Here is a 72089-nt window from a genome sequence, read left to right as displayed (position 1 = left end):
TTCTGGATATGATAGAAAAAACTATAACAAAGATATTTATAGAGAATTTTGAAGCTCAATATATTCTTAAATATATTGAAATTCATGAAAGGCAACTTTGCTTTTACATGAAAACAGAAAAAAGAAGGGAAAGCTTATCGACCCAGGAACAATTGATTTTCAAGTGATATTCAAGTCATGCCAATTTGAGGCATAATTTATAAGAGAGAATAACATGCAAAACTGTATTAGACTAAAAGACTAGAATGAGCCTAGTCCTCAGAGACATGAATAAAGTGAGAGGGTGTAAGCATTTTCAACTGCCTACAGCTGAAGAAATACCCAGAAAGCTAACAAAACCTCTGCTATTAATAGCCTTGCTTGTCACCAGGGACTCGAGCATATTTGCCATGTTAAAAGGGGTCTTAAAATTTCTTGAATAATATTTCAAACTAATTATTGTTACTATATTAAATATGTATTATGTACTAATAATACAATCTTAATTTAATAAAGTACAGGCTCAGAAATAGCCTCTTTTGTTGGTTTCACGTATTCGAATTCCCATTAGCAGTTAAATGAATAGGGAGGAAATGTATTAAAGGGAGAGAAAACTAAGCGGCACTGAAGCTAAGGCCATATTTAAATGTTGTCATTAGGAGGTGTTGATATGAAGCCCTGATAAGAAGCCTCAAGGGAATGTAGCCTGGACTCCATGGGCAGGCATAGATTCTAGAAAGTAGGAGAGGAAAGAAACAATGTTTTACATAAACTATCTGTAAAGCAGATCTTGGATGCTTTTGTGACTTGAATTGGCCTGGTTTCTTGGATAGACTTTTTCTCCCTTGAGAAAAACTGTAGTCACAAAGATTCTTTGAAGTCTATAATATTAGGAATTTATAAGAGATTATTCTTAGATTTGTGTTTTCCCCTTCTGGTGCTCTTTTTCACCATAAGCACTAGTTGTTAGAGGCTCAAGAGAGCCACAAAGTCCCATTGTAAGTAAATCTATAGGCAGGCAAGGGCCTGTTGAGGACAAATACATGCAAGAAATATAGGTAACTAAGGGCCATTCCTCTGCTCTGGCGTTGTTGGAACCAGAAACCTAAACACAAGCATTATTTTGGACAACCCAGGAATATTCCTTAGTCCCTTTACTATCTAACACCTAAATTTTAAGAATACAACATACAACAACAACAAAAAGAAAACTTATTGGGCAATAAAGGTAAAACATATCAAGTGAAAGGAAAATGAAATATTAGTCTAATAGGAAATACTGCAGAAATGTACTACTAATGGTAGTAGGGAGATGTATTTGATTATAGATAAGTGGTAAGATGAGGGATTTTGAAGATAAAACAGAAAAAGCAGATTAGGTGAACACCGTAGTTAATAGGCTTATTCATCCCAGGCATATGCAACTTTTAAAATGCTAACCTGACTCAAGGGCATGGGTGGTGATAAAGGCATAAATAGTTTGAATGTATATCATATTTCATGACACCCACATGGATTTACAGATTATTTCACTTCTCAGGAACTGAATGGAAGTTCCTATTGTAAGAGAACTTGTACTGATATAAATTTTAACAAGGTCTCTATAAGGTGCCAGATGTGTGACATTGAGCCTGGAATTTAATGTCTTGGCATCATATTTTCTCCCCGTACTATGGAGTTAAAAATATCTGTGCAGTTAGAATATGTCAAGGTCTCTTCCCATTCTAAATTTCTTTGGTTTTAAACATTTTCTCCTCTTATTTATAATTTGTATTTTTAATGTATTCACCCACCCTCCTTCTCCATCTTCTGAACTTTTTCTTTCCCAGGAGATATGTAGTTGTGGTGGCAAGAAGAATACTGTTGTGGTTTGGCTCAAGCTGTGACTGCTTGCTCCAATATGTATTTCCACCATTATCATCTACCATGAACCATGGTGACCCTCTCGAGAACTGTACCAATGCAGGTACTATGGCCTCGAACCTCCAAAACTGTGAACTAACTACCTTTCTTTTTCTTTGTAAGTAGCTTATGCCAAGTATTTTCTTAAAAAAAAAACCTGACTAATATAACTGCTAAGAACAAGAGAGAAGTTCCCAAGTTCCTTCACCAGTATATATGATCTTGATATCTTAGTTCCATGAGTGCTCACCTTTCCTTTTCATGAAAATATGCTCATATAGAAATGTGATGTCATAATTTGTTTATGAAACATTTTTTACATGCTTGTGTTATTTGATGGGAAAATCAAAGACTTATAAGCTACAGCTCAACAATGACATTGTATTTCAAACAATAGTTTGGTGATGGGGTGAAAATGACCACAGAGAAATGAAATGATAACAAAACACAAATAAAGGAACCCCATCAACTTTGAGGTAAATCTGCACTACATGTTGAAGGCTGAGTGATTCGAACCTGACCAGGTTAAAAGGTGGAGCAAAGACTGTCCAAGAACAGAGACTGGATGTTTTCAAGCAGAAGATAGAATTGAGTATTTTTTTTACATCAATTTCTTTTTTGATATGCAGAAAAGAGATGGGATAATACTGAAAAAAAGGGGGATCAGGTAAGGGTTGTTTTGCAGATTAGAGATAATGTATGAAAAATTCCTGGGACACAGAATCAGTTTGACAAATCATTCATCTCCAAACTCGAGGAAGTTAAGGGTTCTATGTCATTTGCCATCTTATGTCTGGTACACACCAGTAACCCTGTCACATAGCAGTCACTGACCTAATGTCTATTAAGTAATACATTTAATATCTGCAGCATAACATCAATCAAATATCAGGCTCCATTATTCATGGCCTGAAACACATTTTTTGTAAGGCGATAAAACAAAGAAGGAAGAGGGATTTGAGAGAGGAGTGAACTGTCCATAGGGGCCTTGCAAAAGCTCATTGAAAATATGTTATCTGAAAGATAAGGATTTAGCCCTGTTGATATGAAGGGTGGAGGGCAGGGCCAGGTTAAAGGAATAGCAAGTACAAAGGCCTTGAAATAGATCATGTTTAGTGACTTTGTGAAATAGAAAACATACTGTATTTCTGGATCCTAGGCCATCATGCAGGGGAAAGAGAAAACAGACAACTCATGAAAGCAATGTTATTAAGGAAGAGCTAGGCTTCAATTGCTCATGTTTGACTTTGAATTTCAGAGGATATAAGGAAAATGGTCTCAGTGAACAGAGAATAGATAAGATAAAGGGCAGAAAAATCACTATAAATAGTCCAATGAAGACTAGAATCCAGAGATTTGGGGAATGGTCTGGAAGTCTAAGACCTTTTAGGGTAACTTTCCTTAACAGGAACCTGGGCTGTGGTGAACTTACCCTTCACTGTACCATTCAATTGCAAATGGACAATATATGATAGTTGAAGGAGGAATTGAAAAGCAATACCATCCCCTGCCTCTTTATCAGCAGTGACAATGTTACTAAGACAGTGAAGTTCATATTTTACAAATATTCTTAATTACAAAGAAATTAAGAAAGAAAGAAAGAAAGAAAGAAAGAAAGAAAGAAAGAAAGAAAGAAAAGATGGATGGATTAAGTAAAGAAAGAAAAAATATATAACAGGCACTGAATCAACCCTAGCCTTGATAAGAATAATTGGTATGACCACTGTATCTGTTTGGTGGGAGTCAGGGCTATCAGCATGTACCAGAGTAGGATACTGATATGCAGAGAAAACCTAGTGACAAGCCAGTCAAATTCCACTTAGGTACTCAAAGGATGACTGAGCTTGCAAAGGTAAGGGGATGTGTTTTGTGTTTTAAAAGTTAATTCCTAATGGGAACCTATGTGAATCCCAGTTAAATATTTTTAATGAGCTGTAAGGGAATTATGTTTTTTCTGATTAAATCTTCAGAAATACTTAGGAATTTATTTTATCCTAAGAGATTCGAAACTAATTTTTTTTTTTAAAGTTGACTTTCACTTCTCAAGCAAATCTTAAAAGTTTTGCTTTGAGAATTGTGCATTATCCAGTGGGGGTTAAGTTTTATACATACAATTTGAAAGCTTAGACTAATCGATTTTTTTTCTTTCACTGAAAACTACCATTCTAAAAAGCTCAAAAAAATGCTTATTTCTTTATTTGTCATATTTGTTCTTTTCGAGAATAGGACTATCTCATTATGCAGTATGTGAAGATTACCTCAGGCATTAGCACTTTTTGTTTTTTGATTTTGTGATTTTTTTTGTTTGCTTAAATTATATCTATTTTTTTTTTTTTTTTGGTGATCAGATCAGTTTTGATGAAGATAATATACGTCCCCTCCAAAAAGCAGCTCCAGTCAAATATAATAAAACAGAAATAAATCTTTAGCAAGGGTTAATTGCTATTCATAATTAAGTTCCTCTTTGTACATACATGTTCATGTAGTGTAGCTGGCCCTGAGTGGCATAATCACTCTGACCTGGGAGGGAGAACTATTTTCTTACTTGCAGTCAGGTAATCCCATCAGCTCATGATACTGAGACAGGAGAATCATAATTTCAAAGGCAGCCTCAGCAAAAGAGAGGCACTAAGCAACTCAGTGAGGCCTTGTCTTTAAATAAAAAATACAAAAAATAGGGCTGGGAATGTGGCTCAGTGGTTGAGTGTTCAATCCCTTGCAAGAAAAAGAATACCGTCATTTCTATCCTTCCTATTGCCACAAAACATCTGTAATTTTATGTGTGTGTGTGTGTGTGTGTGTGTGTGTGTGTATCCATACTGATTCACTTAAAAAAATACATTTATTTTATTTATTTATTTTTATGTGGTGCTGAGATGGAACCCAGGCCCTCGCTGAGCCATAACCTCAGCCCCTGATTCACTTTTTAAAAACTTTAACTTAAGCAAAACTGTAAATAAATCAAAAGATTATGCTGGGTGTGCTTGCCCATAATCCCAGCTATTTGAGGGGCTGATGCAAAAGAATTTTTAGTTCAAAGCCAGTCGTAACAATTTAGAGTGGCCCTAGGAACTCAGTGAGACCCTGTCTCTAAATAAAATACAAAAAAAAGATGTGGAATGTGGCTCAGTGATTAAATGCCCCTTGGATTCAATCCCCAGTTCCCCCCCCCCACAAAAAAATCAAGAAAGTACTATATTAATAACAATTTTTTTGTTTTTATAAAAAAATTAAAATGAATTGAATGAAAGTTTTTAAGTAAAAAATTATTAAATAAATTTCAATTGTTAAATAATTATTAAATAAAATACTTACCAAAAATGTCACCTAAAATCCCTTCCTATTTCTCCAGTAGCATATATTCATAATTTGGAAAATACCATTCTGCATTCCATCTCCCTTTTTTTATTGATACTTTTAACATATTCACTTTTATTTCTAAAATATTTTCTTTCTTGGAAATATTATAAACCAAATACCTAATTTTTTTCCAGTTACAATCAGTTACTAAAACAGAAAGGACAACTGGAAGATTTGGAAAATATGCTCAAAGTAGAACAGGAAAAGATCCTGCTTGAAAACAAAAACCATGAGACAATAGCTGCAGAATACAAGAAACTTTGTGGTGAAAATGATAGGTAAAAAATATTTATATTTACTTAACAAATTTTTAATTTATATTTATTTAACAAATATTTTAATTTTGTTTTTCTCTTATCTGAAATTTATATTACCACTCTGTGATACCAACCATAATGTGGACTTAGAATTTTAAAAAACAGACTCTTTGGTACAATTCCTTTTACAGGTAAAGAAGGAGGGAGGGTAGGAAGGAAGGAATTCTTCTTAAAAACCCCATAGCAAAATCATGCAGCTATGGAATCACTCAAAAACCTAATTTTCTTATTTTCATGTATTGGTCTCTCTTGTTTTATTCAACTAATAAGTTTTTAAGTTACATTATTTAACAAAATTTCTACACTTTTTTTTTTGCTACATTGTAATTAAACCTGATCATTTATGTCTTTTTTTTCACTATTCTGGTATCCTAGGGGTATAAATGTGATCCTTGGGACAGAGAATATGGAGTATGCATAAGATTTTTCAGCACTTCCAAAGGGAATTGAATCACAGAGAACACTCAAAATGATCCATTGGAGTGTTGAAAAATTAATTAAACATCATATAGAATCATTTCTTTAAATCCTTTAATTTCTAATTTGTGAGTTTTATAATGAATATAACATATAGTTTTACACACAATTTATAATTATACAATACTGAAGGGTATAATCAAAAACAAATTTACTAAGGAAGTGATAAGTGTGATAAGTTTACTTACATACAGAGATTTATACTGTTCTTTCTCTTTCTCTCTGTGTCTGGCTTTGTGGCTTTAGCTTGAATAAGGAAAATCCAGTTGAATATTAGTAGTCTTCTGTCTATGGGCTTTTAACAAATTCCATAGTCCCAGGCTTCCATGGATATTCAGCAAAAAGATATTAACATAAACCCACCAAAGCAATAATTTACTTAAAAAATTTATTATATAATTATGTCTTATAACACAAGGGAAAGAAGCAAAAACAATGATAGAGAATTCTGTAACTTTGAGATGTATTATGCTTAGAAAACAAATGGTTTTTGAAAAATTACTGGATCATAAAATCTGAATGTACCTGAACTTGTTTGGCAATTAAACCTGATTTGAACTGACATGAGGATGTTTAAGTTCTTTATGCTATTTAGTATGTGTGATACAGAAATGTTTGACTATGCCATACTGCCCCACATCTCACTCATCTTGTTGTATATTGCCTTTTTAGAATACTAACAATTCAGTCTTCTAAAACATAGATACTGTAAGAAATTTCAGATAAAGTATTGTGAACCTGTAGGCAAATGCCCTATGCAGTTTGTTAATAATGAGTCATAATATTGTGACTAGAATATACTGCATCAAATGAAAATCTCCAGGACTCAAATTCAGCAGAGCTTCACATATTATTTGCAAAGAGATTATAGAAATGCAAACATTTGATGGGTAGTTGAATCATCTTACATATTAATTATTCTCTAAACCTGATATTTTGTGATTGCATAAAATGTTAAGCACATATCTGATATGTGCATATGTATATTCTGATGCACATATATATATACATACATACATTTATCTATATAGATATAGATATATTTCCAAATAAAAATTATATTTGGATTATCTGTCAATTCAAATTAACCTTATACTCTTCTTTTCCAAATGTGATTATGTCCAAGTTCACTCACATTATAACTATAAAGAATTACTTGTACCCATTTATAATTTTGTTTTGGATGAAAACCTATTAAACAAAACTGTATTTAGAATTAACTAATACATGGAGTATAAATTAGGGATTTGAGGTATGCTATCAATTGGTAGTTTTGATGAATGTGGTTTCACTTTAAACATATGAAGTCTATTCCACAAACATTGGCACATTTGGCTGAGATGGGCTACCTAAAATAACAAGATCAGAGATGTGTCTCAGAAGACAAAGACAAACCATTAGTGAAACACATTGGTTAAGTCACTACTGAGGGATAAATTTAAAAGAGATGACATGACATATAATAGTTATTATCACTAAAATGGAAAAATCTGGAGAGCCAGGCAGATTTTGTGCTAAGAATGGCAACATAATTTAGAAAAAAAAAATGATGACAGTTCTATATGTACTCTCTGACATCACCATTGAAACTGCTGTCAGAAGAAAAATAAATTTCAAATGAATGTTAGTGTATGGAATGAAATTAAAATGGACAAAATTCTTGACACACTACCATTCTTAAATATTTTTGCATGAATAAAAAATTTACCAGAGGGTATAAATTCTTTGGGATTAGGAATTCTGAAGCTTCAGATAATATACCAATGTATAGGTAGAAAGTAGCAGGAAAGCAACCTCCTAGTAAAACCTTTCTGTAATGTAAACTGAAGTGTTTGTGTTCAAAGCTGGCTGGGATCATACACATCAATAACCCTAAATCATGACTACTGTAACTGTATTAGCTTGAAGCTGATTTTAGATGTTTTCTGTAAGGCAGAAGAGGAGTGTTGATATGACTATTTTTGGAAATGTCAATAAGATCATTGTGAAGACATTAGCTTAAATTCCTATAATTTATTTATAAATTCAAAATGTGACTATATGTATTTTTTTCACACATTTTACTCTCATTTGTGCCTGTGTGTGACCCTCAGAGACTCCTCAGTATTTTTCTGGATTCACTATCTTAGCCAAGGTCAAGACCTTAATACCTCAGTGACAAAATGACTTTCCTCAACATTAGTATCTCTACTATTATGTCGAAGCAGTTTGAATAAAAGCTAGATTTTTTTTGTATCTATCTGCATTTAAGACATCACACCTGGATGCATATGGGAGTAGAAGTTTTTGTTACATTGTGGCACCTAAATGATTACTACCAGGAGAACAGAAGGGACCAGCCGAAATTCAGAAATCAGGCAAGTAAATTGGAAAGGGACTTTGACATCAGAAGTATAGATTTTCATATTTTTTTTGTCGATGTTGCTTCCTGCTTTGTAGACATGTGGCTCCATTGGTATTCACAGCCATGTTACATCTGAGCATCTATGGTCCTTAATTGCTTTGCAGTTTGCCACAAGCAGAGAAGTCTTTCGTAAACAGGCACTGGAAATTTGCTGTGATATGGTTTGCATTTTTATTGCACTTTTATTTTCATTAGTTAAATCCATTTTACAGTTGATACAGATAACAACACTTATTTTATTAATAGTAAATGTAAATTCTCACTTTTAGAGTTTCATATCTTAAAAAATAAGAAAGAAGAAAGGAAGGAAGGAAGGAACGAAGGAAGGAAGGAAGGAAGGAAGGAAGGAAGGAAGGAAGGAAGGAAGGAAGGAAGAAATTATATTGGATAGTTATGGTTCATTTAGTAAACTATACCTTATAGCATGGTAAATATATTATTCTGGCCTAAGATAGTCTTAAATAATTAAATAAACTTACCTTTCTTAATATCTCCATGTTAAAAAACTAAATATTAATAGTTACATACTTATCAATGCTATTAAAAAAACAAGGACCGATTATTGGAGTTTTATGAGCTAAAATCCCATAAAATTCCATGTGTTAATATTCAGATTTATGTTATATTGATTAGGTGTTATTAAACTGGAAGATTTTTTTTATTGGTTGTTCAAAACATTAAAAAGCTCTTGACATATCATATTTCATACATTAGATTCAAATGGGTTATGAACTCCCATTTTTACTCCAAATAAGATTTTAATCATCTCACAAATATCAAAGGACAGCAGAAATGACAAGAAGCACAAAATGAGATTTCCCTGCATTTACTTTCTTAAAAAAAAATCTAATTTTAGAATAATTTCAGATTTATATAAAAACTAAAAACATAATGTAGAAAGTTTCCATAAGGGTGAACCAAGATTCCTCTACCATTCTTATATTCGCATGATATGTTTGTCCCAATGCAAGAAACAATAATGATACATTATTAACTAAAGTATGTACTTGGTTCACATTTCTTTAGTTTTTATGTAACATCACCTTTGGCTCTAGCATGTCTTCTGGGATACTACATCACATTTGGTTGTTATAATCCCTTAGATTGTTTTTGATTGTGAGAGTTCCTAAGTTTACTTCCTAATTTTGAATAGTAAAAATAATTTATGTTCATAAAAGGTTGTTGTGGATATAAGCACCCTTCTGCTTTTTTCTGAATCTTAATCATAACCTAGGTAAAATTCATAAAACACATGTGTAAAATCTAACATCAACAATCACACACACACACACACACACACACACACACACACACACACATTTATTCCTGGCTTTTTAATTCCCTGGAAGACAACATGTGTTAATAAGTCACACTCCATTTGGAACACCTTTGGCAAGTACAATCTTTTCAGCAGTATCTGGAAAATGCATATGGGGAATGTCCTTTGATAATTAACCTAATGATGTTACTACAGATTTCATTAATAAGTTTGTCTTTATGATGATTGTCAAAAAATTAGTGCAAATTATATTTCAAAAGTTGGTATTTAATGCAAATAAAAAAATGATTGTTACATTAGTAACTCCAAAAACATTGATAAAGGTCTTTTCTTATAGTTCGCTGTCTGTAAATTGTATAGCATTTTAGAATTTTATTTGGATGGTAGAGCATATGGGACAAGCATCTCAATTAAAGTATCCTGTAAAAGTACTAAAAAGTTTAAATAACCAAGGAAAACCTTGGAATAAACACATTTAAAATGGCTAAATAAATAAATAAAAAGAGAGAGATAAGGGAAAACAAATACCCTAACATGTGGCTAAAGCCTATCCTAATGAGCAATGTAGATAATATCACATTTCTTAGTGCATAGCAAAATAAAATATTAAAGTGGGCATAAAAATAACTAATTATGAAGGAAAAATAATTTATAGAAACTGTTTAATCAAATTTAAAACTTTATTTTCATTACAGGATACCATTAAGAAAAAATTATTTGCAATAAATGTCTCTCAATAGTCTTGAACTCAGAATATATGTAGATATTTTTAAAAAATCAGTGATAACAAGATGAAGAAACAAAAACCATGAAAGGACTTGAACAGACACTTCAAATTGCCTCTGAATACCCAGGAGAAGTTTTCATCTTACTCGTTTGTGTTCTGCTGATTAAAATTATACAAATTAAAAGCATTGGGTACTATGCACATTCTATAATGACTTAAATTTAAAAGTGTGATAAAACCAAATGAGGAAAAGGATGTGAAGTAACTGGAAATTCCATACATTGCCAATGGGGGTATAAAATGGTAAAATCACTTTGAGAATTGTTCCACAGCTTCTCATGAATTTAAACCACATTGGCCAGCAACTTCAAGAGAAATGAAAATACATGTCCACAAAAAAAAGGTTTGTAAAAGAATGTTTAAAACAGTTTTCATAATATCTCACACTGAAAATAATATATATATATATATATATATATATATATATATATATATATATATATATATTATATATATATATCCATCAGCACAAGAATGGATAATCAAATAATGATGTCTAAAATTTGGCCTATTATGTATTCATTCTTCCCTTCTACTCAGAGAAACAATATCCTTATTCACATATGTTACTAGGCAATACTTACTGAAATATATTCTACCTGTCTGGGTACTAAATCAGTCTTACTTTGTCTTTTTAATTTTTTAAACTTAAATTACATGATGTTTTCATATAAATATTCTGTTTCAGTTTCTGTAGTAGTTAGTTTGCAATATTTAGTGTCTTGCTATACCATAAGAGTCCCCATTTTAATTTATGTGAGGATGAAACTTTGAGAATTCCCATGAAAACAGTTGTAGTTCCACCTGTGTCACTTTTCACTTCTCAGCATCTCATAAAACAGTCATTAGTAATTCTAGGTTTTAAAGTAATACTCTACCATCAAGTTTGTGCGAACTGTGGTATTCTTTCTATGGACATCAACCATTGTGTTATTGAGAACCCTGATTCTAGGAATACACCTCTGTATAAATTTAGGAAAGAAATTAAGAACGTGGACTACCTTGAAAATGCTGGCAACTTTTGGGAATGAGGTACATGTACAGAACTGAAGTCTCACAGAGGGGAGAATATGGAGTAAGATGGCAGGTTTACATTTGCAATATGTCATAATCTACTGGGAAAGGAGAGGGGCAGGTTTCTCTCCCATACTTTCAGAGAAGTCTTTCTCAACTTTTTCTCTTAAGTAGCAGATCAGTTTCTCCTGTGATATTTTATTATTTAGCGAATATTCTTTCTCTCTTCCTTCCACTTTGAGTGGAATGTTCAACTTTCTCAATTTTTGATGATAGCCTTGTTCATATGACTTACTCTGGTCAAAGGAATGATAACACAACACATACAAGAGTCTTATAAAGATTTGCTAAGCTTTCCCACTTGTTGTTTTAATCAGGTTTCTCAGTACTGTAACCAAAATACTGACAAGGACAATTTTAAGGAGGAAAAGTTTATTTGGGGGATCACAATTTCACAGGTCTCTGTCCATTGATGTCCGACTCTAGTTTCAGGGGCTGTAAGTTGTATATCAGGGAAATATAAAGGAAGTGTGTGGCAGAGGAACACAGCTTAGGACTTGGAACCAGGAAGCAGAGAGAGAACTCTCCTCTCACCAGGGGCAAAATATAAACCACAAAGGAAGACCCCCAATAACCCACCTCTCCAGCCATAAGTTACTTGTTTACAATTACCACCCAATTAATCCCTGTCAGGGGATTAATGCACTGATTAGGTTAAGACTCTCATAACCCAATTGTTTCAACTCTGAAAATTCTTGCATTGTCTCACACATGAGCTTTTGAGTTACCTAATATCTAAACCATAACAATTGTTATGAGAAAAGCATGCTATAGGTAACTCAGTCTTTAGCTTAGGCCCCAGACAAATCTATGTGGAGAAATGTTAAACTCGATTTACAGCCTTAAAAGATCCAGCTAAGAACAGAACTTCTCCAAGTGACTCCAGAGTAATTCAGGCAAATCAGAGTAAACCTGTATATGATGCACATGAGAATAAATGCTTTTTTGTTGTTGTAAATCACTGGGTTTTAGCATGGCTACTGATGCAGCATTATTGTGAAAATAGTTGACTGCTACATTTCCAAAGACATTGTCCATTCAAAACACACACCCTAATTTGTCCCCTAATGATTAAATTAAATAGTGCATGGAAAAATATGTATAATAAAAAAAATATAAATATGGATGTATGTTTTCACTTTAATTTCAGGTACAACATCATTCTTTTGGCTTTTCGAAGTTCCTACTTACCTAGAAACTTCATGAAACACTATTTTATTGTTTTCCCATTGTTTTAGTTATTGTCCATTTGCCTTTAAGTTACTCTTATATTTTGAAACTCTAGAAAATTAATATCTATTTCACAATTTTTCACTCTTTCTACTTTAAGAATAATTAAATGTTTCTGCTCATGACGGGAACAGTATTTGATACTTTATCTTCTCAACTCTGTTTTTATCTCTAATTTAGAGATATCTGGCATGGATGTTATCATAAAAAAATCCACTTTTTAAGTCTTAAACTCTAAAATTCATATCTGAGATCACTGCTTTATGCTTTCTAAGTCCATATTCCATGAAAATTTTTTCATTCAGAGAACATTAATATGCTGTTTAATGTGAAATGTTGAAGGTGATAAAACTTAGTAGTATATGCGCTACCCTTGTACTGTCCTTTTCTAACTGAGTCCCCTAATTGATACCTGAGAACTGAATCATTTTAGAATCCTTGTCCTAGGCTAATGGCATGTCTACATTCTTGAGAGTGGTGTATTCTAAAGACATTCCAAAATGTTTGCATAAGAATTGCTTAAAAATAATTATTACTTGATTATCTTAAGGATCATAGTGCTTTATATACAGTAGTTGTTCAATAAATATGTAGTGAAAGACTACTGACATATCCAAAGAATAAGTCTCCTGGGGGATTTATGATATTATGACTAAACCTTAAAATTTTAAGGTATTTAAAAGAAAAAATAGCACCAACCCTTATAAATTTAACTTATAATACTGATTCTTACTCATAGTGTTGGAAATCAGTACCTCTTCTCATTTTATGTTGGCAGAAACAGCATTTGCATTTGCTATATTCCATGTTAGATAAAAATTGATGGCATAAGGGAGAATTACAACTTCAGAAGAATTGATTATGACCACACAGATATATTAACAGAGACAAAATGACCTGCTCACTACCATGTCTAACATTTCCATTGGTGACCTTTGAGGAAAGGCAACATAGCAGATTGCTTTTCCTTATTTCTGAATTGCGTTTTTTTTTTATCTCTAAGTAGTGGCAATACTGCAAAAACAATCACAGTGCATATTAAGATGATCCTTGCATGACAGGGAAAGTCATTTCTTTCCAATGAACAAGTCAGTTGCAAAATCAAAATAACTTTCTTTCCTTTGCATTCAGTGCCAGTTATGTTGATAGCATTATTCTCCTACAGAGAAGGGCAGTTAGGTCTCCTATTACACTCACTGAATTGAGATAAGTTAAAGAAATAAAAAAGGAAAAAAATATTATAATTCAGGGCTCTATTAAAAATATTCAATATGAACATAACAGAGTCAGTTAAGTAAAGCAAAATAGATAACTGATTATTATTTGTAATAGTAATCATTTTGCCATCAGTTACTCCTTAAAGAAAAGTCACATTAAATAAATGTGCTTGAATTAACCAGTACTAAAGTCATATAACAAATGGAAATATACATTTAAGTAATCATGTAATACCAGAAGATAAAAGACTTTATAATCATAATTTTCTTTAGAAAATTAAATAAGTGGAAGACTTTTGTCACTTGCTTGTATTGATACTTTATAAATTTAGTCAAGAATTTCATCATTGTAAATTTAGGTGCTTAAGCTCTATATCTCATCTATTTTCATCACTTTAAAAATAGAAAATTCAGGCATGAAATCTGTGTTCTTCATATATATGTACCTATGAAAGATATCACATTAAACAGTAGACATATAATTATTCCTTTAGAATTCTTTTAGAAATTCTGAAGGAACTTATCTGTATTGAAAGGCTCCTGGAATATATGATCTTCCTGACTACCTGTACTTTCCCTCCCTCACAGCAGTTATGTGGCCTCTCTCACAAGTGACTACAGTTAGGTATTTTAGATTGTCTGCATTACATATTACTTAAATGTTAGGGCTGCATCTAGAAGTCTACACAAAATCCCTTTTGTAAGTCCCTGCTGTGCCTATCACAGAGTTGGGCCTATCTTCTGTCCTCAGAAAGAATTTAATGATGATATATTTTTCTTGATATATAAAACATTAAAAGAGTTCAGGATTTTTAGTGCCTGGAAACATATCTTTACTAAATAATGTCATAGTCAATTCAAGGTGCCAATGTTAGAACAATATCTATATGACCTCATTTAGTCAATTCAGTTAAAACATCAAGGAAGTAACTCAGTAATAAAATTCAAACAGACTGGAGACTACAGATTGGTTGATTTTCAATTTTCTACTTGAAACTGTGGCATCCTGTAGCCATAAATTATTTGTGTTTCTTTTGTGCATTCTTATTATACCTTTGGCTTAGCAAGTGCATGAATATATGCATTCTTGTATTCAAATCAGATTTATATCTGGAAAATACATTTTCAGAAAATTATACCTTCACCTCTTTGTATATTGAAAACATTGTGAAAGAAAGAGTTGTAAATTACCATCTGAAGTAGTGAAAAAAAAAAAGATAACTTCTTTCTAACTGCTTAACAGTCTAGGATGACAATATGTAAGAGAGTTTCCTATTGGCAAGGTATAACCCCTTACCCTCATTCTATTCCCGAGGAAACCTATAAAGTTTCTATTAACCTTAGAAACTTTTTCATTTAAGTTAAATAGGAAAAATAATAAGCATATTACTATTTATATTGGGTTAATAAGTTCAAATTAGCTTTGCTGGTTTTGATCAAATTTGAAAATTTAAAGAATATTATAAAACCTCAATAGAAAAATCTATAGTCAAGGTACCATAGTTTTGTAAAAACTTTTAAAGACTTTTAAATAAAACAAACTTTTTTATTATACAGAATTTTGACAAAAGTAGAACTTAGAGGGAAAAAATTTTAAAACCCACCATTATATTTTCTAAAGGCAACCATTTCTTAATGTACTTCTTTTTAGTCATTTACCAAGTTGAATCCATATTCAATATGGATATTATCATCTTTTTAACTAAATATTAATTTATATGCATTTTCAATTTGCTAAAGTTCTTTTCTAAATTCATCTTTTAGTTATAGGTGGACACAATATCTTTATTTTATTTTCATGTGGTGCTGAGGATTGAACCCAGTGCCTCACGCATGCTAGGCAAGCGCTCTACCTCTGAGCCTCAACCCCAGCCCCTGCTAAAGTTCTTCAAAATGTTAATAAGTACATAGTTTCTCATTATATAGATGAAGCATAGTTCAGTAAAATGAATATTTTGGTTGTTTTCTAGTTGTGATATTATAAACATTGATGTGAGAGACAGAAATAGTTACAATTCTGGTTTTCATTAATGGATGAATAATGTGAACATACCTTATATTTATATTTATATATATATATATATATATATATATATATATATATATATATATATATATATAAATTTATATATTTTAAAAAATAAACATACCAAGAATCAGTTCTAGAAAGTGCAGTTTCTTGTTCTACTACTTTCTTTTTCCATATCACACTGTGTACTCTCTTAGCTAATTTGTTATTTCTTAACCATCATACCCTAATATAATATGTTTTTCTTTCTACTTCTTAATTTTTCTATTTGAGGAATTAACTAGGACTTTCCACCAACAAAAATGATAAGTTACATTTTATTTCTCCCCAAGTTTCTACCACACCATGCTCCTGTTGTGTCCAGCTCAGCCTCTGAATGCATGTAAAGCATAACCTTAGTAATTTCATGATTAAGTACTTGTAAGTATATGCAAGAAGTTTTTATTTCTGGGAGATAGTATTATTTTATTACATTCTCAGCTTTCTGAAATTTCTAATAGCATGTAGGGGTATGATTTTCTTGGGTGCACAGAGTATTCTGTGCTCTTTGTAAACACACAAATCAGTTTTTGGAAATGTTCTTGTTTTATTTAATTTAATTATTTCTTTCCTTTTACTATTTTCTCTCTCTTTTTTTTTTTTGGAACTCTCAGTGGGTACTAATCATTTTGGTTAGTACTTTCTGTTTTCTTAATTTTACTCTTCTGTATTGTTTTTTCTTTCTTTAACTCTATTTTCTGGGTTATTTACTGAAGTTTATTTTTCAAAACTTTCATTGTATTTTTTATCTCTACCATATTTTTAAATTCCAAAGCATCTATTTTTGTCTTCCTTTAAATAATTATATTTCATTCTGTTTCAAGGTGGTAGTACTTCTTGCTATCCTTTTCTGATATTATATGCATTTTTTTAGCTTGTCTGTTCCCTTCAATTTCTGTTTCTTGTTTTCATTTTGGCCTCTATCTTTTATGTAGAGTTTTCTGCATCCTATGGCTGCCGGTTTGAGGATGATTTGATGTTTCTGTAACTTTTATGCTTGAAATAAAAGTATGATTTTTATTTATCCCCATACTATGGAAGGTTAATCAGGGGAAACAAGCTGGTAGTTTCAGAATTCAGTAGGTATATGTTTTCTACCCCATTAACTCTAATATATGCAGTATAGAAATGTCTGTTTTATCATTTCTGGAGCATAAAGTTCTAGTCTTTCTTGGATAGTGAAAGTTTGGGTGACTAGGACAGTCATAATGTTTCGAGTTGATGTGGTGTCTTTTAGTAAGAATGTTTTTTAAAAACTTCTTAAACAAATTTCCAAATAGTACTCATATTTGAAATATCTTTTTTTTTTATTTTTTGGTATCTGCATTCAATAACTATTAAGGACTTTGTGAATTAAATTTCTCTGGTCTAAATTGTTCAGCTAATTTGGATTTTCTAAAATATTAATATTTTCTTCTTTATCATTTCCATTGTCTTTGGGATAAAAATATCTTTGTTTCTTTATTTTTAGAGATATTTGTTATTTTTATCACCTTCATTGTCTTTGAGATTAAAAATATCTTTATTTCTAATTAAAATATTTTAAAGCTATTTCTTTACTTGTCCACATGTAATTAATATTCACAACTTCTTTCTACCAAAATGTCAATAGCCTCAACTACAGATACTTTGTGCCAATTTGCTTTCCTGAAATTCTGTATTAGTTTGTTATAACTAGTAATATCTGAGAGTCTTTATCACTTATTTTGTAGTACTATTGAAAGAAAAACTAAGACCAGTTTAATTTCACAAAGTTTATTTGAAAATGAAAAAGTTTGTAAAAGTGGCCAACATTCCAAATCAAAGATGGTCCAGAATATCCCCTCTTGCAACGTGGTGGCTTGTTTTTACAACCTGAGAGATGAAATGACATACAGAGATCATCTAATTGGTTTGGTTTTGCATTTTATTTACATAGGCATGATTGGCAACCTTTAACCTATAATTGGCAGAAACTCAGTAGTTTAGCTGTGGGTACTATCTCTTAGGTTAAGTTACAACCTGCTTCCATATCAAGCTAGGTTGTAGTTCACTATGTATGTGCGCTCCTTTGGACCAATTGATTATTTTAGAGGAGGATTTAGGACAATTTATTGTGATTCAGCAGTATGCTGGCAATATTATACATTTTTCTTAATATTACCATTTCAATAAGCAGAGAAATGTAAAAATTTAAAACTATAGAAAGTGGAGAAAACACCTAAACTTTATACTAAACAAATATAAATAAAAAGTGCTCAATAATTGAGTGACAGAAGGAGAGTGAATGAGATTCAGAGATATTTAGTAATTTGGAATAAACAAATAATCCATTAACTTTTTGTACTATCATAATGATTAGCATTCTATTTTTATTCCATGGTTTATAGAACAAGGGGTCCATATATAGGGTCAACCTGCCTGGAGAAATTTATGTAATTGCACTAATTTTTATAATGGTATTACCAGTAATTATAATATTGTTAGCAATAGGAAGCATAAATGTATTCATATAAATTTCAATTGTACACCTGTTATAATTCTCAGTACTTTAAAATTGATGTCATTTCATGTATTAACTCTTGTTATTTAATGTGTCAATAAAACACATGCATTTTTTTAAAAAAAGTCTGTTTTAAAATATCCTGTTTAATGTATATCAGTACTATATATTTCCATGAAAATTCTGGGTATTGTGTTGAGGTCTTTGAACACAGTGAAGATTAAAAATCACAGATAGCAAAGGGAAATGAAGTGAAGAGAGGGGTATGGAAATGAAAAGGCAGTAGAATGAATGAGACATAACTTCCCTGTTTTCATATATGAACACCCAACCAGTTGCTGGGAGCCATCAGCCAAGTAGGTATGACAAATTCCTTGCCAGCTTACTCCCATGCTGTCTAGTGGAAGGACTTCTGAAAGGTGACCTTGCTCAAGGACCAGGGCAGGATCCATGTTTAGGGTGTTCCCCCTTTAGAATAGGGCAGTTTAGCATAATAGGAGATTAGGGTGTTTCCCCTTTAGAATAGGGCAGTTTAGCATAATAGGAGATTAAGGTGTTCCCCCTTTAGAATAGGGCGTATCCTGCTGCTGAGTTCCTCTTGAGTTCTTAGGGTCAGACAGTATATTTTGGGAGACAGAAGTCCATGTGGAGTGATTTTGGGAGAAGTGGATTTGGGCAGAGAACGTGGATTCCCCCAGAACGTGTTTGTAGATGGCCGGTGTGAGATTGGGAATAAAGAATTGCTGTTTGAATCTACAAGCTGTGTGGAGACTCGTGATTTGTGCCCAGCCAGAGACTGCGGCAACCAGTGAAACTTCACATCATGAACAACTACAAGAATGGGTTCCTAATTAGGAGAAGTTATACTCCATGTATTTGTTATATATCAAAATACACTTTACCATCATATATATCTAAAAAGAACAAATAAAAAAAAAAATCACACATAGATGAAAGTTCTTCTAAGGAATGAGGAATGGGTCAAATTTTAAAACATGCCTAAACTTTAGGTATACTGTGAAATAGATTATTTGCTTATAGAGTTTGAAAAATATTGCTATGCTTTAAAATATTTTTAATTTAATATTGTTCAGTTCATTTTACATTTAAAAAAATAGCATTTTCCTTTGTTTTCAATAGTAACCACTCCTTCTAAAGCAAGGTATAGAATTAAGTAAGACTTTAAAAAGCCTCATTTGTTTTGTACATTTTTCACTAGCTGTGACGGAAATATTCTGAAGAAAGAATGGAACAATTTGCCATTCTAATTAGGCCATTGTGGAACTTAATTTGCTGTACTGTAATCACCATGTTTTTCATTCTCTTTCAATGCACATTTAAAGTTGAAAGAGGAAAAACTGTACTGCAGAAAGTAACCAATAGTCAACTAGAAACATCTGGTGATAAAAAAAAAGTTTCAGGAATAGAGTCAGAGTTGGCCTGGAAGTAAATATACATCTTCATATATAGAAGTTGACACTGGGATATTTTCCTGTCCATTATTGGTAATAAAATCCAGTAATTGTTTAAAAGGCACAAGATACAACTAGACCTATCCATTGGAAAATATCCAGAAAAACACATCTAAAACTCCTTTTTTGTTGTTGTTGTTTTTGTATGTGTGATATGTTACTGAACTCAGGTCTTTGCACATGCTAGGCATGCACTCTGTCACTGAGCTACACTCCCAGACCTTTCTATTTTTATTTTGAGACAGGGTCTCTATAAGTCACCCAAGCTGGCCTCAAATTTGGGATGCTCCTGCCTCAGCTTCCTGAGTAGGTGAGATCACAGTCGTGCACACCTTTCTTGTAACCCTTTTTCTATTTTGATGTGCTCAATGAAAACAAGATCCAGACACTGATATTAAAATGCTCAGAGTTCTGGTATAGAAAATAAACAAGACTAATAAATTCCATGTAATGTGATAGGTAAATTAGATGTGTGTACCAGGCACATTATGACCAAAACTAAAAATAAAGTTTGCTTATTTGTGTCAGGAAAGGGGAATGACAGAGTATTTGCATCTAAAATTATTTGAGATAGCTTACAAGTTGGACATATTATAAAATAGGAAAATTGGTGACAGAAAATAAGAATCTTAATTGAACCACAGGGATGGATAAAATATTGCTATGTTTTAAATAATTTTTAATTTCATATTGTTCAGTTCATATTACATTTAAAAAATAGCATTTCCCTTTGTTTTCAATGGTAACCACTCCTTCTAAAGCAATGAAAGGTTAATTAATTACTATACCTGGTTATATTACTATAGCATAGGATAAAAAAATCTGTTTACTTAAGTTAGCTTTTACTGAAGAGTATTATATAGGATATTTTATTCTAAAAAATACTACTAGGAAAAACAAACTGTGATAAAAATTATGAGGAAATATGTAACAGAGTAGCCCTAGCTTTGAGATAAGCATATTAGATTTAGATAATTCCAAGAGTAATAAAAATTATACTGATTTGACTGCAAATGATATCCACTAATATCACAAAGTTTTTATATTTTGAAATTACTGAGTTGGTTGTTTTCACTTAGCAATACACACAAGTTCATTGTACGTAGCAATACATACTGTGTCATGCATGTGTTTGCAAGATAACATTTTTATAGTTAATAAACTTTAATAAAATAAAGTGAAATCTAAAAATCTGGAAATATTAAATAAGAAAATAACTAAGGAGACAATTTAACAATTCTCTTTTATGTACAATATTTTTTTGTAATACTAGGTAAACTAATTGATTTTCATTACTAATTTCAAGATTTAAGAGAAGATGATATACATACAAATTATTAAAAATACTGAGTATTGGAACTTTGAATAGTACAAATGGTACATGTAGATTAGTAAAAGGTAATTTAAGATGATTATTTCCTGTTTTCTTTTCAATGAAAGGTATGAAACTCCTGATGTAACAATTATATTTGTTACAACAATTATAACTATACCAGATATACAATTCATACGAATACCTGAGAAATTGACTAACTCTGGGTATTTATCTGAAACGCAATAGCAGAAAGGCTACTAAACAATTTATGAGTGAATACTTCTGAATAATTGATAGCATTCTGATATAGAAAAAAACTTTTTGATAATGTTAATGGCATTCTTTTTTTTTATGCATGAGAAACCTGACCAAGAGAAAAATATTCAGCCTTAAAGGTAAAAATGTGTTACACATAATTGCATATATTTTATATTAAACACAATTGAGAACCTATACGTTTTGAGAAAAATAAGTGAATAAGTTTACTCATAAATTTTGTGAAGTGTAAGCAAATATTTATGCATCAGAAATAAAAAGTCATCTATACTTTTTAGTTAGACATGAGTTTGATTACGGACAAGACACACAATTTCTTATTAGAAAATGAGTAGTCTTCACTAAAATTCAAGGAAAAACTTAGGTGGAATAAAAATCATTTTAGTAAAATAAATTAGATGCCATTATAAAAAAAATAGAAGTACTTTCAGTCTAAAAACAGAGTTGTGTATTTTGTGATCAAATTGGAAGCCAAAGCAAATTACATAAACTATGTTAGAGACTGATAGGAGTGAGCCAAATGACTGTTCATTTTATTATCTGCTTAAGAACTTGGTTTCTGAGAGAGGATAATAGAACAATGATTGTCTTTTCAAAGTGAATGAAAGCACACGATATTTTTCTTCTTGGATATAACTAATATCTTTTAGAATAATAGTTAATAATGAATTAAGAAAAATGGGGATGGATCAAATATTTGAATACATGTGTAGTTGTGGTTATTTCTATACTAACACAGGAGTTTTCTTTTTTCAATGCTTTCAAATTTTGGTGTCAAATTAATTTTGTATTTTTTCAGGAGGAAATTTAGAACATATATTTTATTGAAAGTATTTTTCAGTTATTGGCAAATGATATAATTTGCATCAGTGCTTACAAGATATTTAATCAATGTTTTGGTTTATGTTCAAATCATTCCAAACCTTAGCCAACTTTTTCTTCTTTTAAATTTGATTATGCTGCAGGTATTTAATTCTATCTCAAAGTGGTTCTCTCTTGGATATTTTCCCAAAATGCTGCAATATTAAGGTAGGCAAGTCACACAAGTGACTGCCAACAAGTGAAATTGGCGAGTATTCTAAGTAGCTATGAGGAAATATGTCGGCTTGAAACCCACCTGAGGGGTCTAATAATTTTTCCAGTCCTAAGCTGAAGTCTTCTTTCCATAGAAAAAAATCAGAAGATGATCTATAAATCTGTGGCAATAAAACAAAAATATTAACTAATTATTTTGTAAAATTAGATCGTATTTTACCTCTCTTTTGTTTTCATTCCTTCTGATCCTCAAAAGAGAACCATGAACATCCAAAAAATATTCTGTTTTGGGGACATTCTTAGACAAATTTCTCTAGATGTTCAGAGGATTTTTCACTGAAGCTATGTAATATCCACAGTCTGATTTGAATTTTATATTATAGTTGACTTATTTTATCTCCAAAACCTGTAGTTGAGGCTCTTATTTTGCACATAGTCTTTGTTGGGCTAAACTGAATTGCCTAATCCCTCCATACTTTCATATAAACATAGCTTGAATCTATAATTGTTCTTCATTTTCTCTGTGATTCTCAAAAATTACACTCAACACAATTATTATTTTCTCTTATCACAACTTTGCTCTCTCTCTTTCTGTCTTTCTAAATAAATGAAGCAGGGACATGATCTTTAAATTGGAAAGATAGCAGTAACAGCAATAAAATGATACTAGTCACGTGCCACATCAGACAATTCAGCTAATGATGGGCCAAATATACTATGGTGTATAATGGGGCTGAAACTTCCTATGGTCTAGTGACACGGTAGTCATTTTAATATCATAGTGCAAGGCATTAGACAAGTGTTTGTGTTGATCCTTGTGTAAAAAAAAAATTCTCTATTGCCAGTCATATAAAAGTATGGTGCTTAGAACTACACAATACTTGATAATGATAGTAAGTGACTGTGTTACTGGTTTATATATTTACTGTATTATATATCATTGTTATTTTAGAGTGTACTCCTACTTATAAAAAATAAACTTACTGTGAAGCAATATGTATTGTTAAACTGTCAGCAGCCTTAGACATCTCTTGGATCCAGTGTCTCTTGATTGTATCAAGAGGTCACATCAAGTGGTTGATTTATACCATTACCATTTAAGCTTATGAAGTACATTTTAAGATGCTTGCACAGTGACAAGAAACCTAATAACATATTTATCAGAAAGTATACCCACTGTTAAGCAGTGCATAACTGTATAATTATTGTACTCTATGTTTCTCAACCTTTGGCAGTGTTAATACATTAGATCAAGTTTGTAGATAACACAGTTTCTACATAACACTGTGAAAAAATTCTCATAAATCACCAACTCTATGATCAAATATTGCAATGTATTAGGAATAAAATACTTGTCTATGTGTTTGTGTATGTAAAAAGTTTTTTTGTGTTTTTATGTGCTTAATATGGGACATAGACTGTGTAAGATACAGAGGTAACAAAAGCAAGCACAACAGATATTGTTCATAGAATTTACATTTTTGATCAGGGAGATAGGCAATATATATATATATATATATATATATATATATATATATATATATATATATATATATATATATATATAAAACTTCACTGACATGTATAAATTGAAATATTTGTCTGAGAGTCTGTTCCTAAAAGTTGTTAGAGGCTCCTATAGGCAACCAACTGTTAAATGGTCACAAATAAGGCTGATAAGATATTCTTAAGTAAATGTTAAGTCTGTTACTCTTGAAGTCCCAGTAACTTCTAAACTTTTATTTTTTAACTGGTTATTGAGAAAGAGTAACAGAAGCACCATTGTATGTCCCATGACTTTTATTAAAAGTCTACCATGTGCTGGAAACTATTCTAAATGATGAAACTCTTTTAAAGGCAAGAATTCTGAGAAACAGAAAAAAATTGTGTAATGTACCTGGAATCACACAAATCTTACAAGCAGTATATTTAATGCATTCTTTATTGCTACACCTAAGATTCTACTGAATAAACATAAGTGAAGGAGGAAAATGTGATAGAGGTAGGGTTAGAAAAGAATGAAGGAAAATGAATGGTTCAAGGAAAATGTGATTTAAAGTTTGTTTTCTTTCAGCTGTAATTGGAAAAGATGAAAATGTTAGTTTACGTGATAAATACATTAAAGCAGAGTTATTGGTGGATACCCAAAAGTTATCAGTTCCAGAATTCAGATAGTATACAAGGAAAGAAGGAATTTAATTTACAATAGATTCATAGCTGTGAAGTCTCCTTATAGAACAACAAAGGACATGGAAGCAAAATAGAAAACTACCAAGAAGATGTAACCCACACAAGAGCAGGTGTCAACATTGTTTAATAGTACAATTTGGACATCTGTATCATGGACAATATTTGTTAAAAGCCACATGGGAGGTGTCATGACATTTATTTTTCTGCCCAACAGGGGAATCTAATTTCAGTTAGGGCTCCATTTGGAATATATTATTACTGCCTCAAAGCAAATCAATGCATTAGCTGTCTTCTTACCAAAGTGGTAATTGAGCAAAATGCTGATCAGGCAGACACGGAGGCAAGTAGCCAGAGAAAAAAGAATGCACATTAGAAAAGGACAAAAATGTACCAGCAACAATTAAGTAAAGTGGGCCTATTCCCTAGAAATATTGCCAGATGTTTTGAATTTAAGTTTTAAAAATAATACTTTCTTGGTAATGAAATCAAGTATATCTTGAGAGACATCTATATATAATTAACATAAATCCATGTCTTTAACCCAGTCTATTTTCAGAGATAAGTACTAGCATTTGCATTTTCAAAGCCTCAGAATATGTGATAAATATTTTTCTAGGTGTTTAAAAATACAAAAATAAAACAATAAGAGGCCAAGCTCTAGTCCTATAATAATTGGAAAAAGAGGCAATTAAAGTATATTGACTAGGGCATCTACTTCTCCATATGATGAATTAACTAATATTAAATTAGCACTTCTGCTAGAAAAAATAAGAAAACATAAAATCACTATTTCACATAATGAAAAAATATGGTCAGCATAGGCCCTCTCCACCCTGCAAAAGGTAAATGAAGTGAGCCATATGATACCTCTTTAAATCTTCACCTAGGAGCGCTTATAGCATTCTTAGTACAGAAAGGATATTCCCAATCAGAGCTCTGAACTCTTGCTGAGTTGAGGAAGCAGAAATTCAGAAAAGTGAGATAGCTGGAATTTGAGGGGCCATGAAATGGAGCAATAGCTCCAGAAGTCTCCACTGGATTCCCTTGAATCTTGGTCTTCCCTCTTAAGCCACACATGTGAAGAATGAGACTCAGTAAAGACTGGTACATATCTGCCAGGAAGGGGTTATCTATCAAGTACCTGAAACCACAGAACTCTTGGATCCCTCAAGGTTGAGAGAATTCGTGATATGAACAATCAGTGTGTAGAGATCCCAGTGAATATACGGGGCATTCATTAGACATTCCAGAAGACCAAAAATTAGATCAAACTAGTCTTAGAGAAAAGGGTACTTTATACTTATCCTTACAAAGCTGAAAATTATGCTTCAAAATAAATTGCCTGCAAAATAAAATGCAATATGCTTTATAAAAGAAAAAAAACCCAGATATATACTTAAGAACATTTACAGCGTCGGGTGTATTGTTAAATATCTAGATATGGGAAAGGCAGGAACTCATATCCCACCCATAAAAAGGAAGAAAAATCATCCAAAGAATCAGAACTCCTAACTGACAGAAATTGTGGAATAATAGGTGACAAGATTTAAAGTAGTTCATGAATGTCTTCAAAGATTTGAAGGACACACTAAGGTAAAAATTAAAACTATGAGAAAATCAAAGAGTTTCTGGAGTTGAAAAATGAAATATATGAATTGAAAATTTTGTTGATGAATAGAAAAATATACATATAGGACAAACTAATAATCAAACCACCAAACATAGATAAAGGGAAACAGAAACTCTCCAAATCAAAACACAGATAATAAAAAAAATGTAAAAAAAAGAAACATCTCAATTGCCTGTTAGGAGAATATCAAACGATCCAGCATTAGTTTATTGAGAATTTCAGAAGCAGAGAATGTGAAGGAAGAGGGTGAAAATTATTTGAAGTCGCAGAAATAAAAATTTTCAAGTTTGCTGGAGACCTTCACCTAATGAATTGAAGAAATTCAAGCAAGATAAAGAAAGTAATACCAAGATTATTATATTAAATTTATGGAAAATAATGAAATAGAATAACACCATAAAATAGTCAAGGGGAAAAGGGAATAAAGTGCCATGCTATTATACAAAAAAATTATAAGAATAGAATTACTTCAAGACAGATAGGAATATCATCCTTAATGTATTAAAAAAATCTGTCAAATTAGAATTCAATGTCTTACCATTTATCCATAAAAACAAAGGAAAAATCCATATTTAAAAAAAATTATTCATGAGAGAATCAGTTGAGAATATCTCTATAGTACGAACATTTGTTAAAGGAATTTCTTTAGGAAGAGGGAAAACAACTGGAAATGAAAACTATCCCTAGACAAATGAATAGTCTACAGATATAGACATAAATAACGTAGAATTGTTTTCCTCATTTTAAAAATTAATCCTAAAATATTTAGCAAAGAAAAACACAATGACAATGCATTGTGGGGTTCATAACATATATTTTTTAAATGTAGGACAATATGTTACAAAGAACAGGAAGAGGGAAAATGGAAGCACACTCTTCTATGGTACCAAATTATAGATGAAGTGAAATGGTACATTATACATGAAATACAAGAATGTGTGAAGTTATATGTTTTGAATTCTATATAATATTATAAAATGTGTTAAAAAGAAAATTGATTCAATAGAAGAGCTAAAAAAGAAATATGAAAATAGCCTGTGTAATACAATATTGCATAAAAAAGGAAATAAGGAACAAAGAATATCTGGGATGAAAATAAAACCAATTGCTTGATGACACATTGAAACTCAACCATAAGACTATATATAAGTGGTCTAAATAGTTCAAATAAAAGGGAGACATCAGGGCTAGAGTTGTACCTCAGTGGTAGTGCATTTGCTTAGTGCATGTGAGGCTCTGGGTTTGATTCCCACCACCACATAAAAATAAGTAAATGAAATAAAGGTCCATGAACAACTAAAATGTATGTATATTTTTTTAAATAGGGAGATGTCATAAGATTGGATTAACAACCTTAGTGATACATATCCTATTAACTGTCAACAATAAAATTAAAGACATACAAAGAATAGTTGTAAAAAGCAGGGGTTTCTGTATCAGTATCTAGTAAAACAAACATCCTTATAATTCTGTCAAAAATAAACAAGCATTCTAAGTATATAGTGGGTAATATGCAATTTATCTTTCAAATAATACCTTATAAGTGTATTTCTAAACACTGAATAGTCAAATGAGTTTGCCAATCTTGAAATATTCTCATATAGAAATTTTGAACCATCAGTGTCTAAATAATATTTCCACAATCTTAAAGTATATAAGACTTTCACTGCTCTCTATAGCTTACTTTTTCTAAACTTGCCTTTCATTATATTCCTCCCAGGCACTTTAACTGTACCTATGCAACTTGTGGTAACTTCAGAGCACATGCAATATATTTGACTGGTATGTCAGAATTTTTATACTTTTTTTCCTGAAACTTACACTCTTACTTCTACATCTGAGTTTGTTTTTTGTTTTTGTCTTTTATAAATCTTTACCTTCAGCTTGGATATTATCTCTTATAGAAGACTTTCCATATACCTTCAATTTGGTTTATGTTATTCCTTCATGAGTTTCTGCAATGACTTCTCAGTCCATGTCCCCTATTCCTGCTTGCTTCTGAACTGCATTTATGGGAACACAAGGATTACTTGAGGAAAGGAACACAGGTGTTTGCCTTCATAGCCTTAGCATCAAACTCAATGACTAGTAAAAATAGATGACAGTTTTGTCAATTATATTGAAAGTAGGATATTTGGTGTCAATATTCTGATTTGAGCATGTACATTATTTAAAAAAACTAGAAAAAGTTTTCAGCTTGAAACTATTTTTTTGCAGTCACCAAGGAATGCTTACAACCAACAGTTTAACTCCATTTTTGCAAGACATTATCCTATTTAAAGACAAATTTGACGTTCATGAAGTTTCCACAATTTTTAGGTCATCTCATATAGAAAAAGAACAATGTGGGGAAAAATGAGGAGTTTCATATTTCAAGGATAGAGAAAGTTAGCTTTTAAATTACTTTTAAAACATCCATTATTTTTCATGTGAGAGTTGCTATCATTGGAAATAAAATAAGAAATTAAAATTCTAAATTATTCTAAGCCAGATAACTTGATTACCAAGTTCATTTTCTTCATTGTATTTATAATACTACATTTTCTAAGTAGCAAATTCATTTAATAATTTTGAGAATGTACCTTGTGTCAGACACAAGACTGGATGTTCAGAATTTAGAGTGACTATAGATACAGAGACTAAAATAAAGTATTTCATAAAATTAATAAATTATATTTATGTTATGTGTTAAAAAACAAAGCACTCTGTTATTTGCAATTTTCTTAAGATTGCATTGTTGATTTTAAAAAAGAATCTCGACTTAAGGTAGCAAAAACTTTTGAGATCTAGTGTTGGATTTTATACTGTTGTGTCTTATTAGCTTCAGGTCATGTCCTTAATGTTCACTGGAAAGGAAATCTGTTTTTCATTCAGTGATTGCTCAGCTGTAATAAACCACTAACATTTTTTAATTTGATACTTTACCTACTGATTACACATATAGCACAGCAGAAGGTTGTTCTTCTCCCCAGGAGCAATTTCCTCTAGAATATGAATATTTCAACACAGTTCTTTAATTTTTAGGATCACTTTTGCCTCGGTGAAATGAATTTCTTAGTTCAAGAAAAAAAAATCCAAAGGAAAACTTTACAAAATTTAACACTAGTAAGATAAATTTATGAAAACACTTCATGGTAGAGAAGATAGCCACAAAATTTAAGAACTTTTATCGTTAGTAAACAGGGAGTTGGGTGAATGAATTAAGACAATTTTGGGGGAACAGACTTGACTATAATTTGAATTTTCTTAGTATTGGTTAGGTAAATCTTTCATAGTTATCACATTTCCGTCATGAGAGTCTGAGTATACTAGAGTCATGAAAACTACTTTTAGACAAGTTTCACAATTTCGTGAAGAGTAGGTTAATTCTTGAGAAGAACTTGACAGGAACAGTGCCATTTTGAAACACAACCTCTATCTTAGAACAAGAGTCACCTCAAGGTCACTCTGACTCAATCTGAACTAAATCCCAGTCAATACACCATCATCATGCAAAGAAATCTCAAAAAATACTTTATTATCATGAGAAAGAAAATTGTTATCTGGGAGTAAAATCTTGATAAACACCTGGTTCCTTATGAAGGTGACATGACAAGAACACTTCCCTGACAACCCTCTAGTAAAGGCCTAATAACAAAAATACCCCCTCTGTCATTCTCCTTATCTACTCCAGGCTGTAAGCAGAAATACCGTCTCAGTTTCCACTGGTTCCCCTCAGCAGGTGTGTCTTAAATATACCTCTGTTACTGTTGATCCTCCCTCTCCTATTTCCTTCATCTCTTTTTTTTTTGTACATTAATGGATAAGGTAGAATGTTACTCAGGGCAAAAGACAGTAAGGGCAATTCAAGTAATTCTTCTTGAACTCATAATCATTTTGGAAAAATAAAAGACAAATCTTCGAAATGAGTTATCCAATGACAAACAGTGCTCTTAATGAAGCATAATGAAAAAAAAAAAGGACCTCTTTTGGAAATTTAATTAACAGAATATGTTGCATAGATTTTTGGTTTGTATGTAAGGCCATCAGATAAATGTGCTCAACTACCTGAAATATGCCTTAAGTGGACAAATAAAATATGTGATGTAGTTTCTGAATATTAATACTAAGTAAGTACTTTTTTCCTACTAAATATCTTTCTAATACAATTTATTATTTTAGAATTTAACAGATATTATTTTATTGTTGTGAAAATAAGCAGCTTATAATTTCTTCAGATTTTCTGCCTTAAACCACACTTTACAACCAATACAATCAAAAGAGATTTTTCTTTATCCATAAAGTAATTAGTTAAGATTTTAGCCAGATAATAGGCAGTGCTTCTAGATTTCCAGGGAATGTGCAGATAAGCAGCATTTTCAGTCAGATGTATTTACCCTTTCCCTTTATCCCATCTCAAGTGCTTCCCAGCATTCAGAAGTACTGAGGAATAAGCTTGACTCTTTTGTGCTATCACATCTATTACCCAAATGATGACATCACTGCCCATACTAAAACCTCTTTATTATTATCAATCTGTCACCTTTTGAAACTCTAATACATTTCTTTGTCAAGAGACAATATCCTCCATAGTATCCTTGAGAATTTTACTTGTTTATTTTTGTCATAAAAATAAATGACATTGGTAATTTCCATGTTGCTTACTTCTGTGATTATCTGCCTTTTATGAAGCTTGATGACAATATGATTATTTAGAAAATTCTCAAGAATTTTCAATGTCAAGCATGGAATATTTTTTCCTTATCTCACAAACTCCAAGCATCATTATTTTCAGTGCACTTTCATGCTAATATAGGGAGCAGGTTTAAATGATGAATAAAGTACCTAAACAACCAATTGAAGTAGGTGTCATTAACCTTGATTGTCACAGGTTAAATCAAAGCACAGTTGAGCTAGTCAAGCTGATTTAGTAGCTTTCTTCTCACCAAGTATGGTTGAAAATCAGAGTTCAGTTCTTACTGATTGACCATAACTTCATACAAGTAGCTTATAGATGTCATAGGTATATGCAACATATGTGATCTCTTGTACCTATGGTATTAAGGTGCTAATATCATCCATTCAGCAAAGAAACCACCAGATTCAACTGTGTGAGGCAAAATGCCATGGCAACAGCTGGCTTCTCATTTCAGTAATATTTTTGTAATAGTGCTGGGGAGTCATCAGCTATAGCCTGTCCCTTTTTCTTTGTTCAAGCTCTTTTTATATCACCCCCAGTGCATGTTGGATGCCCTTCACAATATGATCAGGAGGGAGAAGGCAGCCCAGAAAAACATATAGTATTATTCTCCCCCTAGCAGGAGAAAGGGAGAGGAAAAGGAAATGGCAGAATCAACCCTTAGCATATAATAAGAGTATTCTGATGAAAAGGATAAATCTCAAGAGGCTCTAGTTGAAGTACAAAGAAAATTTTTATAAGAGGTGAAAATTAAATTTAAAAAAAATAGTACCAATGAAGAAGTGTTGTCTATACAATTAGAAAATGAAGTAACTAAGTGATTGGAAGAGAGAAATCAGAAGAGAAAAGAGACAAAAGGAAAAATACTTATTCGATGCTTTTTTGTAAAGCTATTAAGAAATAAAGCAGCAAATGACTTTGAAAACCAATGTAAATCAAGAGAAATTTGCAGCAACATCGATTTGGAAGATAGCCGAAATTGCAAATTGTTTAAAAATAAGGTGGCAAAACACACTCTGGTAATAGGTTGCTACACCCAATATCATAAAAGGTATAGTAATTAAAATATGTAACTTTCATTGACATAATATATAAATCAATAACTGGTAGATTTTTTTCCAAAATGTATACATTAGCATTAAAGCATGGCTTGTTATAGTACATATCATAACATCTCAAAAGCTTTCAAATATATTGCATGAATGATCCATTTTTCAAAATTATGAGATCATCTGTCAGTGGTACTCAAAATTTAATTATTTAAATGGTTGATAAAATATTGAAAGAATAGCATCCATAGATTTTCAAAGTTTCTTTACCAGTTTATTTAGTATCCACTGTTGTGTTTATTCATAGGCTTTGGAAGACATTCTACTTAGTGTTTTAATTTAAAGATGAGTAAACAAAAATTGCATACTTAGAATGGTATTGTACTAATTTTAGAGTGTGTGTATTATTTTCTTGTGTGTACTTGTGTATGTGCATGTATTTTTATTCAAAGTATTTTAAGCTCTTTTAAGTTAGGATCCATTATTTTTATTTATTTTTTTCCTACATTATCTTGCACAGGTTCTTGTACTTAGTAAATACTGAATAAATTCTAATGAATTATGGAAAATTAAGATGAATCTGCCTATAGTATTATAATTTTATTTTCTATAGACATATTAATAATACAGGCCTATGATTATGATGTTTATAAATGCAAATCATAGTTGCTGACATAAGATGACAAAACAATAATGTTGAGTCAGTGACCTTTGAAATAAAGTATTTTCTCTGAACTCTGTCTCCATCAGCATCAAACAACATACATAGGACTAATGTTTCCATCAGAGGCTTGGTGGGTTCTAAAGAATAAACTAATATGAGCTGATTCCCTGATGGGTATGTTAGGGAACAGTGTTGTTCAGACTGATCCTGGCTCTTTGGCAATAACATCAGTTTCTCTGCCTTTGATGAAGGAGCTGGTATCTGCTAGGGTTATTTTAGCAACCTATTTTCTCAATTTAAGAATAATAGCTGGCTCAGGAACAGCAAATCGGTGATCATCATTGTGGCCTCTAACTAGAAAGCAGAAGTCCTTAGCCACTCCAATTATGGGAGAGATGATGTTCTTACCATGGAGATTTTTGTCATGATTTTGTTGCCTTTTACTAAAACTGCCATCTCTCAAATAGATTTTCAAATCAGACAAATATTAAAATTGGCAACACTGTATGAAAAAGGAATAAGTAGTAAACAAAAACAATAAAAAGTTTACACATAAAAATGTACAAAGTAAGCCTGTTTAATTTTAGCTTTTATTATGTGCATTATTCCTTCTTTCACTTATCCAACAGTGTTTATTTAGTACCTTCTACATGCAAACACTTTTGTTGGGTATTTCTATAGACTGAATATTTGAATCACCTTAAAATTCTTATATTGAAATTCTAACCCCCAATGTGATGGTATTAGGAGGTATGACCTCTGGGCATGTGATTCAATTATGAGAGCTAGCTCTCTCTCTCTCTCTCTCTCTCTCTCTCTCTCTCTCTCTCACACACACACACACACACACACACACACACACACACACACACACACTTTATAAGGGCATGAAATTAGAGCCCTTATAGAAGACTCTGGAGAGCTCCCTTATCTCTTCTGCTGGGTGAGGTCTCAGCAAGAAAACATCATATTTGAATGTGGAAATGGGCCCTCACCAGATACCAAATCTGCTGTTACCTTGAACTTGTTCTTCCCAGTCTCTTGAGCTAAATAAAGATAAATACATTTCTGTTATTTATAAGTCACCAAATCTAAGATATTCTGTTATAGCAGCTGGAATTGACCAAGACAGGTTCAGTTGAGATTTACACAATAAATATTTATTACTATATCACTTTCCTGAGTTTTATATAGCCCTCAGATTCTTATTTTTAGCGCTGATCTGTGTTTAGATCTGAATGAAAATCTGTCAAGTTCCTTATACAAGTTCAGTGGATGAACATCTCTGGCATTTGCAATGTTCAAAAAAGGAAAATAGTGACAAAGAAAATAGTGACATAAAAATACATAAAAAACACAGTGACAAAAGTTCATCTGTTATATTTATGAAAATGAATATGCCAGGTATATTCATAGTCAATCAGAAGACAGTGACAAGAAAATACATTTTCAAAGTAAGTGAAATTGGAGATAATTATTACTATCTCTATTCCTGTGGATAGAGAAAGAGAAGTCATAAACTCAGAAAATTATTTTAGATGATACCTGAGAGATTCTCAGAGGCCTATAATCTTCATTTCCCATAGATATGATATAGCTACCTGCCTACTCATTTCCAAGATTTTTCTCTAGATGCCTTTAGTCTTTGTTTCCAAGTCTTAGAGAGTGAACAAATAATTTAATTCAGGCTATAGAATCATTACTTAAAGAGATCAAAAAATATTCCTTGTGGTTCTTTTTATTGTATTCAATGAAATTTAATTCAAACAGAACTCTTATATATCCATTACTTTAATTTGCAATTAAAATTAGTTTTGAGACTTCTATACATATTTTTTTCAACAACAATTTAAAGAGAATTGAAGACCCTATCAATGCTCATCCTTATGTACATATATTAGAATAAAATCTGTTTATATGTAGGTATAAATGATATTGGCTAACCCAAACTATATTACTTCATGTCAGTTTTGTTCAAAAGAGACAGTTTCGGTGCCTGATAAAACAGATACATGAGACAAGTAGAAAAATCTCTAATGCAAAACTCTTTGCAGACTAAGGTTGAGAGGAGATAGTCAAGAGCATTAAAAAAACAATGCTTTTAATGTCTAGTTGATAAGCATTTGTAATGTCTAAAATACAGGTCCATCCCAATACTCAGGAATCATTGTGTAGGCAGATTGACCAAGCTTAAGACATAGATGATTTACAAAATGAATTATTTTTAATATTACCCTTCTCAAAATTAAAAAAAAACAAAATTAAAAAAAAGGCTGAATTTCTTTTCCTTTACAATTCTATGGTTAATCTGCTATTTTTCAACCTCCTTTCTTTTATCAGACTGAATTATGTGTCACTGGCTCACTACCTGCTTTGTGAGGTAATTTCTCAACGTACTTGCTGAGGTCTCCTTGACTCATTTTTTGAAGGCAATTTTCTTACTTGGGGGCTACAATCTGCATTATTTGCATAGAAATCTTGTACCTTTTTTATTTTGACAACTCAAAGATAAATCATGAACTTTTTTCCCTCCCACTCTCTTTCTTCATTCTTTTTCTTTCCCTCCCTCCCTTTCTCTTTCCCCTCCCTCTCTTTTATTTTCCTTTCTTCCTTTTTGTTTTCCTTTTTCTTTCTCTTTTTTCTCTATTTTTTCACTTTTGATACAAAATCATTATGATATACATTGTCATTTTGCAAGTTCCACATAATTGCTCCAGATACGTATTTTACAATGTTAACCCTCCAAGGGTGGTTGATGGCAATTTTGAGTAAGAATTCACTGATTTCTCCCGTGACAATTAACACTATTAGCAACTGTGGTACCTTGAGTTTTGATTTTTTTTTTCAACTCTTCAGCTGAAACACCAAAAGAGATAACTTGCTGTACACAATTGAGCAACTAACTAGATCAGAATGACAAAGGTTCTGGGGCAGAGGACCAACAGGGACTGTAATGAGCAAGGTAGGTCTTCTCTCAGTGTTGGTCTAAGTGATGAAATGATGATGGAAGTTCAGGATCCACCAAGCCAAATCTGGACAGTCCAACATCTTGTACCGATGTCCTGGCCTCTGAATTTTCTTATTTCTAACTCTTTGGCCTCTATGGTGCATATGCTAGCTTACTTGCATCCCTGCCTCATTTTTCTCACTTTACATTTCAGTCTGCATATCAGTGCTTCCTCTGCAATCCTGGTGCAGAGGTTTCCCAAAAGATGCTAAGGCAGAGAGTGAGCTTTTAAAACTATAAATCTTATAAGCTGTTCTTATTCTACTCAGAAAAGAAAGGCCTATGATTTACCCTTATATTCAGTTCATGATCACATTCTACATAGGTGCCCATGTGTTATTATCTGTAACAGTTAATTTAATAATAAACATGAAAAAAAAATTTCAGAGATCAGTCAATATAATCTTTCCATGTAATAAGGAAGAATTAAATGCTCAGAGTTTGCGATTTCACACAGTTGGGGAGTATGCAAAACAGAGGCAGAACCTAAACCACCACTCTTTCAATACTATGCTGTTTTCATTATGAATAATAAATCTGTAGGTTTATTTGTTTGGCTTATGTCACCAGTGCTAAGAGTTATCAGTATTTGACCAGTACTGTGACTGATAGAAGACCCAACCTGTTTTGAACTGAGTACAAAAATTTTCCATAACTTTTATTATTTTATTGTTACATAATTTTGTCATATGGGTATCATTAATTGAATTTTACATATTGGGAAACTGAGGATTAGTGTGCAAACTATTTTCCAAATATTATTTCAACTGGTAAAGGGGAAATTCTAACTTTGACACTAGTTCTTTCTGATCCTACCATATATTCACATGCATTCAATATTTAATTGGAATTTGACATTAAATCTGTATTTTTAATGAATTGAAATAAAATGGAATAAAAATAGGTTTTATACTTGAAACTTCAAATTGTGTAATAGCTTACTTAATAATATGTAGAAATTAATCAGGGATTGGAATATGTAATTCAGAGGAATATATTAGAAGAATACTTCAGCTATACATCAGAATTGGCATCAGGCTTTTCCATTGTTAGAAATGTTATCACAGAAAGGCATAAAAGCAGTTATTAAAAACACCACAGAAGAAATAATGAAAATTAATGAGATGAAGTATCTATTTTATGACTTGCTTCTTGAAATCATATTTTATAGATGAGGAATAATTTTAAATTAAGATATAATCAATTGGAACTGAGTTCTAGACATCAATGTTCAATATCAATATGGGAAAGAATATATTAATCATCCACATATTTATTGTTCAGTTCCATACTCAATAATTTACTATGGAAGTTGAATGGTAGAAATGACTCAAATCTGCAATTTTAATCTTCAATAAACACATGAACTTGAACAAACATAGCATACAGGGTTTTTTATCTCTTTCTTAGTAGCTATCCTTACTAAATGACTCATTTTAGTGGTGATACTCATTTTTCATGTATTATTCAAATCTCTTTTAAAATGTTTTTGTGACTAATTGTATTTTACACACACACATACAACTGATTAAATAAATGATAATAGATTACAAGTTAGAAATATGGCATTTTGATTAATAAGAATGAATAAACCTATAAAAACTAATAACAGAGTGGCTTGCATATTAAATGCATATTATTTAAAATGAACAAGCCACACAGATGGGTGAGCACAGCAGGTGTTCCAAATGGACAGCCAGGGGCCACATGGGCACCCCCTGTGTGAGCACCATGTCTCTGGTGATACTTAGGAGATGAATACAGTGCCTGCCTTTTGGAAGTAAATATTGATGTCAATCAAATTGTGATGTCAAGAAGGAGACTGATTTTTCTTTAGTGTCTTTTATACTATATAAAAATTTTTAAACATACACTTATATTGCAGTAAAAATAATATGGAAATTCCCAGTGTTTGTGGTTTGTACAAAAGATCTCCCACTACATCTTTGTTCTGTATGATTTCAGGGCCTATCAAAGTTTCTGAGTGTTTACTGATATAAGTCAGTTTTAAAATGCTGTGAAAAAGATAATAATGAAATGTTTCAAAAATATTTTAATCTAAATATTCTATATCTTGATTTAAAAAGTTTATGACTAGATAGCCACCTTTATAAAGCATATAATAATAATACAAATATCAGTAAAAATAAGTAAAAACTTCTAAAATTAGGATTTTAATTTGCCAAAATTCCTCGTCAGTGCTTAATGTTTTTCCTCTTCAATTCCAGAGTAGATATCTCTCAAGATTCAATGCAAGTAATTTGGATGTCAGTTCCTATTTTAGATATATACCAAAAGGAAAGGGATTTATGGAAGACACAAAAGATAATAAATGATTAACAACTTTGAGTATATCATTATAATCTTTTCATTATCACTGTTGGATTCTTATGTGTTTCTTTTAGTTTTGTTTTCTGTGGGGAAGAGGTTGAGATTTTACCCAGGACCTCACTCATGCAAAGCACACACTTTATGCTACCCTCAACCCCATTACTTTATTCTTAATAGTAATACGTTCAAAGAGGTGATTGAAAAACACAGTTTTCAGTTATTTATTTATGAAAGAACAAACCAAGTAATTAAAGTTTTCTAACTCAATTAATCTTACCTGTTATAAGCATTCTCCCAACTGCTGGTGTTTAGGAAAGGAATTCTTTCATTAAATGAACTTGATGTGATGTCTCAAGAAACTCCTAATCTCTGTGCTTGTGTTATGTTAGCTCTCATAAGCTCCAAAGTAGTTGTATTAGTTTCCTTTTGCTGCTGTAACAAACTACCACAAACTTAATAAATTAAACAACACACCTAGTTTCTTGTGCTTCTGGAAGTGGGAAGTTTAAAATTAGTCAGTCTCACTGAGTGAAAATCAAAGTTTGATAGGACTGATTCCATTTGGATACTCAGGAGAAAATGTGTATTCTTCACCTTTGACCAGTAATATTTCTTGGCTTCTTTCTCATCTCAATTCAATGTCTTGCTTCTGTTCTCATTTCTACTATATTTTCTTTGACTCCTGATTCTTTCTTCATAAAAACTTGTGGTTGCATTAGACCCACTAGAGTCAGCCAAAACAATATCCTCCTCTCAAGATCATTAATTTTGTAACATCTACAAAATCCTTATTGCACAAGGCAATACTAAACAGGTTTTGGGGACTATGGTATGGACATTTTTGGGGTGCCATTGGTCAGCCTACCACAGTAGCCTAACAGTAGCCAATGTACAAGTGTCCTGCAAAGTGCCTCAGTATAGTCAGGCATTTAAAATTGTTCTCTTTTTTAGGAAGCATGAGAAGCTGAATCCTCAAATTATTTTTTCAAATGGAGGTTAATTCTGCTGTTAGTTTTGTATGCAATTCTGCTTTCATCCTTTCAGTTTAGAAGATTTATATCTTGTGAAGTCGGTAATGGGTAATAAACTGCCTTATTGCCTTCTTAAGTTACAACTACCATTATTATGGTAATTTAAAATCTCATAATCTATTCCTTTATAAATTTCATTCAGTTTGTATCAAGACCCAGGTTTAAAGCTTCCTGTAGCCACCAATTATTCTAAATAAAGAAACTTGAAACAATGTTTGCATGTGGTCTTTTGTGCCCATGATATAGAAAAGTGACTCCCACCATAAGGAAGAACTAATTGCCATTAGTTTATATTATCTGTAAATTCAGAATTGGAAGGAAGAGTTCAGATAATTATCATTTTCCAAAAATAAAGCAGATTTTTTTGTGTGTGAGCTCTCATCTTTCCAAGTGTTACAATATATTAGAAAGCAACCACAATCACAATTTCTTGCTTTTCAGTAAAATTTAAAAACTGATTTAAAAACTTCAATTGTAACATATAAGTTAGGTCAAAGATATTGCAAAATAGAAGAAACACTGTATGACTCATATAGAAAAATATATAGATGTTAGTACTGGTCTAATTTAAAATCATATCTTTAATAAATGAATTTATTTTACCTATATATTCTTATTGCTGAAACAAATATATTGTGTAAGAATTTTTCATTATTTTTTATAATGTGTAATTTTAATATTTCCTAGATATTTCTTTGGATTCTCTGTTTTGTGATTTTTTGTTGTTGCTGTCCTGTTAAATTATTTCCTTTCTTTTGTCTTAATATAATTATGGATTGTTATTATTTTTATCTTACAGCAATATAGAAACACATGCACATGATATGTAGTTCATTATTTTTCTATTAGTGTTACTAGTAATGTTGCTTGTAGTGTTAAATGGTATGCTTAAAAATGTTTTCTTCCAGGGCAGGGGTTGTGGCTTAGCGGAAGAACACTCATGTGTGAAGCATTGGGTTTGATCCTCAGTACCACATAAAAGTAAATAAATAAAATAAAGACATTGTGTCTGACTACAACTAAAAAAAATTAAAAATCAAAAAAATGATTTCTTCCAGTTTTAATTATGACTTTTATTATTGTATTGTATATATACAAATAAATATATACATATACATGTATATCAAGTAAATTCAATTACTTTCAGATCAAAAGGAAAAATGTTAAAGAGAACACTATGAAAAAATTCATGTAAAAAGTTTGCTTTGAGATAAAGCAATGAATTAAGATTTAACCATTTTAATATTATGAAAAGATAAGCAAAAGTTAATACTTAAATTTAAGTAACTGTTTCCATAAATTTGAATCAAATGTCTATAGTTTATTTTTTACTTAAAGAATGTTCCTCTAAAGTTCAGTTTTAATCACTTGCAGGACTGCTGACTTGAAATTTTAAGAACATGAATGCTTGTAAGTAAAGCTGCATGTATAAGAACGCTTGTTTTGCCAACGCTTGTCGGCTACTTGTTTCTCCACTAAAGTGGGTGAACCATGCTGTCATTAAACTACTGATTTCATTCTGAAAACAGTACAGACAAGTGTAGAAACACAGACATCTGCAATCATTACTCTTTGCAAAATCTATTTGTAGTTAAAATAAACTTTAGAGCAACATTGCAAATATAATTCTTCCATCCCATTATTCTGTAATGATAATGAAGAAGTCCTCATACATGTTTTTAATCAAACTCCATTACCTAAGCCATATACTCACATCAAATGCCTCTCCATTTATATGAATGTGATTGTTAGTGTTAGCTTTCAATTGTTTCTCTAACATACTACCATACTTGTGGTGACTGAAAGCAGCATAAATGTATTATTTTACATCTCTGTAGTAAAATCTCTGAATTTTACTGGGATAAAAATCAAGGTTCTGTAAAGGTTGAAATCATTTCTGGATCTTTCTGGGTAAGAACCCTTCCCCCACCTTTTCTTTTAGAACTCATTCCCATGCCTTTGCTTTTATTTCCCTTCCTTCTATCTTTAAGGTCAGTGTGATTTTCTTTGCTTCTTTAGCATTACACCTCCCTTCCACCTAAGCAGGGAAGGACTCTCTGCTTTTAAAAAGCCATGTGATTTGAGGGATCCACTTATAATCCAGAATAACTGCTCCATATAAAGTTCCTTAACTCTGTCTCTTTTTTTCCCACTGAATACTTATAGATCTCTTTAATTAATACATTTTTCATTATAAGACTGGGTTGAACATTTACTTATAAGTGGCTACAACTAAGAAGTGCTCATTGTAGTCATTAGAGGTTTTTAGAGGAGACTTAACTATGAAGCACATTAGCAGAGCTTGAGAGCTGGTGCCTCAGTACCTAAATGATAAATTTCAAACCTTTTAGTATGGATGGCAGAGAAGATCTCCTATTCTAATCTGAGTAACATTACTTTGTGCTTGTCCCCACGCCTTCTGATCCAAGCTTATGAAACTATTCAATCCCTCAAGAATGTCACACTTGTGTACAAGATGTGTTAAGGCACATGGTCCAACCAGTTTTTTCTTCTAATTTAATTAGTGTACCAGAGCACCATGCTGCTCTTTACACCAGGTGACCACTACATATAGGTCAAAAAATACATATCTGTTGCAAGAAAACCACCTGAGGTGAACTGATGTGAAAGGACTTAAACTTAGGGGCAAATAAAATGAGCAAACCAATTAGCTGAAGCATTCTGAAATCAAGTTTAGAAACGTAATGCTGGTTGGCCATTCAATTGCAAAATTATTGTAGCAAAGTTCCAGTGTAATTGAGGACATCTATAAGACAAACTCTTCAACCATGAGGGAAAGATGGAGAAAATTGTCAGTCTCCTGATGATTGTCTTACTTCCTTACAATTATTATTATTGCTATTATTAGTTAAATTCCTGATTATTTGTCTACTATTACCATATACTGATAGAGCCTTAATTTATGCTGAGGCATCAGCAAGTTTTCTATCATTAAATTTACACTATTAATGCATATGCCAACTCAGGGGAAAAATACAAATAAGGTCTTGTTCTTATTAGGAAAATATTTTTTTAACATATGCCTCTCCACCTCAAAAGCTATTGAAGCTTCCTAGCATACTATAAATAACACTTTGACACATATTTTTTTTTTTAAATTTAAAGTATATGTGACCCAAGTAAAGGGAATGGCCTAATTACCATTATTCAAATGATATTTCTCTAGCTGGAATATCTTTCTGCAAATGCTTCCAGGAAAAAAAAAATCATTGATCACTAGGTGAGGTGGCACATGCTTGTAATTCCAGGATAATAGGAGGCTGAGGCATGAGGATAGCAAGTTAAAGGGCAATTTTGAGAGGTCCTAAGCAAATTGGCAAGACCCTGTCTCAAAATAAAAATAAAAAGGTTTGGGGATGTGGCTCAGTGGTAAAGTGCCTCTGGGTTCAAAACCCAGTACCAAAATAAAATTTAAAAATTTCCCCCATTGGTTAACTTTTAGACTAACTCAAGTGGCTTCTTCATTCTGTAAGCCATTATTTCTCCATAAATATAACTAATCATTAGGACTCTACATTTTGCAAATGGGAATAGGACTTTAGAATATTTTTTTCTTAACAAATGATTAGGCAGTATTTTTAAAACACAGAGCATAGAAAGAACTCCATTGCTGCCCTTTTGAGATTGATCTTCCATTACCACAAAAATATCATCAGTACAACCTGTTTAACTTGCTTATAAGTAGCTTTTGAGGTTGTTGTGAAAGATACCACTTCAGAGTTTCAAATAAGAGCTACATTATGCTTTCTCCTTCGAGCCTGGCATTGAATTGCAGACTATCACTTTAAAGAAGAAAGTTTCCTATCACTACATGCTTTGTCAAGGGTGTCGTTGGATGGGAAGGTTTAGACATTCATTTTAGCTGAAGAATTATACAGCAGCATAATCCCTTTGAATGAAACATCCATGTCTATCCAGGGAAATTGTTTTTTCCTATGTACAGCTAAAACATTTAATCCTTTAGGAAAAAAACCTTCTATAAAAATTATTGTATTATGGAATATAAAAACTAATTCATCACCTTTAGTCCATATTATTTTTTCTTCTATGAATTTCTTTGTTAACATCTGATGTAGGTAATGGAGATAACTTTTTTAAGTTTAGTTTGGTTATTAAAAATCAGAGTTCATTTCTAAGTGAAATTATTTTACTCAATTCAATAATTCTTTATTACCCTCAGTTTTTGTCAAGATGAGAGTTATAATGGATGCTTGACACTATGCTGTACACATCTGGAAGATAAAAATTTGAAAAATATAAATATAGAATTTTGTAATTTAAAAGTAAAATGAATTATTTTAAAAATTACAAGAAAATTAATATTTTATTTATAGATTACTTGATGGCTTTTTAGAAAAAATAATGTAGGATAAATATATCTGTTATTTGCAAAATTCTAAATGCATATAGAAAGCATACCTTCCTTTGGAATTGCAAATTTCCATCCCTTTATATTGTGTGTATATGTGTGTGTGTGCTTTATGAATAAATAGAGAATTAATTCATAAGATTTAGATAAACAGCATCCATATCTTAAATTGTGCTTTGGTAGTAGTCACTAGAGCGATTAAATTTAAATTTCTTTGCTCACCAGATTCAAGTTGATCAATGTTTACACACAAATATATGGCTGTATTAGATAATCTCAAGTTGCAAAAGTGTGAAGCTTAGTTTAAACCATACAGGAAGGTTAAGGAAATAACATCATTGATTATGTAAGATATAAGGGAAAAATATGGAACATTATTGATTGACCATATATTGCTATAATTAAGATCAATACCTTCTACTTTAGACTATTTAAATCCCATTTGTATCATATAATACATGTGCAATTTTAGCCAACTTAATCAGAGTTACAAGTTTTCTATCTTCATTATGGAAATATTAATAGCAACTTTCTCATAAGGTTTATGTGGTATTAAAGGAGATCATGCACACAAAATATTTAGTTCAATTGGTTGAAAGTAGGTGCTCAATAAATATTACTAGATTTATTATTGTTATATGGGAAGAGTAAAGAAAAGGCAATAAATAAGAAGAAGAATAAAGGAAGCATAAATTTAAAACTCCAGCAAGATAACATAATTACAAAATGAAAAAAAGATTTATATAGTAAGGAAAATCAATGGTTGCAGAAAATGTCAAAGATAAAGAATACAGAGAACAAGTCATTGTTCTTGGTAAGTCATCAGAAAACTACAGAATGTTTTCACTGAGGATAAAGCTATCAGTTTGGAGAATGAGCAAGTCACCTAGTGAGGGAGTAAGGAACATCATGGCAACAAGGGGTAAATCGTAGAACATGGACAATTATTTTGAGGTTAGCGCCAAAACCAAGAGGAAGAGACAAGACTGATAAAACAAACAAACAAATTGTTATTTATCTATTTATTTATTGAATTTTAATGTAAAGGAGACTTGACCCAATAGTCATTCAGATAGAAGACGTCTTAGTAGAGGGTCTAGAATGAGAAAAGGAATGATAATAGATATACAATAGCAGGAACAGAAATGTAGAGCTTGGCCTTCATTATAATGAGGAAGACACCACTTCTAAAATAGGAGAAAATGGAAGCAGAAACACACTTTAAAGAGATGAGTTTGCTGACAGCTGTAAGCTAAAAACATGGAACTCATATTTCATGATACTAGCCTTCTCAGTAAATTACAGTGTTTAGCCAACTTTTGAGCATAAGGAGTATGGTGTGTTTACAGAATGTAAAAGATCTTATAAGAGCTGCTTTGAAAATAAACAACGGTGTTCTCAGTAGACAAATAAAAGCCTCCAGCTGACATAGGGTGTTACAAATGATGCTGGATCTATTTAGTCATGTTCATGATTTGCTTCAAGAAGCTTTCTACTTCTTGAACACAAGTGGGAGATCAGGTTCTAAAAGGTGACTTACATTTATTTGGTATTGATATGAGGATAACAGTGTAGTTTCACCCAAAATTATTTTATTGGGGCATTTGTTTGGTTGTGCTAAAAGGACTGAAATTTGGGTTCAAATGAACTAAGAGCAACACATGAATGGTGAGTGCCTATAAATTGGAGGAAAGGAATACAGGGATCAGAGAACTGGAAAAGGTCAAATTAGGGATCTAATAATTTTGAGAAATGGAAATAATGAATGTTGGAAGAACTACACTGTGTTTTCACTTAGTATTTACCATATGGATGTTTACAAAAGTTCTCCACCACTCTATCCATACTCTGTAATGGGACTCTACCACACCTCCCATCAAGAGGTAGTCTCCTACTCTACTTTTTGCATCTGAGTAGCCCTTATGGTGTGCACTGACTAATAGAAAGCAGTAGAAGAGATACTGTGTCAGGTTGAAGCTTAAATCTCAGGTAGCCTTATATACTTTCATTTTCTCTCTTGCTTCTCTACATTCATCATGGAAACATGACTTGACCAGCCTTTGGGGGAGATTACATGAATAAAACAAAATACTTGGCCCAGTTGGTTCAGTTGCACCTCAAGGTATGTGAGATGCCAACCAAGTTCAGCTTAGCTGCCTAACACACAACAACACAGTCATGAGTAGTTTTCTTCAAACTCTGCTCAGGATAGCAAACTCAGCACTCTACCCTGGATTTATGACCAAATAGTACTCTTTGCAGTTTTTCACTACATATTGCAATGCTTATTACACAACATGATTGTGATAATACATCATGTGGTATCTCCCTTTGACAGATTACTCTTGCCATGTATTTCATATGAAACACTTGCTTACCACTTCCTGTGAATACATTGGTGTGTCAGATTCCTTGTGAAAGTGCACTTCTGCTAAAATGTGTGAGATGTGGTACAACCAGCACAGAGTATAATAGAATTGTCTTTTCCCATGAATAGAACACGGTGGATGCATTTAAGACTTGATTAGTCATTTGAAGGCAATTTCATGCTGCTGGGATATCCATAGGAAAAGGGATAAGATGAGCTCTCGGCTCTCCAGTGTTTGAGGTGTGCTTTGAATAAGGGAACACCTAAGTTAAACATATCAAAAGGCATCATCTGAGCTTTTTGAATAGATACTATATTTGGAATAAGAAAGACCTAGGCAAATATTTCAGTACTTCCACTAACATTTTGTATAACCTTAGCCAACTTAATTTATTCCTTTGAGCTTCAGTTTTCTCAGCTATAAAATAATTAGGAGTATGACTAGCCCAATTACTGATATTAAGTAGGCACTCAGTGTTTTGTAAGTATAGTTTTGTTAATGACCCACCTCACAACCTTCGATGAATTGGATCTTATAATTTTCATTTTAAATTCTTCAGCTAAACTACAATTCCTTATAACTTATAGGATATGCCTGGTTTTATTGTTAAATGCTAGTATATTGTTATTCTTTATTTATGTGTGTCCTTTATTATTCCACAGAGGATCAAGAGAGTTCATGAAAATGCATAAAATCCATCAAAAATAATAGAAACATGTGTTCTGAAGGGATCATTAGTAGTGGTAGAGAAATAAATAAACCTAAAAATAAGGTAGAACACAATTAGCTTGTTCACAGTTTGACCCTACTTTCCCCCTTTAGAAGAGGGAAAGAGAAAATAGGATAAGGGTTTGACCCGATGTGTGTAAAGAATGAATGAGTTTTTCCCAAGTTCTTCCCAAAGAGAACACTACATCCTAATGAAAAAAATTCTCAGCCACATTTTCTAAGAGGCAAAGCTCGGAATTGCATAGTTCTGCTCCTTATAATGTATGGCTAATAGAATTATGGTAAATCACAGTTTAATAAAACTCGTTCTGTGAAGAATGAATACAGTAGTCCTTGGATATACAGATGTCTGATGAACTGAATAAAGATATAGACATCAAGGTACCTTGGGAAATAGCCTACAGAATCTTCAGGCAATACTTCCTAAATATTATTTTCTCTTAACCCAACTTTTGATATTGAGCACTAGTGAGTTTATTATTATATGTTCTTACAAAATACTAGAGTACAGATCATCTTTGTTGGCAGCTAAATATAACGTGATGAGTTTGTCAGAGAGCCAAAATTGATATTGTATTAGGAAACCCAAAGAGGTCAGCAAAGGCATGTTCTGGTCCCTAAACACAACACACCACCATCAGGGCAATGCAGGGAGCATATGATGGTAGTGCTGAGATTGTCCTTAGTTATTAATTTGGGGGCAGCATAATTCTTAGGTAGATAATAACTGATTTTTTTTATAAGAGAGCCATTACGTATGCAAAATTTTTCATACAAATGTATGCAGACAGCACTTCAGATCATTAGAAAAAAATGATATATTTCTTTCTTATGAATTTACTAATAAGGAAAATTTTCCATGTTTTATTTCTTATGTAGATCTATTTCTTCATCAACATTTTCTGCCATTTCTCTTTTTTTTAATCAAAAAGCATTTATTAAATATCCATGTCTATGACCCTTGCCAAGTATTATTGTTTAGAAACTCTCCTTCCCTTTGTTTTTGAGCATTTGCATTGTAAGATAATGATAATGTGAACAGACACATACAAGGCACACTGATAGAGAAAGAAACTCCCAACCACCACAGTGCTTTCAAGTACCGCCAGGCAGTCCTTTCTTTGAAACTATTCTTTGTGAGCCCCATAACTTGTTATCCTTTTCCATTTCTTATGTTTTCCTTTCCTAGTCAGAAATGACAAGCCTTCATAATATGTGCTTTGCATATCTTGAGAGGTCTTCTAGATATTTTAATCAGTAGAGCCAATACATTTTATAAACACTTATTTTTATGAAATACTGATACATTAATAACCCCCTAATTCTGCTAGTTCTATAGTATAAGCAAAGGCTGCTGCTGCCCCTCCAGGCACAGCTTCATCATCCAAAACAGATGGTTTACTTTACTTATGTCAAGGTATGAAAATGTTATTTAATGGTCCTTAGGGGTTTGAGAAATCAAAGCAGTTTCATCACAGAAATACAGGATATACTGTAATAGAGGCTATAAAATAGATTCTGTATACAATCCCCATGATCTGCAGCTGCCAGCTTCTTTTTACATCCACACCAATTCCTCTACAATTTTATAACGCTGTCTGTTCACTGGGAAAAATACAACTACCAAATTCTCAAGTATTTACCAAGTGCAAGTTGTGGGTATGGGAATGAATGTATATAATATCTCTGGTGTCAAAAATTAAAAGCAAACTAACAAAATATACACTGGGTTATTCTTCTATTTGGGGCTGATGTTTATAATATAAGTCAAATTACATTTTAGTCAGCTCTGAATTTGTAAGAAACATTGAAATGGTGATAACTATTCAGTAGGAGTTTGACTATCAATGTTTGGAAATATACTATGAAAATACTACTTCTGTTCATATTTACCTAATGGGAAAATTAATGTCCATGAGGACAAAATGCAAATAAATTGTACTGAAGTTTTATTTGAGTTAAAGCATCATGAATATAAATTAAAGCAAAGTTTATTATTTTTTTGCATTATCATTCTGATCTTCTCCCAATGCAGACTCACATTACATTAAAATAAGTACTATATGGTAAAATATTCATTATTCCATAATATATAGTCATATCATTAATAGAATTTTATCATTTACAAATGATAAAAATCCACTGCAAACTGTTTGAAGCAAATTGATTAGTCTATCCCACCTATCCATTTAATCCATATTTATTACATATCTATCGTCTACCTATGTACCTTGAGAAAACTGGAGAGTATACTTAGGAATAATATATGCTCACCCCAAACAATCTATTCAGGGAGAAAGATTAGAGCTGTTGCCAGAAAAGGGGTTATGGATGCAGGGATATAAACTAGTATCCACTGTAATGATGAAATTCAAACAGGCCAAATATAGTATTGGTGTTCCCACTAGTCTGTAACAGTGTAGAACAAAACAAAACGTAACAGCAACTAGCTGCTAGAACAAAGCAGATCAGTGTTCATGGGTTGACATATATTTACTCTTAAGGTCCCTAATCCCAGATGGGAATTGCATCCTAGAAGAATCCTCAAATATCCAGAGAATTGTTGCATTTAACCCTAATTAAAATTTAACCTTTCAGATAAATTCTACGAAAACATAAAATCTATTCTATAATCCCCAGATATGCAGCATGGGTAATATATTATTAATAAGACTAAAGGAAATTTATGAAAAAAAAATGCCTGAATAATCATCTGAAGCTTCAAATAAATATATGTAAATTTCCCAAACATTCATGTAAAATCCTGAGAAGTGTCTTCAGGAATTTTCCTTTTTATTATGTTAATGGTCAAGATCAATTGAAACATGAAATGTATGGAAATTTATGCACTTTTATTTAATATAAATGCTGCTGGTTTTACAAGGCAAATACATAAGCAAAGCAATGTAGATTTGGATTTAATATGTATATTTGGATTTAATATGTAGATTTGGACTTGTAGAAGTTGGGAGAAATTTACTTACAACTATCTTTTTCAAGAAAGAGCTTATCAAAAAATTTAAACTCTAAACCAAGTTAGAGATTTCAAGGTTGAGGTTTAATTAAGGTTTTCTCATCATGGATCCAATTTATGACCATTGTACTGGGTCCCACCTTATCCTCTAAAACATTGTCTCAGAGTTTAAAGGTTGTTTTTTTTAAATAAAATTACATTAAAGGTGGCATTAAATTCTGCATAAGATCAGTTGCGAGGCCAGCCTAAGCAACTTAGTGAGGTGGTTAGCAAGATTCTATCTCAAAATAAGAAATAAAAAGAACTGGGGATGTAGCTCAGTGATAAAGCACCCCTGAGTTCAATTCCCAGTACCAAACAAAAACAATAACAAAAGGTAGTGTCTTCCTTCACAGAAGAATTGGAGCAATTACACCTCCCAATCTTCCACACCACTGCCCCTTGGGGCCACTTGGTGCAACAGCTTCTTCTACCTTAACCCATGCTGAGGCCTGCTAGGCACTTGAAGCCTCAGGGTTTCCAATAACAGGATGAGTGCAAACGAATGCATACATGTGGGAATACATGTGGGAAATGGATTAAACAGCCTGGACATAAGAGAATGCAGAGGGTAGTATGAATATTCTTGCTAAAGAAAATTTAAAAATGTATAACAGCCACCTAAACTTTCCTACTTACTTGTTCTGTCTTCCTTCCTTCCTTCCTTTCTTTCTTTCTTTCTTTCTTTCTTACTTACTTTCTTTTTGTTTTTTTGGCAACAGACTATTTTGGCAGAAATGGGCTCACAGAAACAAACTGCACATTTAATAAAGAAAAAAATTTTCCTGCCCTATTGATGAGATTCTTAAAAGAAATTTGAAGGTAAATGTGTAACTTGTACCAAATGTTTATTAGGAATTGCCACCCCTGTGGGAGCCCTGGCCACATGAAAATCAGTAAACTTAGATCAGGGCTAACATCTACTGTAGAAGTTAGTAGCCATTTAAATAGAATGTGCTCATTCTATTTAAAATGATGTTTTAATAGACTATGTGTCGAAAGATATGTAATATCTATTTGTTCTGAAGGATGATTTTTCATGTGGATCAAATGACTTTTTTAATAAATTAATTTCACTTAATTTTAAGTTAGAGTACTGTTTATAGACACAAAATTCACACAGAAGTAGAACTTCTCATTTAATTTTTTTATCCCAAATTTTCTTGCGTACCTAGAGAAAGTGAAATAAGTGATAGCTATTAATGTGTTGGCAGTGCGGCAGATGAAAATCTTCATGCGCAATATAAGGCTACCTTGCATATGTGCTCTCAGAAGCCTCAAAGAGCAATATAAATTAAATGTAGTCATAGTTTAGCCAATTAATGGAATAAGTGAAAACTTTTGGATGTTTCTTCTTTTAAGATAAAATATTTGATATAATTTCAAGTGTTTTTGACAAATTATTTTAAAATCATCTCTGAACATAAGAATATTTATGTGATGAAAATACAAATATAAAATTCAGTAAAGTATTGCATAAAAGTGTACAACTATTCTTACTATTTTAATAAACCTATGAAAAATAAATTTGCAGTTGTTAGAATTGCTTTGGTGCAATCATCTAAGCAAACTGTGATAGACCACTGATCAAATGCAAGCTTTAGCTGTCAAAACTTATAGATATGTTAAATTTAGTTGCATTTTATTAAAAATATTTTAATTGATAGATAACAATTATGTTTATTATTGTGGCACAGTGTGATATTTTGATTCATATCGAGATACATATATTGCTGTATAATGGCCAATTTAGGATATTCAGGTCAAACACCTATTATTTCTTTGTGATGAGAATGGTTAAAATATTTTCTTCTAGAAATTTTGGTTTATACAATATAAAAAAGCTTTTCTACCTGTTTTGAGTTATACAAGTGGCAAAGGGAGATGAAAACAGATGGATCAAGAGGTATAAAATATTATTTATCAAATGTTAAACAAATGGAGAAGTAGAAAGCTTATTTTTGAAAATTTAGTAAATTTCAGTCATTGAAACAAGTCTGCAAACAAACCAAAAGATGCTAAAATTTATTCTAATAAAGGAAAAGGAGGAAAATTATTAAATTTTTGTTAGGGTAAGTGGAGTATAAAACTTAATTCAAGTTTATAATATTTGGAATATCTTGACTTATGGGAGAAGTCTTTTGATAATATTTCTATTTTTTAATTGGGTAAATTTATATTCCTTACTAAAATGGAACAAAGTAGATGAAGTGTATGACTTTATATTGTTTAAATTTAGAAAAACATAAATAAATTATAGAGACAACTTATTTATGTGCATTTTCTTATAAAATATTTATCTAAGAAAGGTATATTGAATGGAGGCCAAGGGTTAGTCTTTTGAAAGCGTCTTTAGACTGAAATATTTATACATTTCAATATGAAAAATATAAAGTAATAAGAATTTTTTTCCATTTTCCTGAATTTAGTCAGGTTTTCTCAGGTACTTCAGTACTTTAGAGACAGTATTTTTTCCATTAAAAATATTGAAAATATTATAGTGCTAGAGAGAACAGCCTTTTGAAGCTAGTGGCAATTTCAAACTCATTAACTGTAAAATGTTGCTGTGAAGATGACTTATGAAAACTGTTTCGAAAAATCATATAAAAAACAAATTCTTCACAAGAGCACTTAATTTTATAAAAGAGGTAGTTACAGCTAAGTCACTGTAACCTAAATTTGTACAAAGTCTAATTACACATAAAACTCATTTTTGCTGTATTATTTTCAAAAATTTCAGAAAACTAAAATAACAACTTTTACTTAGTATGTATGGATACATATTTATGTATATTTGAAGAAAAACCTTTTGTTTAGAAAATATAATATAGAAAATTAATTTATAGGTGAAGATTTTTAAAAATTCATAAATTAATATCTTAAAAAATATTTTTTCAGCATCCCACTTATGCTTACAAGTATTCTGGTTTGTTCTTTCAAAAATAAATTAGTAAAGCTAGACTCATACCAGTGTGTGCAGAGCTTTCTGTTAATCTTGTTTTACCTAGGATTACATTTAAAAGAAGATGAATGTCTGAGAGATATCTAAAACATGCTGTAACTCAGTAGAGCTTTTGATATAGATTTATATATCTCACATAGCATTGAGTTCAAAATTGTACTTCTTGTCAACTAGCCTGAGCACAACTAGCCCACATTGCAAGTAAGAGAATAGTTGAACTAGGGAGAGGTAGATATCTTGAGGGAATCAATGAGGGCAATAATACATTTTCTAAAGATGAGTATGTTCTGGCTCTATTAAGAGGCTGAACAAATACATGGAACATATGTATGTTTTTTAATCAAAAAGATGGCATGAAGATAGTTGAAATATATGGAATCATAAACTAGAAGAACCTGCATTTAACTTGAGCAAATCTCTACATTCGAATTGCACTTAATTTACTGTGGTAGTCCTCCAAGTGATTTAGTGACCTGTAGCTACATATAAAAATGTGGAAATCACCCAGCCTAATTTTTAAGGCTAGGAATCAGGTCAAGCACTCATTTTTAAAATGTCATGGTTAAGCTAGATTTCCCACTCAGTTGCAGTTAAATTTCTTTTTATATATATTCCTCCTTGTGATGTTAGAATTTCATAGGCATGAGAGATACACTTAACAAGGAGAGTGTTATGGTGATGCCAAAGCATTAATACTAGTCTCTGTTAACTGTGGTTTATTTCTGATTCTGAAGCAAGTGAAATGATTTTAAAGGAGGACAACATTTTCACATTTACCCTGATATTCACTTGCATATTCAATAAATATTTCCTGAGCTCTTTTTGTAAATGTGTTAAAAGTGTTTATATCTCTGATAGTATGAAGAGATCTATTTGATAGCTATCTCAATTTCTTCCCACTCTTTCTATTATAATAATTATAAAATGAATCACATTGAGGAAACAAAGACCATATTTAATTTTGAGTTACTGATTTAGGTTTAATGATTGCAGATTTTCTATAGAAAATTCTGGTAAAATAATTTGGCTCTGAAGATAGAAGTGTTTTATGAACAAAACATGCTTCTTGAGTAGAAAGTGGAGCATGAATGAAGTGATTGGACTATTGCAAAAATGGCATCATTACAAACCCCCTTCCTTTGGATTTAAAAGCAATTTAACATTACAGATATCCTTCTTATGATGCTAATATGTCAAAAAATGGGTATGAGACTGGAAAGACCCAGGAGGCTGCAGGTGTGTTATTTTATTAATTGGATCCTTTTGTCAGTTTATCAATAATCACTGCACAATGGGGGAGTTGTTTTTTTTTTTTAAAGATAATGCTTAACTTGAAAATTTTCTTTGCCCTATTGAAATTATTGTGTACATAGAATCGCTCATACTGGGACCATAAATGGCAGAGATAATCCATTTCCTAATAATTCTCAGGACATGGCAGGGTACCTGTTAGAAGAGAATAATATTCCTAAAATGGAGTATTTGTGGCATATTGCACAGAAAGTGAATACTAGAAACAATGACAAAGACTGAAATTAAAAGTCTTCAGCATAAGCAATCATAAACGAGTTGAGAATTTTCTTACTACTTAATGGAAAAATCAGTGAATAACATGAAAATGAAAGGATGAAGCAAGAGGTAGAAACAGGTAATTTCAAAAGAATGTAGAGGTATTTCTGAAAGAGGCTTTTTCTTTAGTGAGACGTTTAATGCTCAAATCTTGCTGTTTAGATTTTCCCCTATGTGTATGAACCCATCATTTATCTTTATTTTTTTGTTTGTTTATCATTGACTTGAGTAACAACTTCTCTTTCTCTTAAGATATATAATTTTTGAAAAGTTTTGGCAGACATGTGCCTTTGACATCATCACTGAAATGGAAATACAAAATATGTGCATCACCCTCAAGATGCCATCTAACTATGGCCCCAGACAATTGCTGATATTCTCTTTGTCACCTTAATTGCACATTTTGGAATTATGTATTTCTATACCTATGTCTGCATCTGGCTGTCTGTTTATTTACATATAGATGGAATTACATGATATACTCTCTTTGGGGATGGCTTCTTTCAGTCTGTACAATGATTTTGAGAGTCATTCATTTTATGGCCTATATCAGAAGTTTTTAGTTGTTTTCTAGTGTTCCATATTGCATGAATATTTCTTATATATTGCTTATGTTTGTACATTTGATTTTTTATTGTTTTGACTATTGAAAATAAAACAAAGATGAAAATTCATGTACCAGTCTCTGTGTAAACATATGACCAAAAAGAAAAAAGAATCTTGTAAAAATGAACCAGAGATTTGAAAATGAACCAGACACTTTACAAAGAGAAATAGATGAATGACCAATGAATACACAAAGAGATGTTCAAGATGAATGACCAATGAATACACAAAGAGATGTTCAATATAATTAGACATCAGAAGAAAGCAAATAAACTCTCGGTAAGATAGCATTACCTACCTACTACATTTGTTGAAATTTTAAATGATTAAAGATCCCAAGTCTGGTAAAAATGTGGTGGCACTGAAACACTCATAAACTGCTGGTGAGAGTTTAAAATTATAAAACCCCTTGGAAATTTTCAGAATTACTAAAATGACTTAACATGCATCTACGATGTGATTCACCCACACTTCACCTAGGTATTTACTCAAGAGAAACAGAATTTTATTTTAAATACAGCATATTGAATATGAAGTTTTTTTACTGTGATTCTATGACTTTGGGCAAGCTGACCAACCACTATGAATTTCAATTTTCTCATTGTTAAAATTTGGAACAAATGACATGCATTCAAAAAGAGCCTTGCTTAGAGCCTAGACTTTACCATTACTCAGTAAATGTTATTTACCTTCCTATAATATGTGAATCATTTATTTGGCTTTGAAGCATTCAGTCCATATTGTGGATTCATTCTTTCTAATTTATTTTATTCTATTAAGTTGAACCTTAAAAAAATCATAGTAGGCATCAAAATCTGAGTCAGGTGAATAGGACCGAGGAAAAAGTCAAAATCCTGTAAGATCAAGCTAGATGTTTGTCACACAAAATGATCCAGCTATTGTTCTATGAAAACCAGACACAAAATAGGCCCAGGGAGGAGGGAAAGATGATAGATGGCCAGCAGAAAGTCACCTACCTCACGATTTTTCCTAATTATCTCTCTTGTAACCTTTATTAAGTGCAATTTGGAGATGGTTGGAATATATTCTTGGCCTTATTTATATTAGCCACATCTCAACGTTCATATAAGTCTATTCTGACTTAGTGACTGTTATTTACCATTGGATGATGACTGGGGAACAGAGTGTACTTAGAAGACCAAGAAATATGAATGGTTCCCCAGCTGCAGGACCTCACTTTGAGCTCAAAGAAACAGGACATAGGAATGTAAAATACATTATTAACAAGAAAAATGGTGCCTTGAAAATCCAGCAGAAAATGTAATCATGTCTTTGTAGAATGTTTGAGAAAAATATCAGTGAATAGGATGGATAAGAAGAAGCAGATATTTCATCCATGTTGAAGTGTAACAAAGGGTGGGAAGGTTCCAATGTTTAAGCCAAGCAGTAATAGCCCAAAGCAGCCTTGTTGAAGTGGCGACTGTGTAGTTGAGTGTGGAAGATGTACAGCAGGATAAGCAGTGGCCAGAAAGTTGCACTCAGTTGCCAGGGGCTACTGAATATTTTATGTGTGCCTACACCATCACCAAAGACATGGTTAGGAAAGAATGAATTTATAGACAGACTAAAGAGATGGAGCATCTGGAGACAGCACAGACATAAGGAGAATACTTATATGCCTTTAGTGATAATTCAGGATCAGTGTTAATCTTTTCACTCAGTGCATTTTGTTCTATTCCTGTTCTGTGGACTTTCCTAGTCCTAGATTTGAAGTAATCCTTATTCCCCTGACTTTCAGTGAACTTGGCCTACTGTACAAAAGCTGAATTATAAGGAATGTGAGTTCAGATCAATTAACCTTAGAAGAATCTTACAAACATTAAGGATATGTTGTGCCTTTTAGAAGCATGAAAATATGAAAATATACAGAATTATCAGTCACTGTCATTTTAGAAAAGATTTTTCTCTTTGCTATTGTTTCCCCTGAGAAGCACCTGAGAGTCATGTTGTTAAAAGTGCTGGTATTGTTATAGTTGTTTGTGTCAGTTAATTCCATCTGTCACATCAAGCATCTTCTATTTTGCCTGACACTTTCTCTTCATTTCTCTGTTTCCATTCAGTAAATACATGGTAAAAAAAAAATGAACTGCAACTGTCAACTTCACCAAAATGATGCCAAATCGTCACTTGTATGCTTTTTTTTGCATCTGTTAATTTGAAGTGAAACTTTTATTGGACTATTTTATATTTATAGTTATACTTATTAAAAAGCTACTAGGGGAATAATATAAAAGTAATGTGTTCAGTCTGGATTCATCAACCTGATTTATTCCTGAGAATTACCTGATTTCTTAAGCAGAACATATAGTGATAAACAATAAAGAAAATAACAGTGATGATCAGACTTTTCTTTTTAAAACTGTTAGATAAAACTAGCTCACTGAAAAAGTTATCCAACTTTGTGTTTATAATTTACTGTAGATATTTGGAATTTCTCAAATAATTACCTCAGAATAAACTCTAGAAAATATCAGGCTGTCTGGGAGGGTCACCCATACAATAATACAAACAACAGTCACATTCTCTGGTTGCTACCAGCATGTCTACAAAGTCTTATTCAGCACTACATTGATGTTAACCTTCTGCTTTTTCAATTTATCTCAAAGAAAGTCTTACTGCCACCACTATCAAAACAGTGTCCTAGGAAATAAACTCATAAACTATGTGCTCCTTCTCCATCATGGTCCCCAAGTCTTTATCAATAAATTCAGTGGTGATCTTCTTCAATGAAGAGGAATTCCCATATAACTTGCACCAGCTTTCTGTGTATTGATTTTTTTTTCATGCATGATCTTTGAGTCTTGACTAATTTCTAATTAAGCTTTTATTCTATTTTTTCAAAGAAATAAATTCTAAGTAACAAAAAGACTAAAGCATTGAAATAAAAATTCTCACAGAGGATGAAGACTTCAGGATGTTTGTGTCAACAGGAGCTCTTAATTTTCTTCTCGATCCTTTCCTTTTATGGTTTAAACTTGATAGAGTATAAGATACTGCTGCAGAAGGGACAAGAGGGGACTGCTTGCATCCTGTTCCCTAACTCTGGGCTACAAGTGACTCAAAAAAATTGTTTTAATCTGTTCTGTGGTTGATGACCAATACTATTTGACCAATAATATTTCTCAAGATAATCTGTATACCATCCCAGAAATAAAGAGAGCAGGAATTTAAGTGAGAATGGGAAGAATCTTACACTTAAATATGTTTCTGGTGCCACAGTTTCCCATCTCCAATAACCCTAAAAAAATTGAACTACATGCTTATAATTCTATTGATATTGGAGAAGAATATTCTTTCATGGCTTTGTGCTTAAACTTGAGGAGAGAGTGTTCATAGTTTGGAAATTTATATATATTCAGCATACTAACAGGTGCATACAGTTCATGTTAGAATCCAGAAGACAAGTTAGTTACTGATTAGTCAATTACTAACTATATAAATCTGGGTGTACAATTCTCTTTGTTATAGAAGATTATTATGTAATTCTATTAAAGCATAAGAAACCGCACTTTTAAAAATAAGTCTTTAGAGGCTGGGGCTGTAGCTCTGTGGTTGAGCACTTGCCTTGCATGTGTGAGGCACTGGGTTCAATTCTCAGCACCACATAAAAATAAACAAATAAAGATATTGTTTCCATTTACAAGTAAAAAAATATTTAAAAACTAAGTGTTTGAATGAAATTAAACATGAAATATGAGCACCAAATCATAAAATTATCACCTACATTAGATTTTATTTCCAAAGTTTTATGTTCTTTGTTCAAACTTACACTTTTAATTTGATTAATTGAAACTCCAAGTGCTTACTAGAAAGTTCACAACTGCTTTGCAATAGAATTTACAGTTATTAAATAGAATACTTCAAAAATATTTTCATAAAATGAGAACATGCCAATGATTCAATGAATACAAAATTCTATGAACAACACAATCCTATGCATGTGTTAAATTTATCTATAAAATATTATATATATACAAACATGTTACATATAAATATTAAAAATGTTTACTTCTAAGCTAGGAGAGAAGATCAGTTCATTTTGTTTATTATTATTGTATAGATTTTTAGATTCCCTAAATGTGTGCAATGAAGAAATACTAATTTACTATATGGAAAATAATATTTTAAGTCAAATCATGAATGTATAATGTGAAACCTCACATAATAGGTATTCAATAAACATTAGATCTTTCCTACTCAGAAAGGAAAGAAATGGGTAAAGATTCATTTTATTGTCAATCAAATATCTAGAAAGCAGCTGTACTCTAATATCTTACAGTCTTGGCTAAGAAGAACAGGATAAAATTTAGAGACAGAGGTTAGCCCTGGGCATGAAAAGCCTTCACAGAAGAGAGTTAAAATGACTCATTGATGCACTGGGGTCTAATTAAGCAAGTGAAGCATGAGGGTGATATCATCAAAAATTGTTCTAACGGTAGGGAAGTGATTATGGAAACTATTGCAATGGTCAAGTTCACTCATAATGAACACATGAATAAGAAACTGCATTAGCCACTGAAAGCAAAGTTTTATCTGAAATATACTTTTTTCAGTGATAACAAGCAAAGTCAGTGCTTAGCCTAATTTGTTTTTTTGGAGGAGGGGATAATGAAAGGTAAAGTTCTTAAATTACCATAAAACTCAGTAAAAAATTCTGTCTGGTACATACCAAGGTCAGGGTTACACAGACAACTTAGAAGTTGAAAAAAAATACTCAAGCAATAATTTTGATTTCACCTATACCACATAGTAAAATATAATGTAATTTGAGGAAAAGAATAATTACATGTTTGGTTTTGCCTCTCACACATCTCCCTTTCCACACCTCTGACCTTTTGTGCTTTCCTCTTTCCTGTTTTCTCATGGACCATCCTACTTATAAACTAATGAAATGCAATAATCAGAGGTAATGTCTTTAACCAGAACATTACTGCATTAATTAATTCATTATTCATTTATTTATTCAATATATACTTATTGAGTTTGAGAATATTTCGGAATGTATTCTGTTAGGTAATATTCTAATGGTTAGAGATAGAATAAAGCAGTTGTGTTAGAAAAATTCCTTTGTTCTTGGAAATATTCTAGAAGTTAGGAGATGAACAATAAATAATATAATTGGTTTGGAATATGCAGCTGCACATTTAGGAACACTTTAAAGAGGATGTATAAGGCATATTTGGTGCTGTCCCTGCAGTGTCCCCCTGATTGTGTTGCCCCTGCTGGCCTCAATGGTGCTATTAGGTGTTTACTTTGGCTTGTCCCTTCAGCTTTGGGCAAGACTTCTTGTAATGAGTCATCTCTCAGATCCCTTAGTCTTCATTCAGTCTTCAATGTCTATGGATCTCAAACTTCTCTTTCCCTTCCCTATCCAGCTCAGGGAGTTTGGGTCCTATACCTCTTCTGTGAACTGATCTTGTTCTTCCAGGTTGACTGTAACAGACTGCTAATTTAAATGGAGGGTGGGGGGTGTCTTTTAATTTATACAGTGCTGAGAGTGACACAATCAAGCTAAATTTATTTGGCTAGCTGGGTCTAGCTTATTTTTCTATGTCTTAAATGTAGATATTGAGGGATAAAATTTCAGGAGATTTCAGTTATTATATATGCATATTTAATATGGTATTGGAAAATCAGGAGGCTCAACATAATAAATGTAACTTTAAAAAGTGGATAAATAATAATAATAAATAAAGTGGATCCTCAATAAAAATTAGAGACAAATCTAAATCAAATGTTCAAGTAGTGAAGTTTGCAAGTATCCATAAAAGTTCGAAAAATTTTAAAAAATGATGTTGTCAGATTAACTATAGCATTACATCATGTAGTACAAAATTATAATACTTTCTGAAGCTCTTTGATATTGTTGCATAAGTTAACAATTATAAAATAAAAAATACATAAACATATGCAAATACACATAAAATTTAGTGAAAGATAAAGTTTCATTATGTAATAAATGCTATTTCAACAATTGTATAGACCTCTAGTAAATAAGTAAATTGGGATCTTTTTTTTTTCAATGTAATAAGGTTTTATTGAAACATAGCCACATGTTGCTATTTGTGCTAAAGCACCAATGGGTAGTTTGTCCCACAAAAGCCAAAGTTAGCATTGTCTGGTTCTTTCTGAAAAACACAGCATTCCATCCATCTGTCTGCTGATTCATTTTGTCTTGTCTTTTGAGGTGGGCCCCCTTCTCTCCCAGGCTAAATTGGGACCCCTGGGCTCAAGCAATCCTCCTGCCTCAGCTTACTGGACACATCCCAGTTGTCTGCTGATTCTTAGCCCACAATTGATAGCACATTTTCTTAGGTATTATTTCTTATTTCTGTTTATGTTTCAAATAAAATTCAGACTAATTTTATTAAGTTAATAAAAGAAAGGCCCTTTGGGATGTTAATTGCATATGTCAGCATTATAAATGAATTTGGCAAGGACTGACCTTTTTATAACACTTAGTATTTCCACCTAATAATACGGTAGGCCCATATTCCCTCAAGAAAGAATTTTAGTGTTTTTATCTAGGTCTTCTATTTTTCTTATTAATTTATTTAGAAACATATATCTTTTAAAAATTTCTAGTAGGATCATTTCCTCTATTACATTTTCTAACTGAATGACATTAAAGTAAGAAAATCTCAGAGGCTTCTCACCTTGTTTCTAGTAACTTTGCTGTTTCTCGTGAGTGCTTCTGATGTACAACATAGCATTTGTAACAAAAGTGACAATACAAATTCCAGTGGCACTAATACATTTCCACTTCATCCCTAGTGTGCGTAGCCATTTTCCCTGCTGTAAATTAATTGCATTGGCTCGTGTTACCAGGACAACTGTAATAACACTGCTGTCTGTTATGCTCATTTTAATGGGAGGGGAGAACAGACATCAGCGATACCTAGGCACCTGGCCGTTCCTCCCTTAGTCAACCCATCCTCTAAATATTTTTACACCTTCCTCTGTGCCCCAATATTTATATTCCCTTTTACTTGCTCCTTCTCAAGTATATCCCTTCTCTGTCCATAATATAACCAGAATCACACTGTAAATTGATTATTATAATCTGAATATTGGTTGTAAATCTTAAGAATATTGGTTCTTAAGGGGAGAGGCCTCATCCGTGGAGGTACCCAGGAATCTCTTAGTTAACGCCCATATCCCAGACACATGGATGTAGGTGATAACTCAGAATTCCAAGAACACCACCACTGCTTCTTAGAAGGCCCTTGAGGGGACCCCGCATGGACTCCAGAAGAGTAGACTGGGGGAGGGAGACTTCCTTTCTACCTTTTCTTTGATTGCCTTTCTCTCTCTCTCTCTCTCTCTCTCTTTCTCTCTTTCTTTTCTTTGTACATGTATCACATTTATAATGAGTGCAAGACTTTCTGACTGGAAATAAAATAAAAATAAAATTCAGATTAAAACTTTCCATTATAAGAGAAAACAGTGCATGTCAGTCAGTACCTTGGGTCAGAGTAGGGAAGCCACCAGGACACTGCCTGGAGCGGCCGAAGATCTGTGCGAGGACTCTGGTGGTCAGCAGGAGGACAGAGGCCAGCTCAGGCAGGGAGCAGGTGTGCAGAGCCTGCCTGCAGCAGGTGTTCCTGAGCCGGGTTCGTCATTCAGATGATGACTGTCTGTGTTGGTCAGTTTCTCTGCCCATCTACGTATGTAAAGGTGCATGTATGTATCTATCATCGATCTAGCCATCTACTGTAGATACCACCTCCACAGGTAAATCAGCTGATGCTCGTGTATAGAGATAAACACAGAGAGACAAGGATATGAGAGTGGATGTGGAATACGTTCTCCACTCAATCTACCTGCAGGCTCAATTGACCTTCACTTGTACTTTGCCATCATTTCAAGATGATGCTTGGCTGACGCACAGGGCCTGCTGACGGATCACCGACGGTCCACAGATCCACAAGGCTACCTGCGGCCTTCCTCTGACAGTCATGTGCACAGCTGTCACGGCTGTGTCGGGGCTGACTGAAGACAGCCAGTTAACCACCTAAACACATCCCCTGGGAAGCACCAGGCTCAAGGTCCCTGTCAGCCACTTATTGGATTAGCTTGTCTCCTGCTCTGAAAAGACGCCCTGGAGCAAACGTGACGGAATTTAATTGTCATCGTCTTGTCTTCCTGTTGCATCTGTCAGAAGTCAGCAGTGGACCTGGAGTCCTCTCTGTGGACGTGCGTGTGCTGGGGACCCGGGGAACCCAGGCAGGGAGGAAAAGTGCAATGTGTGAGGAACAACTGGACACCAGGGCAGGCAGCAGACGCTTCAGGACCTGCAGACTGGCTCTTCCTAAAAATGACCATTCTGGCTTGAATCTCCATGTCAATGATTTAGTGGGATTTTAAAAATCAAATTCCAAACTGCTTCAGAATACTGCCAGACCAGGTGCTCCTTGGCCCCGGGTCGCAGACAGGCAGACGCTCAGCACAATGGTGTGGGAGGAGGAGGTGAGGACGCTGGCGATGATGGCATCCCGCATGTTGAAGGGCAGCATGGTGTACACCACGAAGACGATGAAGAGGAAGAAGGACACCTGGTCCCAGGGAGAGACGGTGCCTCCGAAGCACATGAACAAGTACCCCATGGCCACAAGACACATCCAGATCACCAAGGAGAACACGCGCAGCAGCTTCTTAAACACAGACTCAATGCAGACGAGGATGAATATCGCGAAGAAAATGGCCAGCGCCGTTGGAACTGTTATTAAAAAGGCCACGTGGTCTTCAACTTCCAGCCTGAGCGCGAAGACAGCCAGCAGGGCGAGGCAGGCGCCCATGACGATGAGCAGCAGGAAGACGATAAGCGGGTGCTGCTGGCTCATGCAGTAGTAGGACTCATACAGCCAGTTCCGTGACCGCTGCAGCCCGTCGCCGACGCCCGCCGCCGCCGCCGCCGCCTCGGCGCGGTCCGGCAGGTAGCGGCGGCGCCGCATCGCCTCCTGCCACATCGGGGCGGCTCGCGGGGCGCCCGCCGTGCGCGCCCGGACGGGGCAGCGCCTCTAGCCGCGGCCGCCCGCGTCCCACCCACGCGCCGCCTCGGCCGGCCGCTTAAATTGGGATCTTATCTCAAACTTTCAGTTCATGAATTCCATTTATATTAAATACCAAAAAATAAAAATAAAACCACAAAAATTGTAGAAAAAACTATGATATGAATTTTTAAAAAGTGTTTCATAATGAAGAGGTGTTTTTTTTTTCTTAGCATGGTACAAAATTCAGAATTCATAAAACTAAAAAGAAGAATTATAATATATACTTTTATAATTCATAGCAAAATCAGCAGATGTATAGTCTAAAGACAAATATTAATTAAAAATATTTGCAATTCATACCACACAAGACTAAGATCCAAACACACAAAAAGCTTCTCTAACTAATGAAGAAGCAATACTTTTCAAACACATAGCAAAGAATATGAACAGGCATCATCACAGAAAATTAATTAAAAAATTTAATTCTATAAAAATATGTGCAAAAGCACTAAAAAATGTCATGCATACTAAAACTAGAGAAATATAATTTATCTATTGCTATTCAATTCTTGTATTGGTCAAAAGTAAAACCTTGGTGAGGCTGTGGGAATTAGAAGTTGTCATATATCACAGTCAATGGAGTTACACTAATTCTCCTTAATATTTCTCTTTAGCCTTAGTTTAATGTCCTCAAATGCCCAGTTTTCTTACCTTCTTTGTGAGCCTTCTCTCTTCCTGATGACCTTCCTTCATATCAAATCTCTCCTTCCTCTGAATTCTTTTTGAAGCTTCCCTAGCATTGTCTATATTTAATTATCCATGAAATTGTCAAAAGATACTGTAATTATCATGAATTCTGAGCCTTATCTTGTTTATTTTTTAACCAAACCAGGTAAATCAACTGTTCTTTGCTAACAGTAAAAATATCTGTACAATGTGCACATATTTCAATTGTTTTTTTATTTGGGACTGCAAAATTCTCAGGGCTGGGCATCACTAGTTATTCTATTCTATCAATAAGAAAACCAAGACAGGCTATGATCATATATTGATCAGGTAGCAGAACCTTTATTAGAGCTGCTTTGGGATCAGAAGACCTATACATAGATCCTGATTCTTCCAATTATTGAGCCCTTGAGATTTATTATTTTCATTTCATTTGAGCTAGTTTCCTTATCTATAAAATGGGAAAGATAATAAAACATAGAGTTTCTGAGTAAAGCAAAGAATATCATGAAAATAATATAGGTGGCATGTGACCAGCCACATAAAAATGCTCATGTATTATTATGATTATGATTATTTTTTCAATAAAATAGCTGTTTTTACTTACCTGTGCATATGGTTCTCTTTACAGTGAGTCCTTACAATTTGGGCACCTTATAAGTGAGTGAAAATATTGGCAGTGATTTTTGGTGATGTATGATGGCCATTTCAATAATCTAAATATATTTAGTACTTTGCTGATGTGTTTTCTCATATATAATTCTACCAAAGAACCAGTAATAATCAGGTAAAATGGGAGTTGACATGAAATAGCTTTATTATCCATTATTACTATAAAATCAGCCCTTCACATCTGTTCTTGGTTTCATTGTGTAAAGTGCATGAATGATACTTAGTTTGATTAGTGTCTATTCTTTTTTTTCTAAGCCTTCATCAAAACATTTGTCTGATATCAATATGAATTTCTCTCTAGCTATTTTTTGTGCAGAATTTAATCTTGCTCATCTACGTGGTTTAATTTTCTGAATTACCAGATTTCTTTTCACTTTTCTTGTCAATACCCCAAACCCAATGAAATAATAGATCGTCAATTCCTATTGTTAAAAGATTGGATATATAAAGTAGTTTCAATTTAGGAGTCAATTTCTGTTGGCGTAAAAGAGAAAGTTCCTTTGTCTTTTTTAGCTGCTTAGTTTGGTCAAAATATACATAAAAGCTAGCAAGAACAATATTAAATGTAGGAATTTGGAGGCAAGAAATTATTTTATTTTGCTAATATTTTCCTTTTTATTATGAATAATGAAAACTATAATTATACTATTAAAATAATGGTTTTAACAATAATTTGATTATAATTTACTATATAACCATAGTAATAATATTTCCTTCTTGCATAATGACTTTCTAATGAAAAGTGATTCTATCATTTTTACAATAGCTTGTGAACAAGGTAGCTATAAACTCCCATAAGAGAAGAAGTGTTAAAAGTAAAATAAATTCTGCTTTTCACATAATATATCGACAATTGGCTGTAAAATGAGTTTTCTCTCTTTCATCGTGGATTAAACAATTAAAAGTCAGTCAGACTAGCAGAAGTAGAAATCTCTCAGGAAAATATACAGATTAAAATGTGTCTCCTATAAACAATTTTCCTCAATCCAAAGACAAAGTTCTAAGAATCTGAGACAACATGATAATTTGCTTTCATAGGAAATGTCGTATGTTTAATTTGAATTACTGAATATATGCATTCCTCCAACAAATACTTTTAAATCTTACCATGTCCCATATCGTTGTCCTAGAAGTTAAAAATTCTATGGTAAATAAAAGTAAAGTCTAATTTGGTTATAAGTATCTACTTAGTTAAAAATAGTATCAGGGACTGGGGATGTGGCTTGGGACTGGGGATGTGGCTCAAGCGGTAGCGCGCTTGCCTGGCATGCGTGCGGCCCGGGTTCGATCCTCAGCACCACATACAGACAAAAGATGTTGTGCCCGCCAAAAACTAAAAAATAAATGTTGAAAGTTCTCTCTCTCTCTCCCCCTCTGTCTCTCTCACTCTCTCTTTAAAAAAAAATAGTATCAACATATCATTTTATAGCTGCATCTTCTTAGTAATATTAAGCAAACTTCACTGAGTGCTTATTATAATTCAATCACTAAATTAAGTATATTACTTATGTTAAAATTCCTCATGGCCCTTAGATGGACTGTATTGCTTTACTGATTTAAAATGAGAAAAATGAGGATTGAAGAAATTAGATAATATGCTTTATTCTTCCCAGCTAATCAAAGGAAATACTTGCAACTTGAATCCAGGCTAGTTTGATTTAAGGCCCACATAATTTTCCAATGAAATTAGTGTCTCTATTTGTAGCAATTTGCTTGTAGATTTTATAAAAGCAGATATTACTTGAGGGTTTTTTGTTTGTTTTGTTTTCTGATGAGATGTAGACCACCAATGCAAAAAACCTGATGACTAAGTACTCTACTAAAATTTCTGTAAAAAGTTAATCCCTCCAAGAAGAGCGTAACTCATTCTAACACCAATAGTTGTTTTTTTATGCTTTGGTGCCTCTCATTTTGTTCTAATGCTTTAGCTCCAGATATTCATACATTCATCTAAATGGGTATGTCTGAAAAAATGACATGTCCACACTTATAGATTATTAGTAAGTAATGTAGCCTGTTTCTAGGGAAATTTCTTCTCTGTTCCATAGAACAAACATTGCCTCAGAGCATGCTAATTAAAATTGAATTTCAGATAAATAACAAATACTTTTTAAATATATCTCATGCATTATATTAAACATGTATTTGAAATTTAAATTAAAATGAGCATTCTGTAATTTATCTGAGAACTCAAGTCCCATAACCTGTTCTCAAAAATCTAGAAAAGCCCACTGGTCAGGTTCTAGTGGTTGTTTACTGCTTAATCAGTTTTCCACACAAGAAGAACTGATAACAGTTAAATTGAACAAAGTTACCTTGAGCAAGAAAGGGTTACTAGAATTTGAAAGTACTTCCACCAAAGATGTTTCAGAATATCTCACTTACAAGCTGGTTAGCTATTTTCATAAGCAGAAAGACAGGCAATGATTTATAGTCATTCCTGATTGGTGCCATCCTACTATGTTTGACTTGCTTGTGGTGTCATCTGTCAGCATTCAGTCTCAGATTGGGAGTGGTTGTGTCAGTTGTTGTGACTGGCTGAAGCTTAGTTGCTTAGTTACAAGGGTGTACTTTTGAAGTACATTACAAGTTAATTTGCACATCAAGTTAGGATGTAGTTACTATAATGGAGGCCATTTCAGGTGAAATTTTATCACACAAGCAGAGAGGTTGGCTCAGACTAAATTTATTTTAGCCTAAGAGTTGCCACCAAAAATAAATAAATAAATAAATAAATAAACAACTGGAATTGCAACCAATCCCCCTTTAATGATCCCTAGAGAAACTGTCTTCATGTTGTTCTGTGTATTCCTATACAGAGTACTCCCATTATACCAAATGTCTGAGATGAATGGATCTTAGTATGTGTGCAAGATTTTATTAACAAGAGACCAGCAAGGAAACAAGCATAATATGATTCAATAAATGTTTGGAAGAAAGGATTTAAAGACCCCTGGTGTATATTGTTTGCATAAGAACACATGGATAGTTCCAGACTAATAGTTTATATTGAAAGATAGAAAACTTTCCTATCTTTATCCTGATAAGGGTTAATGAGGATCATAGAAACCTTGGAGCTGTTTCTTAAAGATGCTCATGTGGACCATTATTAAAAAATAATAAACAATGAACCCATAGTTTTTAATAGGGTGTAATGAACAGCAATATATCTGTGTCTGTTACTGAGGAAGAAAATTTGTTCTCTAATATTATCAGATAAGGGCTAATTAATAAAGAGACATTTTGAATTTCTTTACTCTTCATTCCCTCCATAGTAGCTATCAAAAAATTGTTTAACAACAAAAATCATCAAAGTACATACTCTTGCCTGTTGCTTGGGTTTGGAAAAAGGCTTGTTTTCACTAGTGAACAAATAATAAAATTTTATATATTTATTACTCTAAGCATTCTGGAATTGTACCACAGCTGTACCATACAGGGAAGAGGTAAGTTGACAAACTGGGCCCTGTTCTACTTTGCTAAATTGTAACCATAGGAGAAAAAGATTTGGCTCTTCAGAATAAGACCCACTTAAATCTCCCTCAGATTTAATCATCCCTAACTCCTTTCTTTAAACAATCTCCACCCTATAAATATTTGCCTCTAGTGTTCCTGCTACCAGTTTCAAGCATCATCTCTTCAGTCAAGAACTCAAATCTTTTATCATTTATTTTTTCTAGAAAATTTTATAAATTTTACTTTTCCCTTGCAGAGTTTTTGTAGTTCTATTTATAATGGAAAAATAAAGCTTCTTTTTGTTGTTTTTATTAACATTTATTAATTGTACATAGGAATGGGTTTCAGTGTGATATTTCCACACATGCATAGAGCATGCACTGATCCAATCAGAGTAAATAACATTTCCCCTTTCTTATCATTCCCTTATGTTTGGAGACTTTAAACAGGCATGAAGCCATGGGTTCAGTGTCTAGCACTGGAGGGGAAAGGCTGAGGGAGGTTGAATGATGTTTACCAAAACACAGTTATATCTAGTTTGGGGTTGCAGGAAAATGCTGCACTCATACAAAGAATTTAGAAGGGTTCTCTTCTTTCAAATCTTTAGAATAATTTGAGAAGAATTGGCATTATTCCTTCAAAAGTTTGCCAAAATTCAGCTCTAAAGCTATCCAGTTCTGGATTTTAGGGTGGAGACTTTTACTAATATTTAATCTCATTCCTTGCTATTGGTCTGTTCTGGTTGTGCATGTCCTCATGGTTTAATAAACATGGTTACAGATGTCCAGAAGTTTATACATTTTTCCTCTAGGTTTTTCTAATTTGTTAACATATAATTGTTTGTAATAGTCCCTAATGGTCCATTGCATTTCTATGCGATTATTTGTAATGTTTCCTTTTTTATATCTATTTTATTTAGGTTTCTTTCTTTCTTTTTATAAAATGTGATGTCACTACATTAGCTGCATTGGTTTTATTTATATTAAAACTTATTTTATTGATGCTTTTTATTATTTATTTTACTCTCCCTTTATCAATTATTTCTGATCTTTGTTATTTCATTCCTTCTACTAATTTTTGGTTTGTTTTTTCCTGCTTTTCTAGGTACTTGAGACCTAGTACCTAGGTCTCATTAGGATCTTTATTTGAAACCATTCTAAGTTTTGATCCAGGTTGTTATTGTAATAAGCCTCTCTTTAGTGCTGCTTTGGCTGTGTCACATAACTTTTGGGTATGTTGTTTTTCCATTTTTATTTGTTTCAAGAATTTTTTTTCCTTTCAATTTCTTCAATGAATTATTCAAAAACGTGTTCAGTGTCTATGTATTTGTATAGCGTTTAACTTTCTTTTGTGTTTTATTTCCAGTTTAATCCATCCTTGCTAGAAAAGATATGATTTTTTTAACATTTCTTAAGATTTTTTTGTGTGACCTAATGTATGATGTATTTTGGAGAATGTTCCATGTGCTTATGAAAACAATGTAGATTTTGCAATTGTTAGATGAAATGTTCTATAAATATGTCTGTTAGGGTCATTCAGTTTAATTCATTATATATTAACTCTGATAAAAAATTTTAAAAAAATTCCTAATTCATTTTCTGGATTATTGATGAAAGTGAGGTATTGGAATTCTCACTGTTATTGTTTTGAAGTCCTTATGTGGTTCTATGTATAATGGAAAAAAAATAAAGCTTCTTCTTTGTTGTTTTTATTAACATTTATTAATTGTATATAGGAATGGGTTTCAGTGTGATATTTCCACACATGCATAGAGCATGCACCTATATTTCATGTAGGTGGCATATTCTTAGGTCTTCTTTTACTCAATCTGTTCATCCAGTTTGTATCTTTTAATTGGATGATTTATTCCATTTTCTGATTAGTCCAGTTTACTAATTTTTTTGTTTGTTTTGAATAATCTTTGACTATCTTTTGTTCTTCCTCTCTTATTCCTCCTTTAGGTTTGGTGCTTCACTGTACTGATGAAATATGATTATCTTCTGCTTCTCTTTTATGTATTTGCTCTTCTAGAAGGCTTTATACTTTCAGGTTTTCACATAATGGTAGTTGTCTTTCTTTTCAGTAGGACTACCATACATATCTTTTGTAAACAGGTCTAGTGATTAATTCACTCAGGTTTGCCTGTCTCTGAAGGTCTTTTGTTAGGGTCTGTAAGCAAATCAAGATGGTGCCTGGCATTTTGCCAGAGGGAATGGTTTGTGAAGTAATGCCAGGGAGCCATTAAGTGTGGAGATTCCTTATTGGTTGACTGCTGTATCTAGTTTATGTTAATTAAGATAAGCTGTGTGGAATGTATATATGCCCCTCCTGTCCTACAATAAATGGCTCCCACTCCTGCTGTATCAATCTACACAAGTTGCTCGTCACTCCCTGGTTATTTTGCTGCAGCCGGACTGCGGCAGTCTTTTTCTCATTTCTAAAGGATAGTTTTTCTGGGTATTGTATTCTTGGTTGGCAGTTATTTTCTTTCAGAACATGAAATATATTATTTAATTTCCTCCTAATTTTTAAGGTTTATGCAGAGAAATCTGCTATCAGTCTAATTCAGGGCATGCTTAAATATGATATGTTATTTTTCCCTCACAGTGTTTTAGAATTCTTTTTTCAAGTTTTAATTTTTATTGATACATTATTATTATATATAATGATGGGATTCATTATGCCATATTCATGCATGCATATAGCATAATTTGATCAATCTCCTTTCTCAGTAGCACCTTCCTTTTCCCTCCCCTTCATCAGTCCACTTGCTCTACTGTAATGATCTCCATTTTAGCAATTTGACTATAATATGCTACAATGAGAAACTTTTCGGGGCATGTCTATTTGAGATCCTATGGTCCTCTGTGGCCTTCGCAAATAAGGAAGTTTTCAGTTACTACTTTATTAAATAGGATTTCTATGCCTTTTACTCTTTTCTTCCTTTTTCAGGCACATTCAAAATGTGAATATTGTTTCTTTAATAATACCCCAAAGTATTTGAATCCTGTCTTCATTTCAAAATTTTTGTCAGATTTTTTTATTTTAAAAGACCTGACCTCAAGTTCAGATATTCTTTCTTCTACGTGATCTGCATGTTGAAGATTTCAATTGTATTTTTGATTTATTGAAATCTTTATTTCCAAGATTTCTGTTTGATTCTTTTTCAAGATCACTTCTTTTGCTGAATTTGCCATTCACCTTATAAACAATTTTACCTATTTGATTGTTTTCATTTTTTATCTTGAATTTCATTCAGAATTTTTATAATTCTTTTGAGTTCATTATCAGACATTTCATTAATATTCTTTAAGACTTATTACTAGAGA

Source organism: Callospermophilus lateralis, unplaced genomic scaffold, assembly GCF_048772815.1.
Source record: "Callospermophilus lateralis isolate mCalLat2 unplaced genomic scaffold, mCalLat2.hap1 Scaffold_96, whole genome shotgun sequence".
Classification (NCBI taxonomy): Eukaryota; Metazoa; Chordata; class Mammalia; order Rodentia; family Sciuridae; genus Callospermophilus; species Callospermophilus lateralis.
The sequence above is the reverse complement of the archived record's forward strand: the minus strand, read 5'-3'. Positions refer to the sequence as shown.